We start from the raw sequence: 72,089 nt of genomic DNA on the forward strand, positions 1-72,089 counted from the left end.
TGCACTATTGTCAACTAATAATTGAAATTTTAAGTATGTTCTTTTCACCATTATCCACTACAGTTTTTTATGCCTTCCCGCACAAGACTGCAGTTGTGGGTTCTTCACACTAAGCTAATATCTGCACTCGAAATTTTGCACAAAGTTTTACTCAATGGTACCTGATTATTCATTATTTCAAGAGATGTAATTGTAGGAGATGCTACAAAGAAGTCATTGGTTTAAAGTGTTCATCAAAAAGAGTTCATTGGAGCTGCATTTCATGGAGGTAAAAGGTTCTTGTTGCCCAATTAAGGTTCTTGAATACTGGCATATTATTCCATAAATTACACAGTGTACTCTTTCCACTCCAAGCAATTATCCCCACGTCGCCCCCTTGATATCATATTAAGGGAAAATTTAAACATTAGTGTGAATCGATTATAGGTCAAGTTGGCTAGCATCATGGCTAGTGTTGATCAGTTAACCCATTCATGTGAAACACTTTTCGCTCCCCACACTCATCCTCCTCCCATACAAAAGATCCTACCTTGTACTGCTCCACCTCCTTGCAGAGTGATCAATCTAGGGAATTCGAGCATGTTGTGTTTTAATGGTGATTTGATTTGCATAACATGTGAGGGTCACCATTCTGATGTTAAATCTCGGGCCTAGTTCATCCCCACCTTCCCCCATAATTTTGTCTAAGCAAATTCTCCACATGGGATCTCTCCCTCTCGCTTCCATTCAAATTATGTAATCATTAATTTCAAAGTGATCATGGCATCTGTAATTTTGGGCACCAAGAGGCTCTGTAATGAGCCCTTGTGATTGCTAGCATTCTTAGGAATTAGTGACTTGAGGAAACGGATTACCCAGCCCTACAAATCATTCAATTGGAGAAATTCAATTTTCAAAACTCGTCTTGTGCAAAAAATTCGGCGGTGATAGCGCTCATGGTAGTCTTTGCATATTGGATTTCAACTATATTAGGCGTCTCTTTCAGGTTTATCTCAAGTGCATATGCTTGTTTAGTTATGGTCCATTGATCCTATAGAAGTGAATTTCTCTACTCTTTTTGTATTTTGTTAATTCGGGTCACTCCAGAACCTCCTATGGCCATCTTCTTTGTTCTAGGTTATCAACTCCTTTACTCCCCACTCTATTGTAAAAGGTAGTATATGTTCCACATCTATAGGTCCCTTATGCTCCCCCTCCATCAATCTCAAACCTATTTTGATTAATCACCAATCCTTTGGTTTTGCACCATCTATCACTTCTTCCTTGGATTCCCTTGTTCCCGTTGGCATCTCGCGAAACCTCTATGACATCCACTTCCTTTACAACTTGAGACTAGTCTCTCCAGCCTCCTCGATCCCCCACCCCACCCCACCCCCACCCACTATATTGTCAAGCATGTCTACAAGTATTAACATTTCAACCACCACTGGAAGTTGCAAAGCTCGTAATGCATGCAACAAGCATATGGAGGCCCGGCATATGAATAATTTGGATAGAAAATGACAAATTCATCAACATATGAATCTTCTCACTTTCATCATTGAATAAATATACTCTCAAAACAAAACTCTATTGCCACAATTATGAGTTGGGAACACTACAAAAACAATTAATACATCTAAAGCACAATGTCTGAGCCTCGAGGAAACACAAAATTGTCAACTCCGCTTGAAGCCCACACTATAGCAATTTGAAAATTGACTTAAACAAACCCCTAGAGGAAGTTGTCTTATTTATACTCTAATGGGACCTTTCTATAAATTTTCCCCTTTATTATAACAATTTTTTAGAATATATGTATGTTAATTAGATATCATAGTCTTTTCTTTCTATAGTTTTTTGACCTGTTAGTCAACTCCTCAATAAAGGATCCTTGGAAAATGATACAATGTAATGAATTCCCCATGTATTTGTTTCGATTGGGAGCAGATTTAATATAATCACTACTCATTTATGTTTAAAAAAAAACTATGGGGAATTTATTATTTTTCGACTATGAAAGTATGTGTCACCTTCTATAAATTAGGTTATGCTCCAAACATGACGAACACTTAGAAAACTCAGTGTAAATGCAAATTTCTTATTTACAACTTTAGGAAGAAAAATATTTAATATGTTATACAAAAATTGTTCACTCACAAAATCATCATTTGTGTTGATTGGATCTCAAATATAGAAATTGGTTAGTAACATTAAGCATATACCCGTGAAAATTGAAATGAATGGTCTTTTCAACACATGGATCATAATAAGAGAACATCTTGCATGATAATTTTTTCTTTGCAAAGTTTTTCATATTAAACATTGTGGAAATGAAAGTTACTTTGATATTAGTTAGTTGCTTAATATATGGGAAGAGGATATATATTTTTTTCCCTCAAATCCATTCAAAATAGGGATGAACAACATCCAATAACACCCTACAAATATGTTAGAGAGAATGATCTTAGAAAAGTGGCCTTAGTGTAACATCAACACTCCAAATATTTTCTTGAGAAGGTGATGGAGGTTACAGATGTAGTAATGAGTCATGTTCACATCCTCTTGTATTATTCTTAAAATTACAAATGAAAATAATAAGGGAAAGTGTGTTTTTTCTAGAATGAAATTATTTCTCTGATATTGATGCAAATTTGTTTTGAGGAATATAGAAACAATATCGGCATTTATCAACCATTTGATTTATATGGTTGTGCTAGTTAGTCCCTAATATGACACAAAAAGGTGTATTCCTTCCCAATCGTTATCTTCCTCTCTTGTAGACTCAACATGAGGGCCAATGTTTAGGTGGAAAATGAAATAAAACATCATTGTACAACAACACCCATAACAATAGCTATAACCAAAAAAATATCTATTAAAATACATTTTATGTAACATTTATTAGTAATGTTGTTTCATCTTCTAGGGGAAACGGGAGCAAGGGGGATATCTTTTGCTCGAGAGAAAATCTAGAACTATAATATGTTTCGCGTATGGGATCAATTTCAAATAACCAAGTAGAATCATATGCACTACTTGAAGAATTGACGTAAATAAAAGGCCACAAATCTATTCTTTAATAATCATGTAGACTCCAAGATTCTCATTTATCATCTAGTTGTTGGTTTTCTTCCTCATGATAATAGGTTGAAGAGTATCTTGAAAAATGATCAAAGTTATTTTACCCCTATTCCTTTCATCCCCCTGTGTTAATTGATTTTGGCATGAAGTCTTCAACATAGCAGGTAGTAATGGAGGCGCATCAAATTTGATAAATCATGCCATGTTCTATCTTTTCCACATAATGTATTTATTCTATGTATGGTATTTAATTGGTCTTGAAGCATGGTTTCATTCAATGGATCGATGTAAGCCACCTCCTCTCACTCATATTCCTTCAATCAAGCTCATGCTTGCCCATGCTAGAACTATATTGGGATGAAAAGGATCTTAATAGTTTTCAAATAAGGAAATATCATAATAGATGAATCTAATTGTAAATGAGAATATTATGAATTCAAGGCATAGGACCCCTAGAGAATTCTCTCCATGTAGCATGGATATTTTAATTTGTGTCGATTTAAATAATAGTATGTGTCAACCTAGATTCACTACGTCATGTTGCATGATAATATGGGTGTCCTCTAGGGTTGTTGGATTCATTCTAAATTAATCCTTCTTGTGACAAGCAATTTAGGATCATTTTGTTGTGGGGGAAGGAATGATATTTTTTGTATAGCACAACTGATACTGGAAGTGAATTCCTTCCATTTTTGTATTTTTTGTCATTTGTAGGTTCAGTTTGCTCATAATTTCATAGGTCAAGAAGTTTCCTCTTGTAGTCTTGAAGATAAAAAAAAATCCTAGTGTTAAGTTTATCCCTATCTTTCATTGCATTGTTCTTTGAGATTATCTAGTTATTACTTTGGTTTCACTTAGCATGTTTGTATTATATTTAGTCATGGCCTAGAAAAATTATTCAGGGATTTAGCATTCCCTTTGGTTGTTATCTTTCATATAGAGTTTGATTTTTCCCTCTCTAGCAAATGTAACACAAGTTGTCTAGGTACGTCTTTATAGTGCATTCTACATGTTCCTTTTATTGATCCTCATATTTCTTTCTATGTTATAAAAAAGTGGTTTCAAGAATTTGAGGTCCAAGACAATCTTGTACATCAGATAAATTGAATTACCTTGTAGGAATTTGAAATCCACAAACCTTTAATCATGCAAATGTCACAGTAGCTTTGGATCTCAGCAAGATCAATTGCAAAATATGCAAAAAGAAATATATTCTCCTCAATTAAATCACAATTAGTAGTTGCCAACATCACCTCTTCTATAGAAATCCTTATCAATCATTGCAATTTGATTAATAAATTAGAAGATGAAATCTCCACCTTGTGTCAATTATTGGAATAAATTCAACTTTCTATGGGACAACATCATTCTGAGCCTTCCTCTACAAGCAATTCAACCGACTATTCTTAGCTCAGTGTCCTAGATATTAACAAACTTGTTCCCATAATGGAAATGGGTTTTTCCCACTTTGTTAATGGTTCTCCTCAGCTACTTAAGTAGTATGGAAGTTAAAATATATAATTTTTTGGGAGTTCTTTTTTGGAAACATTTACTTTCTAGTTTCCTAATTGAGTTGTAGTTCGAGGCTAGAATTTTGGGGATATAGATAGGCTAGAAGAAATTTTTTGTTTTAGCATACGATCAAGAATTATATATCTTTTGATGTGCCTTGATGTATTAGTTGTGCTCCAAACATAAATTTTCAATTAATACAAATTCTCGTTACGATTATATATGTTGTTTCATATTCTACTATAAAAGATAAAATGTTGACACAACTACATTAGGTATGGAGCTAAATATCACAAATATAGAAGTGGCCCAACTTTTTAAAATTTGTAATCCTTCATTATTGTCTTATGATTAAATAGTAAATATGGGGAATCAGGGGTGGTAGGAAGGGGGGGGGATTATATCTAATCCCATAGGAAAATTTGTTGCCAAATACTCTTGAGGGATGGGTAGGAAAACCAACAAGCAAGCCAAAATGTATGGTTTTTTATTGGGTCTAACTCTAGCTCATGACATGGGAATTTTCAAACTAATAATCCTGGGAGACTCTATGATTACTATAGAACATCTAATTAATGGTTTTTATCCTAAGAAGAATCTCCTCAAGCTCCTCCTCAAAAGAATAAATTGTGCTTTGGACCTCCTACTCTCAAAGTCTCTCTTCCATATCCTCATAAGCCAAAATTCGGAGACAGGTTGTCAACCCAATCTTGCTTACCTATTAAAATTGGGTCAAAGGGAAATTAATGGTCTTAAATACTAGGATATTATTCCATAAAATACACAGTCTACTCTTTCCACTCCAAGAAATTATCCCCACATCGCCCCCTTGATATCACATTAAGGGACAATTTAATAATTAGTGTGAATCCATTATAAGCCAAGTTGGCTAGCATCGTCGCTAGTTTTGATCAATTGACCCATGCATGTAAAACAATTTTTAGGCTAGCATTGATGTGCCTTGATGTATTTGAGGTCCAAGACAATATTGTATATCAGAGAAATTGAGTTACCTTGTAGGAATTTGAAAGCTGCAAACCTTTAATCATGCAGATGTCCCAGTAGATTTGGATCTCAATAAGATCAATTGCAAAATATGCAAGAAGAAATATATTCTCCTGAATTAAATCACAATCAGTAGTTGCCAACATCACATCTTCTAGGGTAATTTGACATTTCATCTCCCTGTGTTTATTGATTTTGGCATGAAGTCTTGAACATAGCAGGTAGTAACGTAGGCACATCAAATTGGAGGAATCATGCCATGTTCTATCTTTTCCACATAATGTATTTATTCTATATATGGTATTTAATTGGCTTTGAAGCATGGTTTCATTCAATGGAACGATGTAAGCTACCTCCTCTCACTCATATTCCTTCAATGAAGCTCATGCTTTCCCATGCTAGAACTGTATTGGGATGAAAAGGATCTTAATAGTTTTCAGATAAGGAAATATCATAATAGATGAATCTAGTTGTAAATGAGAATATTATGAATTCAAGGCATGTGACCCCTAGATAATTCTCTCCATGTACAATGGATATTTTAATTTGTGTCAATTTAAATAATAGTATGTTTCAACCTGGACTCACTATGTCATGTTGCATGATAACATGGGTGTCCTCCAAGGTTGTTGGATTCATTCCAAATTAATCCTTCTTGTGACAAGCAATTTAGGATCATTTTACTGGTGGGGAAGGCATGATATTTTTTGAATAGGGCAACTGATACTGGAAGTGAATTCCTTCCCTTTTTGTATTTTTTGTCATTTGTAGGTTTAGTGTGCTTAGAATTTCATAGGTCAATAAGTTTCCTCTTGTAGTCTTGAAGATAAAAAAAAAAAAATTCCTAGTGTTAAGTTTATCCTATCTTTCATTGCATTATTCTTTGAGCTTATCTAATAAGTACTTTGGTTGCACTTAGCATGTTTGTACTATATTTAGTCATGGCTTAGCAAAATTATTCAGGGATTTAGCATGCCCTTTAGTTGATGTCTTTGATATAGAGTTTGATTTTTCCCTCTCTAGCAAATGTAACACAAGTTGTATAGGTACGTCTTTATAGTGCATTCTTCATGTTCCTTCTATTGATCCTCATATTTCTTTCTATGTTATAAAAAAGTGGTTTTGGGAATTTGAGGTCCAAGACAATCTTGTATATCAAAGAAATTGAGTTACCTTGTAGGAATTTGAAATCTGCAAACCTTTAATCATGCAGATGTCTTAGTAGCTTTGGATCTTAGCAAGATCAATTGCAAAATATGCAAGAAGAAATATATTCTCCTCCATTAAATCATAATCAATAGTTGCCAACATCACCTCTTCTATGAAAATCCTTATCAATCATTGCAATTTGATTAATACATCAGAAGATGAAATCTTCACCCTGTGTCAATTATTGGAATAATTTCAACTTTCTATGGTACAACATCATTCTGAGCCTTCCTTTACAAGCAATTCAACCGACTATTCTTATCTCAGTGTCCTAGATCTCAACAAACTTGTTCCCATAATGGAAATGGGTTTTTCCCATTTTGTTAATGGTTCTCCTCATCTACTTAAGTAGTATGGAAGTTAAAATATATAATGTTTTGGGAGTTCTTTTTGGAAAACATTTACTTTCTAGTTTCCTAATTCAATTGTAGTTCGAGGCTGGCATTTTGGGGATATAGATACGCAAGGAAAATTTTAAGGATGGAAAAATTTCTTGAAGTTTAAAAACATTGGCGAATCTCACTAATCCCTAATATGCAAACTATAAAATGTTTATTGATATATTTGTAAAATTATTCAAATTTATAATGATTTTATATATAGCCTCTATACAATGTTGGCGATTTTTAAGGTAAAATAATTTTATATTCTAAAATTTGGGCGAATCGTCTTTTATAAAATTGGAAATTGGCGAATCTTTTTTTTGGAAAAATCATGGAAAATTAGCCCACTGGGCGAACATTAGCCCCTAAAATTTTCCATGTAGATACGCTAGAAGAAATTTTTTGTTTCATCATAAGATCAAGAATTATATATCTCTTGATGTGCCTTGACGTATTAGTTGTGCTCCAAACACAAATTTTCAATTAATACAAAATCTCGTTATGGTTTTATATGGTGTTTCATATTCTACTATAAAAGGTAAAATGTTGAAACAACTACGTTAGGTGTGGAGCTAAATATCACAAATAAAGAAGTGGCCCAACTTTTTAAAATTTGTAATCCTTCATTGTTGTCTCATGATTAAATAGTAAATATGGGGAATTAGGGGTGGCAGGAAGGGGAGGGATTATATCTAATCCCGGAGGAAATTTTTTTGCCAAATACTCTTAAGGGATGGGTAGGAAAACCAACAACCAAGCCAAAATGTATGGTTTTTTATTGGGACTAACTCTAGCTCATGACATCGGAATTTTCAAACTAATAATCCTGGGAGACTCTATGATTACTATAGAACATCTAATTAATGGCTCTTATCCTAAGAAGAATCTCCTCAAGCTCCTGCTCAAAATAATAATTTGTGATTTGGACCTCCTATTCTCAAATTCTCTCTTCCATATCCTCATAATCCAAAATTCGGAGACAGGTCGTCAAGCCAATCTTGTTTGCCTATTAGAAGTGGGTCAAAGGGAAATTAATGGTCTTAAATACAGGGATATTATTCCATAAAATACACAGTCTACTCTTTCCACTCCAAGAAATTTTCTGCACGTCACCCCCATGATATCACATTAAGGGACAATTTAAGCATTAGTGTGAATCCATTATAGGCCAAGTTGGCTAGCATCATCACTAGTGTTGATCAATTGACCCATGCATGGAAAACACTTTTTAGTCCTCACACTTATCCTCCTCCTATACAAAATAGCATGCCTTGTACTGCTCCACCACCTTGCAGAGTGATGAATCTAGCGAATTGCAACATGTTTTGTTTTAATGTTGATTTGGTTGGAATCACATGTGAGGGCTGTCATTTCAATGTTAAATCCCAGGCCTGGTTCAGCCCGCCCTGCTCCCCCCCATAATTTTTCCTAAGAAAATTCTCCATAGGGGATCTCTTCCTCTCACTTCCATTCAAATTATGTGCTCATTAATTTCAAAGTCATCATGGCATCTACAAGTTTGGGCAACAAAAGGCTCTGTAATGATCCCTTGTGATTTCCATCATTCTCAGGCATTAGTGGGTCAAGGAAATGGCTTCCCCAACCTGAATACTTGTTCAATTGGAGAAAGTCGATTTTCGAAACCTGTCTTGTGAAAAAAATTTGGTAGTAATAGAGCCGAGGGTAGTCTTTGCATCTTGGATTTCAACTATATTAGGTGTCTCTTTTAGGTTTATCTCAATTTCCTATGTTTCTTTATTTATGGCGCCTTCTTCCTATATAATTGAATTTCTCTGCTCTTTTTGTCTTTTGTTAATTCGGGTCACTCGAGAACCTCCTATGGCCATCTTCATTGTTCTATGTTTTCATCTCCTTTACTCCACACTCTATTATAAAAGGTAGTATATGCTCCTCATCTACAGATCCCTTATGTTCCCCCTCCATCAATCTCAAATATATTTTCATTAATCACCCATCCTTTGGTGTTGCACCATATATCACTTCTTCCTTGGATTCCCTAGTTCTTGTTGGCGTCTCGCAAAACCCCTGTGACATCCACTTCTTATACAACTTGAGACTAGCCTCACCATCTTCTTGGATCCCCCCTCCCCCCCACTATATCGTCAATGATGTCTACAAGTCTTAGCATTTCACCCACCACTGGAAGTCCCAAATCTTGCAATGCATGCTAAAAGCATATGGAGGCCCTACAGACGAACAATTTGGATAGAAAATGGAAAATTCATCAACATTTGAATCTTCTCACTTTCATCATTGAATAAATATACTCTCAAAATAAAACTCTCATGCGACAATGATGAATTGGACACTCTACAAAGACAACAAAGATACCTAAAGTCCAATGTCCAAGCCTTGAGGAAACATGACATTGTTAGCTCTGTTTCAAGCCCACACTATAGCAATCTGAAATTTGACTTAAACAGACCCCTAGAGGAAGTCGTATTTTTTCTTCTCTAATGGAAACTTTTTGCAAATTTTCCCGTTTGTTATAACAATTTTGTAGAATATATGTATGTTAATCAGATATCATAGTATTTTCTTTCGATAGTTTTTTACCTATTAGTCAACTCCTCAATAAAGGATCCTTGGAAAATGATGCAATGTAATGAATTCCCCATGTATTTGTTGCAACCAGGAGCATATTTAATATAATCACTACTCATTTATGTTTAAAAAAAACTATGGGTAATTTATTATTGTTGTACTATGAAAGTAGGTGTTACCTTCTATAAATTAGGTTATGATCCAAACATGATGAACACTTAGAAAACTCGGTGTAAATGAAAACTTCTTATTTACAACTTGAGGAAGAAAAAGATTTAATATGTTATAAAAAAAAATCACTCCCGACATCATCAATTGTGTTTATTGGATCTCAAATATAGAAATTGGTTAGTAACATTAAGCATATACCCATGAAAATTGAAATGCATGGTATTTTCAACACATGGATCATAATAAGAGAACATCTTGCATGATAATCTCTTTAATGCCAAATTTTTCATATTAAACATTGTGGAAATGAGAGTTACTTTGATATTAGTTAGTTGCTTAATATAGGTAAAGAGGATATATTTTTGTTCCCTCAAATCCACTCAAAATAGGGATTAACAACATCCAATAATGCCTTACAAATATGTTAGAGAGAATGATCTTAGAAAAGTGACCTTAGTGTAGCATCAACACTCCAAATATTTTCTTGAGAAGGCGATGGGGGTTACATAGGTAGTAGTGAGTCATGTTCACATCCTCTTGTATTATTCTTAAAATTACAAATGGAAATAATACAGGAAAGTGTGATTTTTCTAGAATGAAATTATTTCTTTGATATGGATGCAAAATTGTTTTGAAGAAGATAGAAACAATATCCCAATTTTTCCAAATGTTAATATATGCCTCATTTTTTTTGCAAGAATTCTACAATTTGTTAAGATCCTTGATGGAAAATACATTGGAAAATTTTGTGAAGGACGCTACAACTTTAGCATGGGAGGTCAAACCACATGGTGATGATTAAGAATCAGCCTATGTACCAAATAATTAAGTGATGAATGCGTTAATTTTTAGATGAATACCATGAATTATAATTAGAATAAAATAAAAAGCAGGCTGGTCGATATCATCAATAATGAAAAGGTCTATAGATGTAAAATCCTATTAGTGTGATTGGCTTTCAAGGGTTTCATTTTGTAAGGTGGTTAAGGATTGAAACTGGCAATAGTTAGGAGGAGACACCAAAACATCCCACAATGTTAAGAGTTGGTGTGACCTACACCAGGTGATATCCTCGAGTGATTTTAATGGCTTAGATGCCCCTAGATCACAACTTCTTATATCGTAGGCTAGTCTGACAAATCACAAACGAATATTGGATTTGTTAATTATTACCTCACCTTTAGGTGCCTTTTGAAGGTACCAGTTGCATTCGCTACTATAGTCACATGTGATTCCTAGCAGGGTTTGACTGCGAGGTAACTAACTGTTGGCATTATGGTTCAAGTGTTGTCCTTGATGGCAACTCACTCAGTGGATGGTACAGGTGCTCAGAAGTTGGTATAGGTGATGGCAACTTAATCAGAAGACAGATCTCAGTACAGCATGCCAAGGAAACTCATACACGCTGTTTCGTTAAGCCAAAGTCGCGTGTACACGCAAGTTCGATTCAGAAAAAGCGCGTGTATGTGGAAAGGTTCCTTTGGTTCATGGTGGTTAGACCTTGGAAGTTGTGCCTATGATTTCGGACCATTATGTCTCGACGGGCGTGTCGATCCCTAGTTTTAAAGTTGATGGTATTGTGTTACTATGGTTTTGGCTCTTGGTATTGAGAAAGGCCTAAGGCTATATAAGGAGAAGAAGATCATTAGGCAAAAATCATCTTTCGACAAGGCATGAATATCTAAGAGAGAAAGAGATCTGATATGCAGGTTCTGAGTTGGTTGATCTAAGCCAAGGAGAGATCACATCGATTAATGGAAGACTAGATCTAAGGATAGATCGGGATCTAATGGTTTGAAATGCACTATCATGATATGGTTGATTATGCGTATTTCTAGATCTGCATATTGTCGCAATGTTACGTTCTGAGTCTAACTAATATCTGGTACAGCTGCAAGTTGAGAAAGTTTATTTTTAGATCTGTACGCAGGTTGGCTTCGGTAAAAGGGCGTGTATACGCGGTTTCTGCTCATTAAAGTAGTGTATATCTTTTGAAGCTTGATTTTGGTTTACAGTGGGGTCTGACTGTTATTACAGAGTTCTGTAGTCTGCTCTGTGTTCTGGTAACTGGTGATTGACAGGGTTCAGTGGTTCAGTGATTCAAAGTTGGGTTGTTTTATGCTTCAATGATCTGTTGTGAAAATTGAATGAATTGTGGTCTTCAGATTGTAATGTTGTGCTTCAGGAATATCCAAGTCTGAAAATGTATGAAAAGTGATACCTGGAAGAAGGAAGATTGTAGGTCAGCACCTACATACTAGTATCTTGGCTAGTACAAAAGCAAAGGGGGTTGGAGCTCCCTTCCAAGGAAGTTTGGAGAACGAGAGAAGGTTGAAGCCTTCTGCAGGTTGTAGCCTGCGTACTGGTATAAGGCTGCACCAGTACAAAAGATTGTAAACTGAAGTTTCATATTAAGAAAGATAGAGACAACTTGCAGCAGGTGGTTTTCACCCACATTGGGTTTCCACCTTATATCTTGGTGTTCATGTGTGTGGCTTTTTATCTGTTCTGTTATACTGCACATGTTTACTGTTAATATGATGAATAATGTCCTGATGCACTTAATTGAAGAATAAGCCAACTAAATTGTGAGTTTTCTGCTTATACGCTGTTTTACTTCGTCACAGTAGCGTGTACACGCTGGTTCACTTAACTGAAGTAGCGTATATGCTTTTGGGCATTTAAAAGTTTGATTAATCTGATAATACTGATTCACCCCCCCTCTCAGTATTATTTCCAACAATTGGTATCAGAGCCGGTCCTTCAGAGAAGCTTGATCGCTTGAAGGAAGATCATTCATCATGAGCAACTACGAGAAAGAAGCATCAATCAGGCCACCGGTTTTTGATGGAACAAATTTCAATTATTGGAAGGTAAGAGTTACTGCATATCTTCAATCTCTTGGTACAGAAGTTTGGGACATTGTAGAAAAAGGCTATGCTTTTCCTTCAGCTACTCCTACAGATCCAGATGAAAAAAAGGCATATGAAACAAATGCAAAAGCAGTCGCTACCCTATTAGGAAGTATATCTCAAACAGAATTCATGAAGGTCATGCACTTCAAATCAGCAAAAGAAATATGGGACAAAATGATCACTAGCTATGAAGGAGATGAACAGGTAAAGGAAGCTAAACTTCAAACACTCAGGATTCAATATGAGACTCTCAGGATGTATAATGATGAAAGTGTGGCTAATTATTTTCTCCGGGTAGATGAGATTGTTAATTGTATGAAAAACTTGGGTGAAGAAATAAGAGAAACTATAGTAGTTCAAAAGGTTCTAAGATCTTTATCCCCCAAGTTTGAATCTAAAGTATCTGCAATAGAAGAAAAAGAAAATCTCCGTGTTCTCACTATGTCTCAGCTACATGGAATTCTAACCGCTTATGAAATGAGAAAGGGAGGTCCATCTGACAGAAGGGAAGCTGCTTTTAAGGCATCAGGAAAAGAAGATTACTATGAAGCAAGCCATGTTCCAGAAGAAGAGGAAGAAGAATCAAATTTTGTCAGAAATCTTCAGAGGGGTTCTGGAAGGTTCAGAGGTAAGCTACCTTTCAAATGTTTTGCTTGTGGGAAAGTAGGTCATTATGCTGCAAAATGTCCTTATAAGGATAAAGGAAAAGAACCTGCTAGATGGAACAAGAAACAAAGTGCAAATAGGAAAAGCTACTACACCCATGAAGATAGTGATGGCTTATCAAACAGTGATGAAGATGAACAAGGTAATAAATATAAGCTGTTAATGGCATTTGAAGATGATGATTATGAGGATGCTATAGATGTGGATAATCTCTATAATGAAATCACTAGACTCAAGAGAAGCATAGAAGAAAGGAATGTGATTATTGATACTTTGCAATTTCAGATTGATGAAAAGGAAAAACATCTTGAAAAACTAGAAGGTGAAATTGTTGGTCTCAGAAAAGAAATTGAGAAAACAAAAACTATTAATCTTAAATTTGTCAAAGGATCTGAAACCTTGGATGAGATTATTAGTGTGCAGCGGTCTCCTCTAAAAAAAACAGGTTTGGGCTATAATGGAGAAACCTCTCAAGCATCCACCTCAAAAAGTTATCTTGATGCAGCAAGAGGAAATGAGCGGAAGAACAATGAAGATAATCAGGTAAAGCAGGGACGAGTTACAAACAGAAACTATCAGGGACAATCCTCCTTAAGGATGAACAAAAGCTACAACCAACCACAGGTAAAATCTTCTCAGTTTGGCTCAAGAATAGATGAAAATAGAAATTACAATCAGTTGGCTGGTAGATTCAATAACCGCAGAAGCTTCTTCAATGGACAATGCTTTTCTTGCCACAACTTTGGTCACAGAGCAGCTCAATGTGTTGCATATAAAACAATCATGACTAGGGAAGCTCAAAAACAAAGAAGTATGACAGGGATTACAAAAAGGACCTATAACAACTTTTCGGTGCTTGAAAATGAAGTTGAATGTTCTATTTGCAATAATTTTGGTCATAAAGACTCTGAATGCAGGAGCAGGTTTCAGGAGAAAAAGGAACAAGCCACAAGCACCAAAACATGGAGAATAAAGGAACCTCAAACAGAAAGATGTGGGATAGCATTTTATGCAGAAGGACAGGAAAATCTATGGTACATTGACAGTGGATGTTCGAAACATATGACAGGTGATAAAGAAAAACTTGAATCTTATTCTACCTTAGAAAAGGGAAAGAAAGTCTCTTTTGGAAATGATACTCCTGCTACTATAAAAGGAAAAGGTATTGCTCCTTTAAAAGAAAAGGTCAAGGCTGGAAATGTTTTGTATGTTGATGGATTGAAACATAATCTTCTAAGTGTCAGCCAGATGTGTGATCAAAAAACAGAGGTTATTTTCAGATCGAATGGATGTCTTGTTCGTGATCTTGATACAGGTAAAACAGTTCTCAAAGGCAAAAGGACTCCAAATAATCTGTACATATTTGAAGAAGAACAACAACAATGCTATCTTAGCAAGGATGAAGAGCACTGGTTATGGCATCGAAGGTTGGGACATCTAAGCTTCTCACAAATAAGAAAAGCATGCAAATATCAGGCAGTTCGCGATCTTCCAGATATCAAAATTCCAGACAACACCATATGCAAATCTTGTCAGTTTGGAAAGCAGACCAGAACTAACTTTCCAGAGAAGGAAGGATCAGCTAGCTTGCCTCTTGAGCTAGTCCATACAGATGTATGTGGTCCATTTAGGAAAAGGTCACCTCGAGGAGAAGAATATCTGATATTATTCATTGATGATTTCTCAAGGTTTGTTTGGTTAGGGCTTATGAAGCACAAAGATGAAGCATTCGAAAAATTCAAATCCTTCAAAGCATTGGCCGAAAATGAATCAGGACACAAAATCAAGTGCCTCAGATCTGACAGAGGTGGGGAGTTCACATCAAATGAATTTTTTGATTTCTGCGATGAACATGGGATAAGAAGAGAATTCTCTACAGCTAGAACTCCTCAGCAAAATGGGGTTGTGGAAAGAATGAACAGAACTATCCAACAAATGGCTCGTGCTATGCTCGATGAATCAGGTACTCCTGCAACCTTCTGGGGAGAAGCCGCACATGCTGCTGTTATCATTCTTAACAAAACAAATGTCCGAGTAAACAGCACTCAAACACCTCATGAGCTTTGGAGTGGTAAAACTCCTTCCGTGAAGCATTTCAAAATCTTTGGGAGCAAATGTTATATTAAGAACACTGATGAGCAACTTGGCAAACTTGAACCTAGAGCAGATGAGGGCATTCTTCTTGGTTATTCTCCACATAGCAAAGCATACAAGTGCTACAATAAAAGACTTGGAAGAATTGTTGACAGTATTGATATAGTGGTTGATGAGAAGGGATATATTCCTAGGCAAGTTCATCATGAAGAAGATGAAGGTTACTCTCAAAGGCGAAATGATGAAGAAGAAGAACCTCAAGAAGAAGAAGAATCTCAAGAAGAACCAGAGGAGCAGACAAGAATAGAAGAGAAGACTCCATCCAGATATGTCCAAAAGAATCATCCAGAAACTCAGATTGTGGGGCAGAAAGAAGCAGGAGTACAAACAAGAAGGACACTTGCAGAAGCTTCAAGCTACTTGGCTCTACTCTCCTCCATTGAACCACAAAATGTGAAAGAAGCATGCAAAGATGAATGTTGGGTCAAAGCAATGGATGAAGAACTTGAGCAAATCGAAAGGAACAACACTTGGGAATTGGTTCCTAGACCAAAAGATAAGAATGTAATAGGAACAAAATGGGTCTTCAAGAATAAGTTAAATGAAAATGGAGAAGTAATTAGAAACAAGGCCAGACTTGTTTGTAAAGGGTATGCACAGCAAGAAGGAATAGATTTTGAAGAGACCTTTGCTCCTGTGGCAAGACTAGAGGCCATCCGAATGTTCCTTGCTCTCTCAAGCTTTCAAAACTTCAAGGTATTTCAAATGGACGTGAAATCAGCCTTCCTGAATGGAGACTTAGAAGAAGAAGTATATATTGAGCAGCCAGATGGGTTCATTCTTGGGAATGATCCAAACCTTGTATGCAGATTGAAAAAGGCTCTCTATGGGCTCAAACAAGCCCCAAGGGCTTGGTACTATCGGTTGGACAAATATCTTCACCAACAAGGCTTTTCAAAAGGATCAGCAGATAGCAATCTCTATATAAAAGTTGAAAATAACAAATTGCTAATTCTTGTTGTTTATGTAGATGATATTATTTTTGGCAGCAATGAAGAAACTATGAGTCAAAACTTTGCCTTGGTTATGCAGAAAGAGTTCGAAATGTCACTTCTTGGAGAATTGACATATTTTCTTGGATTGCAAATCCAACAAAATGAAGGAGGTATCTTCTTGTCTCAAACCAAATACCTCAAGCAGATCTTGAAGAAGTATGGCATGGAAGAATCAAAACCAGTATGTACACCCATGGTTACAGGATGCAGCCTCAGTGCAAATGATGAATCAGCAGCAGTTCACCAACCCACTTATAGATCCATGATTGGGAGTTTGCTTTATTTGGCAGGTACTCGACCAGATATTACTCATGCAGTAGGGATGGTTGGAAGATTTCAAGCCAACCCAAAGGAAACCCATCTTCAGGCAGTCAAAAGAATCTTCAAATATCTTCAAGGGACCCAAAACTATGGCTTATGGTATCCTAGAAATACAGATCTCACTCTTCATGCTTACACAGATGCAGATTGGGCTGGAAGTGTGGATGATAGGAAAAGCACAAGTGGAGGTGCTTTCTTCATGGGTTCCAGATTAGTGTCTTGGTTCAGCAAGAAGCAAAGTTCGATTGCTTTATCTACAGCTGAAGCAGAATATGTGGCTGCAGCATCTTGTTGCACACAACTTCTTTGGATGATGCAGACCTTGCAGGACTTTCAAATCACTTGCACTCCACCTGTCTCTATCTTATGTGATAATACAAGTGCAATCAGCATTTCAAAGAATCCAGTCATGCACTCAAAGACCAAGCACATACCAATCAAGTACCATTTTCTTCGGGAACAAGTGCTTGAGCAGAAGGTCAAATTGGAGTATGTTCCTTCTAAGGAGCAAGTTGCTGATATTCTCACAAAACCACTGCCCAGGGAAACTTTTGAATATCTCAGACAAAAGCTGGGAGTAGTTGATGCTTCATCCTGTTGTTGAAATTTGTTTTGTTCTACAGAAAAGTTGGTATACGCAGGTTACGGAAGGGATATGAGCGTATACACGCGGATTTATGGTGAGTAAGTCGCGTGTATGCTGGACGCTTGTTGCAGAAAGAATATCCGCGTACATACGCTGTTTTATACAGGATAAAACGCGTATATGAAGTTCTGAACAGCAAAGGAAAACTCTGAAGTTCTGAACAGCAATAGGAATGTCAGAAGTATTCAGGCACAGTTTCAGGGAGTGCAACAGGCACAGGTTCAGGGGGAGCAGCTCAAAAGTCTCATAAAGCATTGTTGGCATTCAGATGTTTTGGTTGTTGGTTTAAGAAGAAGGAGCTCAGAAAGCAATTCTAGTTGCTGATCTAACAAGATGTTTATCCGATGCTGCTGGTGTCTTTTCTAAATCTTGGTCTAGATCTGTTGTCTCTATGTCTTTCTTGTCTCTTTTATGGTGTCAAGGTCATGTAACGGCCTTTGTTGGTTTCCCCACTATGCCTGGGATGAATGATGAAATGTTCATGTATTATCATGTGTCTTCACATGGTTAGGTGGATGAGTCAATATTGGTATATCCCCACTAGATTGGGTGATGAATGTATGTTGAGTCTTTTGATGATAGGAAGGTCTTCTTTAATGTATAAGTCTTTGTTCTTCTTGAAGAACATCTTTTGCAGATCTTGCCTACAGTCAAGGGGAGCATGAACAGCACTTGGTAAGCAGGACGGATAGATTGGTACACTTTGGCATACACAAAGGGGGAGCACACTTGGAGATTTCAGCATGTACTCAGGGGGAGTATGGACAGCAGTATGGACAGCAGAAGGAATACCAAGGAAGAGAATATTTTGGTCCACCCTTTGCCCTTGATGTCAAAGGGGGAGAGTGACTTGGTGTGGTGGTTGCCATCAAGTCCAAAGGGGGAGATTGTTGGCATTATGGTTCAAGTGTTGTCCTTGATGGCAACTCACTCAGTGGATGGTACAGGTGCTCAGAAGTTGGTACAGGTGATGGCAACTTAATCAGAAGACAGATCTCAGTACAGCATGCCAAGGAAACTCATACACGCTGTTTCGTTAAGCCAAAGTCGCGTGTACACGCAAGTTCGATTCAGAAAAAGCGCGTGTATGTGGAAAGGTTCCTTTGGTTCATGGTGGTTAGACCTTGGAAGTTGTGCCTATGATTTCGGACCATTATGTCTCGACGGGCGTGTCGATCCCTAGTTTTAAAGTTGATGGTATTGTGTTACTATGGTTTTGGCTCTTAGTATTGAGAAAGGCCTAAGGCTATATAAGGAGAAGAAGATCATTAGGCAAAAATCATCTTTCGACAAGGCATGAATATCTAAGAGAGAAAGAGATCTGATATGCAGGTTCTGAGTTGGTTGATCTAAGCCAAGGAGAGATCACATCGATTAATGGAAGACTAGATCTAAGGATAGATCGGGATCTAATGGTTTGAAATGCACTATCATGATATGGTTGATTATGCGTATTTCTAGATCTGCATATTGTCGCAATGTTACGTTCTGAGTCTAACTAATATCTGGTACAGCTGCAAGTTGAGAAAGTTTATTTTTAGATCTGTACGCAGGTTGGCTTCGGTAAAAGGGCGTGTATACGCGGTTTCTGCTCATTAAAGTAGCGTATATCTTTTGAAGCTTGATTTTGGTTTACAGTGGGGTCTGACTGTTATTACAGAGTTCTGTAGTCTGCTCTGTGTTCTGGTAACTGGTGATTGACAGGGTTCAGTGGTTCAGTGATTCAAAGTTGGGTTGTTTTATGCTTCAATGATCTGTTGTGAAAATTGAATGAATTGTGGTCTTCAGATTGTAATGTTGTGCTTCAGGAATATCCAAGTCTGAAAATGTATGAAAAGTGATACCTGGAAGAAGGAAGATTGTAGGTCAGCACCTACATACTAGTATCTTGGCTAGTACAAAAGCAAAGGGGGTTGGAGCTCCCTTCCAAGGAAGTTTGGAGAACGAGAGAAGGTTGAAGCCTTCTGCAGGTTGTAGCCTGCGTACTGGTATAAGGCTGCACCAGTACAAAAGATTGTAAACTGAAGTTTCATATTAAGAAAGATAGAGACAACTTGCAGCAGGTGGTTTTCACCCACATTGGGTTTCCACCTTATATCTTGGTGTTCATGTGTGTGGCTTTTTATCTGTTCTGTTATACTGCACATGTTTACTGTTAATATGATGAATAATGTCCTGATGCACTTAATTGAAGAATAAGCCAACTAAATTGTGAGTTTTCTGCTTATACGCTGTTTTACTTCGTCACAGTAGCGTGTACACGCTGGTTCACTTAACTGAAGTAGCGTATATGCTTTTGGGCATTTAAAAGTTTGATTAATCTGATAATACTGATTCACCCCCCCTCTCAGTATTATTTCCAACACTAACCACATTTCAGGGAGAGGAATTTTAGGAGGTGAAGGAAATCATTATTCATCATCATTTTTTGGCACGTGTTAGGTTTTTTCAAACACCCAACAAGCCCTTTACCTTGGGAAGCTTCTTCCTCAAATCTAGAATAACCAAATAGTATGATCCCAATCTAAAAATGTTGATATGTAAAGATGAATTTTTGCCACTTTACATGTCCAAAATATGCATTGTAATAACTCCAAAATTGTGGGATTTTTCTAAGATTTTATCATGTTCCCCATCTTTTGGCCTCCAAATTGACTTTTAGTGTGCACCTAAAAAAGAAAGTATGAGTGCACTTTATGACTAACTTATTACTTAAATAGAGAATAAAAATTGGACCCCAACCCCTCAATTCATGAAACAAAAGTTATGCCTTGGTGCATTTGAGTAGATCATTATTTTCGTCCTTGCACTTTACCTGACCACATTTTTCCCAATGAAATCTTCCATTGAATATTATCAAAATAGCATCTACATTGATGGCTTTTTATACAAAAATTGTGAGCTTCCAAATTCATGGTTGTAAGCTCAAGCAAAACTCAAAATCAGGTTGACTAATTACCAAAATGCTCATAAGACTTACATAAATTTGACCTACAATAATCACATGTATACTTACACAAGTGGAGTGCTAAACTTCAAGGATATACATGCCAAGTGCTAGGGTGATTTCATACATAATAACGTGTCTAAGATGTTGTAATTGCACAAGATGTGTCCACACACCTCCATGACAAAGCCACATGGATTGTATCTATTCTCGTAAATCATGTGCTCTATTGGGTCCAGTCCCCTTGCATGATCATTGTCATAACATAGGATTCCCTAAGCCGACTCCCATCCTCCATACAAGAATTGAGATTATCCCATGTTGTCTAGGGATTGATACCTCCCCCCACCTAACATGGACAATGATCCTTCTCATAATGATTTTGTTATCTATGCAAGTGAACATATCCATGTGGTCATCATGAAGGACATCACCCAAGTTGTCAAGAGAAATTTGATGCCCTAGGTAAGAATGCCAATTGAGCACCCAACTGATTTCAAGTAATCACTTCAGTTAGTTATCTCCGATATGAAAATCCATCACACCATATCCTGTTGGCATTATGATGCATGTGTTGTACTTGATGGCAAACAACTCATAGAAGATCAACTCACTTATATATATCTAGATGAATCTACGGAAGAGATATCAGATGACAATTCTCAGTATGACAAGTCCAAAGGGGGAGATTGTTGGCATTATGAGACAAGTGTTGTCCTTGATGGCAAATCACACAAATGATAAATTATAGTACAGCAAATTTATTTGATAAATTAGAGTGCAACAAAGTTTCCTTCATGTAGAGAAAAGTTCACGCACTTTTATGCAGAGAAAAGTTTATTCCATGTAGAGAAAATTTCACGCACTTTTATATAGAGAAAAGTTTATTCCATGTAGAGAAAAGTTCACGCACTTTTATGCAGAGAAAAGTTTATTCCATGTAGAGAAAATTTCACACACTTTTATGCAGAGAAAAGTTTATTCCATGTACAGAAAAGTTCACGCACTTTTATGCAGAGAAAAGTTTATTTCATGTAGAGAAAAGTTCACGCACTTTTATGTAGAGAAGAGTTTATTTCATGTAGAGAAATGTTCATGCACTTTTATGCCAAAAAAGGTTTATTTCATGTAGAGAAAATTTTACGCACTTTCATGCAGAGAAAAGTTCCCTTCATGCAAGAGAAAAGTTCACGCACTTTCATGGTTGGTTCATGGTATTAGTCCGACAGTTTTTGATCCTATGGTTTTGGCCCGTGGTATTGCATCCAAAAGTGTTGATCTCACGCACTTTCATGGTTGGTTCATGGTATTAGTCCGAAAGGTTTTGATCCTATGGTTTTGGTCCGTGGTATTGCATCCAAAAGTGTTGATCTCATGCACTTTCATGGTTGGTTCATGGTATTAGTCCAACAGTTTTTTGATCCTATGGTTTTGGACCGTGGTATTGAGAAAGGACTAAGGCTATAAAAGAGGAAGGAGATCATTTGGCAAAGCATCATCTGAATTATTGAATATCTGAGAAAGTGCTAGATCTGGAATACTGTGATTGGGTTATGGTGCAGATCTGGATCTAAGCTAAAGAGGGATCTCACCAGTTGATGGAGAACAAGATCTAAGGATAGATCGAGATCAAATGGTTTGAAATGAACTATCTCTATATATTTGATTATGCTTATTATAGATCTGTATATTGAAAAATGATCTGAACTGGGTATAACTTAAGTTTGAAATCGCTGCAAGTCAGTTTGAATATTTATAGATCTGTACGTGGGTTGGCTTTGGTGTAAGCGCGTATATATGCAGGTTTGGTTCATTGTAGTAGCGTATACAATTTGAGCTATGATATTTGAAGTCATAGGTGGGTCTGGTTGTTGATGGGTTCTGGTGACAGTTTAAAGGTGTCAGTATTCTGCATATCCTGTTTGGTTGATTGTGTTTAGCTTCAGTATTGATGGATGAGAACTAATATTGGATCAGGATCATAATGACTCATATTTGTGTGATCTGATGGACTAGATCTGGGTGCTAACACATATATTATCCTTGTATATGTATTGATCTGGTGTTTGGGTGATTCAGAAGATTGATTGATTATGTGCTTCAATGATATTAATGGGTCCAGTATGAAAATTGGATGAAACATGGCCTTTCAGATTATGTGTTGTGCTTCAGGAATATCCAGTCTGAAAATGTATGAAACATGGTACCCGAAGGAGAGAAGATTGTAGGCTGGCGCCTACGTACTAGTATCTTAGCTAGTACAAGAGCTAAGGGGGTGGTAGCTCCCTTCTAGTAGCAGTTGAAAACTTTGGAGCATTATAGCAGGTAGCAGCCTGCGTACTAGTAAATGGATCGGCTAGTACAAGAACTATGGGGGTTGTAGCTCCCTTCCAAGAGAGACTGGAGAACGAGAGAGGGTTGTAGCTCTCTGCAGGTAGAAGCCTGCGTACTGGTATCAGACTGCACCAGTACATAAATATTGTGAAAGGATTTTCTTATTAAGAAGAAGATTGAGATGACTTGCAGCAGGTGGTTTTCTCCCACATTGGGTTTCCACCTTATATCATGGTGTTCATGTGTGTGACTTATGTGTGATGATCTGTTCTATTTTACTGCACCTGTTTACTGTTAATATGGTTGATAATGTTCTAATGCACTCATTAAGGATCAACTAACTGAATCATAAGAAGTTGTGGAAGTAGCATATATGAATCTGAATATGGAAATGAAAAAGTTTTATTGATGTGATAATACTGATTCACCCCCCCCCCCTCTCAGTATTATTTCCAACATATCCCATTTACAAATCCACCTCTAACCATTGAGGGGTTGAACATGAAACATATAACCCAAATGTGATGAAGCTCCCCCAAACATGATCCAAACACTTTTAGAGTAACCTAAAATTTTCTAACATAGAGGTTGTGTCTACTATTGTGCAAGTTGTGATAGCTGCAACAACAATGTGTAGAAAATATTGGTTACTAGTTTAGAGTAGACACAAGGATTTTTTTGGACTCCTTTTTGTGTGCATCAACTCAATTACGCATTGAAAATCACTAGCAAAATTTAGTGGGTATCCACTTGGGGATAGCTACAAGAGATGTGAAAATGTTTATAAATGATTGTTTCTCCTAAAGAAGGAATTCCTCAAGCCCAAGCAATTTCTGAATAAGGAATTCCTCAAACCCACATATACTAGATGTGTTAGATATTATCTCTTGCTTGAGAGGACGTTAAAGGTGGAAGCATAGTTGTAGGCCATGGTTTTGACTTTGGATTGGAATAAGTGAGTAGAATCTAACATAGATGAGAGGAATAAGATCAGGCCTCAAGTATTGGATAGTGACTGGTTCATATATTGCAGTTATTTGATGTCATTCATAGGCCCTAAAGTGGAGGTCATTTTCTATAGTAACACAAAGGCTTCTAGTGTTGGAAAAATCTATAAGACTTTTGCTAGGATGTTGTGTTAATTAAAGGTAGTGAATTTTTAGAGAGAGACCCTCATTATATTTATGTAGGGCCAAGATTTTACCCATTACCCAATATAGGGGTGGAGGTATGAAGACACATGGAAACATGGAAACATATGCACTTAACCCAAAATGGTATATGGAAAGTTCTGGTGGGGTTACTCCCATTAATGATCACTAGATCAAGAATGGATTTTAAATTGAAATTACATAAATTTACAATATAAAGGAGGGGAGAGCACTTTGAAGTTAGTGGATTTAGTTTGTAGGCCTCACAAGCCCCTTCAACAAGCCTAATTTGAAGGAAGATCATAGAGACTTGTGTTAGGATGATCCAATTGGTCGATAGAGGATGCACGTGAGATGCTTTAGATATTCAACATCATATTATTTTCCTTTTGTTTTAGAGTATGAATTGCTTATTAGTAGTATTTTTAGAGTATGAATTGCTTAGTAATAGTAAGGAAATGGACCACATATAGTTTTATTCATTTTTTTAAGAGGAATAGACTTACCTCGAGGAGAGTGGAGAAGCTAGTTGCAATGCATGGTGCTTTACTTCTTACAAATGGGAAAACAATAGAGTATTAGTTGATACCAATGACACAATGGAATGTGGATCCAAATTAGGAGACCAATGAAGCAACAGAATGTGGATCCAAAGTAGGAGACCAATGACACATTGGAATGTGGATCCAAGGTAGGAGACCAATGACATGATGGATTTGATGAGATGCAACATGGTTCACTTGATGTGCCATCAGGTACTCATTAGAGTGGCTCTAATTTAGATAGTTACACTCCCACCGATGGTTTTCATTTAATCGTACAACACATGGATGGAGAGGACCAATGAATGGAATTGACTCCTTGATGTTCATTTGACAGTGCTTTCCTTTAGTTATTTTTCACTAGCTACTATTAATGTTTCTTTAACTCTAAATACTAATGTTGAAGTCTTTGATTCTTTACTATTTATGAATTAATATGTTTCATTTAAAATTTGAAACTATGTATCTCATTTTATTATAACCCAACGTAGATCTATCTTAACTCCGGATCTACGGAGAGAGAGAGATTAGATCTCTCTAGGCGCTTTGTAGCTCTCGAATTAAGATGGATCTAGGTTTGTTTAGTTATAAATATTATTATTATTATTATTATTATTATCATTATTATTATCATTATTATTATTATTATTATTATTGTTATTGTTATTATTATTATTATTATTATTATGTAATAGAAGGATTTACCATGGCAGAGTGGATGATCAGCAGCAAGAAGCATTTGATAAGCTCCTATGAGGATAATTTGATGAACACTGCTGAAGAAAATGAAGGATCTGATCAGCACTACCAGGAAGCTTTTCTTCCCTCCATCCATGTCCCTACAATACAGATCGTCCAACTGATGACAGAAGAATCTTTATTGCGAGCACAGAGAGAGGATTTATGTAAGGTGATGGATATCCTTGGTGTGAAGGAGCAACATGCTCGCACACTCTTAATCCATTATCATTGGTATTTTGTGAGATTACAAGATGCAATTTCCCACAGAGGAATTGTGTGGTTGTTTTCACTGGGTTAAGTGGAGGTGAGTGAGTGGCTTCTATGTGTTGTTTGTGAATGGATTTCTATTTGTTTGCTTTTATGAGATGTATTCTGGATGATATTCATGATGAGATAATGTACATGTGGTATATGTGGTACATCTACCAAACTGAATAAATCGCCCACCAAGTATTTTCTTTTTAACAGCCTTTAGACACTGCTCAAATTGATAAGCAATGTAAATAACTGAAGGATAAATTTCCTTGTTAATCTTCGCATACACATTGATATTTGTTTTCAATTGCACATCATGTTTTTGCATCTGATGTTATTTGATCCATCCCTTTAAATTTAGGGCATTCTAGTTACAGGTACAGTATAATGCAAAAAGTTGATCATTTGTTGGTGGCTCCAATTACCCATATTCAAAATTGTATGTCTAACTCAAAAGGTTTACAGTTCTCTGGCTCACAAAAATGTGTGATTCTCATGCTAGTAAAGTACAACTCTTTAGCACAAAATTCTCTCGACCTATCATCCCTGCATAACAAATTAGCTAACCTAAAGGTGCTACATCACACATATTGTTAGCTTAAACTTGATCACTAGGGTCTACTTTGACTTGGTAATTAGGTATCTTTATATCTATGCTGCTGGATCCATGCTCTGCTACTTCGTCACCAAGAGATTCTAGTTGTAACGAGTGTTAAAGTTGGCTCCATATAACTAGTTCCTCATATTTTGATGGAGGCACTCTTCTTGGGGATCAAAGTTCAATAATGGGTTGGCATAACCTGTTGAACAATATCCTTAGGACCTTAGCTAATCAGGACTTATATTCAGAGTGTTGATCACTCAAAAAATGAAAAGTGGTTGTGAATATATTGTACATAGCAATTTTCTTTTTGTTGTTTATCGTTCTATTATAGCCCAACGTGCAAGGTATGCATGGAACTCATGCTAATATTGTACACATTAAATATGTATCCATTATACCCTTATAAGTACACTCATATAATTGTAGAGTGTTCAATTTGTACCAGTGGTTGTAGGCCTCACCGCGAAATCTCCCAAGGCTCGTAGACAACATCAATCCTCTATTCTTGAAACATCAAATAATTGTGCTTCATGGTGATGGGTAAAATTCATGGTGATAGTATCTTCAACTGTAGTTCCATTGTGAAACCAAATTGGGAACATAATAATCTAGGTTGAATCTAGATTATTACATAGTAGACAAATAATTTAAGAAAACAATACTTATTGGTTATTCCTTGATGATATTAATTGTACCATGGGGAATGTTATTATTGTAGAATTTTGTTGTTTACTACCATTCTGGAGCCATTGGGCTTATTTTCTGTCAAATAAAAATTTGGATTGTACTCTTACCATCATTTATCCTTGAAACATCAAATAATTGAGCTTCATTGTGATGGGTAAATTTCATGGTGATAGCAAAACCACACATATTTAGAATTTAGATAAAATTTGGTATGATTTTGTCCAGTTGAACCCTTGTAATAAAAAAGGTTAAAATACTCTGTCAACAGAAATTTCAAATACTTTGTCCTTAATAATAAGTAACACAGACGTACAAAGGGTCTATAGGGGGAGGCTAAGCAGAAGGCATATTGGTCCTGTAAGATAAAGTAATAGGTTCATAGGAGGTGCCACTATGTTGTGGATTCCGCCATTGGCATAATCATCATGGCATGCGAGGATATTTTATAGTTGTAGAAATAACTCCAAGGCACCTATGTTGCATCTAACCTTACTACTATCTAACACATATGCATAAGGAAGTTGGGCACATACAGGGTCAAGGAGGGGGGAGGTTGAGCACAAGGCATATCAGTGTTGCACAATCAAAGGAGTTGTTTGTATCTTTTCATGTTCAAAATTGTGTGTACTCTTGCCATCCTAATTTCTATCTTAATTTATATCACTAATGTTATGATTCAAAGAAATTGTGTGTATCTTTTCATGTTCAGAATTGTGTGTACTCTTGCCATCCTAGTTTCTATCTTAATTTCTATCACTATTGTTCTAAGTGGATTCTATGATTTGTATAAAAATGTACCTATTCTCAAGGCTACAACAACACAGATTTTTGCTCCTCTGTTTGATTGGATAGAAGCTTGGGAGACGATTTCCCACCTTAAATATTTAGGCCCAATTTGTTTTCTACAAAATTTTGAAAATGCATTAGAGTGGTCATTCATTGTCATTCACGCTACTAAAAAATTGGCATCTTTACTGGCAAGATCCATGGTTGAGCCACTTGTGGAACTTGGATAATATATCTCACCACTCTGGGATCTCTGCCTTGACAAAGCTGAGGATTGTGTGAATATGATTTGGATTGTCACGTCTTCAACATTTAGTTGTGTTGTATATTTACTCCAACTACTAATCTTGCCATTCTTGATTCTATTCTCCCATTTATGGAGTCTAGGTATGTTTCTACTCTACGGAACTGGATATTAGAGTTTATTTTACCCTTTCATGATGGAATTTTTGGCCAATCCTGATAAGTTGTTGAAATGCTTATTTTGACCAAAATTTACTGGTTGAATCTAAAACTAATGCTCGTAAACTCAGTCGGTTGCCTGTAAATCAATAGAGATAATGTCACTACAGTGACTACAGCCACAACATTTGGTATTATCAGTTCTGGATAATCAAATGGATTTTGCATATATTTTCATGTTCAGAATTGTGCATACTCTTGCCGTCCTAATTTATATATTAATTTTTATGACTATTGTTCTTATTGGATTCTATGACTTGTATAAAAATGTATGTGTTCCCAAGGCTACAGCAGCACGGATTTGTGTTCCTCTATTTGATTAGATAAAAGCCTGGGAAATGATTTCCCGCCTTAAATATTTAGGCACAATTATTTTTCAACCCGATCTAACCAACCATCAGAACTTATGCTAATAGTGTACACATTAAATATGTATCCATTGTACCCTTATAAGTACACCCATATAATTGTAGAGCGTACAATCTGTATAGGTGGTTGTAGGTCACACCACCAAAGCTCCCAAGGCTCCATAGGAAATAAAGTAAAAGGTATTCTCAGTTATTCTCATTGCTATGCAATTGGCATAGGTTTATTGAATATTCTCAGCGAGTGCTACAACGCATGTCTGATTGTTTTTATCACGGGTAGGTTTGTGAAATTTTGAATTAAAATTTTAACTATGTTTGGAAGAGGGTGATCATATGGAAGTTGTTGCTATAAATATCTTCATTTTTCTGTTTACAAGTCTAGATAACCACTAAATTACAAACAATATGAACATGCTTGTTGCCCCTTTTTTTATCAAGGTTTAGTTGGTCCAATTCATCTTTTCAAGTTGTGCACTATTGTCAACTAATCATTGAAATTTTAAGTCTGTTCTTTTCACCATTATCCACTACAATTTTTCCTGCCTTCCCGCACAAGACTGAGGCTATGGGTTCTTCACACTAAGCTAATATTTGCACTTGACATTTTTCACAAAAGTGCACTCAATGGTTCCTGATTATTCATTATTGCAATAGACTGAATTGTAGGAGATACTACAAAGAAGTCATTGTTTTAAGAAATTCAAGATCTAGACACCGTAAAACCTACATTGTCCTACTTATATACTATTGAATATTTACTCATCATTCTCTTCTTGAGAGCCCCCAAACCAATTTTCTCCCATGATAACCATTGATTGTTCCAAGTAGTGCACCTTGCCCAATTTGCAACCATTACAAAAACATTTATTCTTAAACTCCTAAATCCTCTGAAGCTTCTTACTATGGCTCATGATTTTAGATAGCTAGTGGTCAAGTACAATACTAATTAATCTTATGGGAGTGATAGCTTCCTAATTTCAAAGGTGTTCTTTTCACTGTACCTTACTAATTTTGGCATTCACTGTCTTTATTTAAAATACATTTGTAAGAATATTTTTACTATGGAAAATCTCTAGAATAATACAAAACTCGCTAATGTAGGTAAATATTTTTGTCTCTTTCGGTGTTACCAAGCACATTTTTTTCAAAACCATAGACAATCAGTCTTGTAGAAATAGATGAAAAGATTAATAACATTGTGATTATGATCTCTAACGATTGGTGATTTTAGGGCAGCATGCTTCTTCCAACAAATTTCTTGATAAATCTCTCTACATAGGTATACTAGATGACCTTTCTATTAAAAATGATACTAGATATGTCAATATGGTTTATGTGCATCAGGATCTAGATGATAAATGAATTTCTTATATTCTATGTTATATCGTTTTAACCTTTCATTTTGGAATTTGTAGCCAATCCTGATAAGTTGTTGAAATGCTTATTTTGACCAAAATTTATTGGTTGAATCTAAAACTAATGCCCATAAGATCAGTCATTTGACTGTAAATGAATAGATTTAATGTCACTAGACAATCAATCTTGTTATGGAGAAGTTTTGTAGAAAGGTATGGGGAAAAGAGTTGGCTAGAAAGAAGAAATATTACATTGAGGAATTCAACCCTACGCGTGATCTACAAAAAAAATAGTTCATTGGAGCTAGCATTTCTTGCGGGAAAAGGTTTATTATTGCTCAATTAAGGTTCTTAAATACTCGCATATTATTCCATAAATTACACAGTGTACTCTTTCCACTCCAAGAAATTATCCCCATGTCACCCCCTTGATATCACATTAAGGGACAATTTGAACATTAGTGTGAATCCATTATAGGTCAAGTTTGTTAGCATTATGGCTAGTTCTGATCAATTAACCAATGCATGGGAAACAATTTTTACTCCCCACACTCATCCTCCTCTCGTACAAAAGAGTCTTCCTTGTACTACTCTGCCACCTTGCACAGTGATCAATCCGATCAATTGGAGCATGTTGTGTTTTAATGGTGCTTTGGTTAGCATAACATGTGAGGGTCACCATTCCGATGTTAAATCCCGGCCTAGTTAACCCCAACCCCCCCTCCCTCCGCCCCACAATTTTTTCTAAGAAAACTCTCCACATGGGATCTCTCACTCTCGCTTCCATTCAAATTATATAATCACCAATTTCAAACTGATCATGGAATCTACAAGTTTGGGCACCGAGAGGCTCTGTAATGAGCCTTTGTGATTGCTAGCATTGTCAGGAATTATTGGGTTGAGGAAATGGCTTCCCTAGCCCTGTAACTTGTTCAATTGGAGAAAATCAATTTTTGGAACCCGTCTTGTACAAAACAGTTGCCAGTGATAGAGCTGAGGGTAGTCTTTGTATATTGGATTTCAACTATATTGGGCATCTCTTTCAGGTTTATCTCAAGTGCCTATTCTTGTTTAGTTATGGTCCCTTCATCCCATAGAAGTAAATTTCTCTACTATTTTTGTCTTTTGTTAATTCGAGTCGCTCCAGAACCTCCTATGGCCATCTTCGTTGTTCTAGGTTATTAGCTCCTTTACTCTCCACTCTATTGTAAAAGGTAGTATAATTTCCACATCTACAGGTCCCTTATGCTCCCCCTCCATCAATCTCAAATCTATTTTGATTAGTCACCCATCCTTTGGTTTTGCAACATCTATCACTTATTCCTAGGATGCTCTTGTTCTAGTTGGCATCTAACGAAACCCCTGTGACATCGACTTCCTGTACAACTTGAGACTAGCCTCTCCAGCCTCCTGGATCCCACCATCCACCCCCCCCCCCCCCCCCCCCCCCCCCACTATATCATCAATCATGTCTACAAATCTTAACATTTCAACCACCACTGGAAGTTCCAAAGCTTGTAATGCATGCAACATGCATATGGAGGCCCTACAGATGAATAATTTGCATAGAAAATGGAAAATTCATCAACATATGAATCTTCTCACTTTCATCATTGAGTAAATATACTCTCAAAACAAAACTTTATTGCCACAGCGATGAGTTGGAAACTCTACAAAGACAACTAATATATCTAAAGAACAATGTCCAATCCTCGAGGAAACAAGACATTGTTATCTCCGCTTCAAGCCCACACTATAGCAATCTGAAAATTGACTTAAACAGGCCCCTAGAGGAAGTTGTCTTCTTTCTCCTCTAATGGGACCTCTCTGTAAATTTTCCCTTTTGTTATAACAATTTTGTAGAATAAATGTATGTTGATCAGATATCGTAGTCTTTTCTTTCAATAGTTTTTTTACATGTTAGTCAACTCCTCAGTAAAGGATCCTTGGAAAATGATACAGTGTAAGGAATTCCCCATGTATTTGTTGCGACCCGGAGCAGATTTAATATGATCACTACTCATTTATGTTTAAACAAAAACTATGGGGAATTTATTATTTTTCGACTATGAAAGTATGTGTTACCTTCTATTAATTAGGTTAAGCTCCAAAATGACGAACACTTAGAAAACGCGGTGTAAATGAAAATTTCTTATTTACAACTTTAGGAAGCAAAAGCTTTAATATGCTATACAAAAATTGTTCACTCACAACATCATCATTTGTGTTGATTGGATCTCAAATATAGAAATCGGTTAGTAACATTAAGCATATACCCATGAAAATTGAAATGAATGGAAATTTCAACACATGGATCATAATGAGAGAATATCTTGCATGATAATTTCTTCTATGCCAAATTTTTCATATTAAACATTGTGAAAATTAAAGTTACTTTGATATTAGTTAGTTTCCTAATATAGGGGAAGAGAATATATTTTTGTTCCCTGAAATCCATTCAAAATAGGGATGAACAACATCCAATAACACCCTACAAATATGTTAGAGAGAATGATCTTAGAAAAGTGGCCTTAGTGTAGCATCAACACTCCAAATATTTTCTTGAGAAGGTGACGGAAGTTAGAGATGTAGTAGTGAGTCATGTTCACAACCTATTGTATTATTATTAAAATTACAAATGAAAATAATAAGGGAAAGTGTGTTTTTTCTACAATGCAATTATTTCTTTGATATTGATGAAAAATTGCTTTGAAGAGGATAGAAACAATATCAGCATTTATCAACCATTTGATTTATATGGCTGTGCTAGTTAGTCCCTAATATGAGACCAAAAAGGGCATTCCTTCCCAATCGTTATCTTCCTCTCTTGAAGAATCAACGTGAGGGCCAATGTTTAGGTGGCAAATGAAATAAAACATCATTGTACAAAAACACCCATGACAATAGCTACAACCTCAAAAATATCAATTAAAATACATTATATGTAACATTTATTAGTAATGTTGTTTCATCTTCTAGGGGCGACGGCAGCAAGGGGTTTATTTTTGCCCCAAAGAAAGTCTAGAACTATAATATGTTTGGGGTATGGGATTAATTTCAAATAACCAAGTAGAAGCATATGCACTACTTGAATAATTGAAGTTAGTAAAAGGCCACAAAATCTATTCATTAATAATCATGGTAGACTCCAAGATTCTCATTTATCATCTAGTTGTTGGTTTTTTTCCTCGTGATAACAGGTTGAAGAATATCTTGAAAAATGATCAAAGTTATTTTACCCCTATTCCTTTCTATCAAAGCATTTCATGTCCTTATTTGGTGAAATGGTAAACAAATGGTTTAATTTAAATATTGGTGAATTAAAGGAAATTAGGCAAGCCTCTTTATGCCCAATCCTATGACCTTACTCTCATGAACTCGTGTAGGAAAAGGCCCCTTGTCATCTAGGTCCAAAGGTCTCAATAGGCCATTTGAAATGTGGCATCAATCCATCCTTGGATGCATGCAATGGCTTTAATACAAAGTCTCTTTTGTAATTTGACATTTCATCTCCCTGGGTTAATTGATTTTGGCATGAAGTCTTCAACATAGTAGGTAGTAATGGAGGCGCATCAAATTGGAGAAATCATGCCATGTTCTATATTTTCCACATAATAGATCGATCCTATGTATGGTATTTAATTGGTTTTGAAGCATGGTTTCATTCAATGGAAGGATGTAAGACACCTCCTCTCACTCATATTCCTTAATCAAGCTCATGTCAGCCCATGCTAGAACTGTATTAGGATGAAAAGGATCTTAATAGTTTTCAGATAAGGAAATATCATAATAGATTGGCCCTTAATACAAGAGATTGTCCCTTTACAATCATTATTGTGGAGTACCCAAGGACTAAAATATTACTACAAAAAAAGTTTTTACATATAAAATATTTAATGTATATAGAATATACCACGTGATAGATATGTTGTAGTCAAACACCCAACAAGCCCTTTACCTTGGGAAGCTTCTTCCCAAAATCTAGAATACCAAAATGGTAGGATCCCAATCTAAAAATGTTGGTATGTAAAGATGAATTTTTGCTACTTTACATGTCCAAAATATGCATCGTAATAACTCCAAAATTGTGGGATTTTTCTAATATTTGATCATGTTACCCAACTTTTGGCCTCCGAATTGATTTTTAGTGTACACCTAAAAATGAAAGTATGAGTCCACTTTATGACTAACTTATTACTTCAAGAGAGGGTAAAAATTCGATTGCGGCCCCTCAATTCATGAAAAAAAAGTTATGCCTTGGTTTATTTGAGTAGATCATTATTTTCGTCCTTGCCCTTTACCCTACCACTTTTTTTCCAATGAAAGATTCCATTGAATATTATCAAAATAGCATCTACATTGATGGCTTCTTATACAAAAAAAGTGAGCTTCTAAATTCATGGTTGTAAGCTCGAGCAAAACTCAAAATTAGGTTTACTAATTACCAAAATTCTCATAAGACTTGCATAAATTTGACCTACAATAATCACATGTAGACTCACACAAGTGGACTGCTACACTTCAAGGATATACATGTCAAGTGCTAGGGTGATTTCATACATAATAAGGTGTCTAAGATGTTGTAATTGCACAAGATGTGTCCACACAACTCCACGACAAGGCCACATGGATTCTATTTATTCTCCTAAACCATGTGCTCTATTGGGTCCACTCACCTTGCATGAACATTGTCATAACATAGGATTCCCTAAGCCGACTCCCATCCTCCATACAAGAATTGAGATTATCCCATGTCTTCTAGGGCTTGATATCTCCCCCCACCTAACATGGACAATGATCCTTCTCATAAAGATTTGTTTATCTATGTAAGTGAACATATCCATGTGGTCATCATGAAGGACATCACCCAAGTTGTCAAGAGAACTTTGATGCCCTAGGTAAGAATGCCAATTGAGCACCCAACTGAGTTCAAGTAATCGCTTCAGTTAGTTATCTCCAATATGAAAATCCATCACACCATCTCCCATTTACAAATCCATCTCTAACCATTGAGGGGTTGAACATGCACCATATAACCCAAATGTGATGAAGCACCCCCAAACATGATTCAAACACTTTTAGAGTAACCTAAAATTTTCTAACATAGAGGTTGTGTCTACTATTGTGCAAGTTGTGATGGCTATAACAACAATGTGTAGAAAACTAGTTTAGAGTAGACACAAGGAATTTTTTTGGACTCCTTTTTGTGTGCATCAACTCAATAATGCATTGATAATCACTAGCAAAATTTAGTGGGTATCCACTTGGTGATAGCTACAAGAGATGTGCAAATTTTTATAAACGATTGTTTCTCCTGAAGAAGGAATTCCTCAAGCCCAAGGAATTTCTGAATAAGGAATTCCTCAAACCCACATTACTAGATGTGTTAGATATTATTTCTTGCTTAAGAGGATGTTAAAGGTATAATCATAGTTGTAGGCCATGGTTGTGACTTTGGATTAGAATAAGTGGGTAAAATCCAACATAGATGAGAGGAATAAGATCAAGCCTCAAGTATTAGATAGTGATTCGTTCATAGGTTATAGTTATTTGGTGTCATTCATAGGCCCTAAAGTGGAGGTCATTTTCTACAGTAACACAATGGCTTCTAGTGTTCGAAAAATCTTTGAGACTTTTGCTAGGATGTTGGGTTAAGTAAAGGTAGTGATTTTTTAGATAGAGATCCTCATTAGATTTATGTAGGGCTAAGATTTTACCCATTACCCAATATAGGGGTGGAGGGATGAAGACACATGGAAACATATGCACTTAACCCAAAATGGTATATGGAAAGGTGTGGTGGGGTTACTCCCATTAATGATCACTAGATCAAGAAGGGATTTGAAACTGCAATTACATAAATTTGCAATATAAAGGAGGGGAGAGCACTTTGAAGATAGTGGATTTAGTTTATAGGTCTCACAAGCCCCTTCAACAAGCATAATTTGAAGGAAGATCATAGAGACTTGTGTTAGGATGATCCAGTTGGTTGATAGAGGATGCATGTCACTATGCTTTATAGATTCAACATCATGCTATTTTCCTTTTGTTTTTGAGTATGAATTTCTTAGTAACACGGAGGAATTGGACCACATATAGTTTTATCCACTTTGTTAAGAGGAATAGACTTACCTCGAGGAGAGTGGAGAAGCTAGTTGCAATGCATGGTGCTCTACTTCTTACAAATGGGAAAACAATAGAGTATTAGATGAGACCAATGACACAATGGAATGTGGATCCAAATTAGGAGAGCAATGAAGCAACGGAATGTGGATCCAAATTAGGAGACCAATGACACATTGGAATGTAGATCTAAGGTAGGAGACCAATGACATGATGGATTTGATGAGATGCAACATGGTTCACTTGATGTGCCATTAGGTACTCATTAGAGTGGCTCTAATTTAGATAGTGGCACTCCCACTGATGGTTTTCATGTATCTGTACAACACATGGATGGAGAGAACCAATGAATAGATTTGATTCCTTGATGTTCATTTGACAGTGTTTCCCTTTAGTTAATTTTCACTACCCACTCTTAGTGTTTCTTTAAATCTAGATACTAATGTTGAAGTCTTTGATTCTTTGCTATTTATGAATTAATATGTTTCATTTAAAATTTGAAACTATGTATCTCATTTTATTATAAACCAACAACTTCGGATCTATGGATCTAGGTTTGTTTAATTATAAATATAATTATTATTATTATTTTTATGTAATTTGAGTGAGTCAAAATATTTTATTAATAATTATAGTTATTATTTTTTTCATTTTATTTTATATCTTTATTATTTTTAATATTTAGTGTTAAATTTGATCTCTCTAGATGGCCCTGGAATTAAGATGGATCTAGGTTTGCTTAATTATAGATATAATTATTATTATTATTATGGAATTAAGATGGATCTAGGTTTGTTTAATTATAAATATAATTATTATTATTATTATTTTTATGTAATTTGACTGAGTCAAAATATTTTATTAATAATTATAGTTATTATTTTTTTCATTTTATTTTATATATTTATTATTTTTAATATTTAATTTTAGATTTGATCTCTCTAGATGCTTTGTAGCTCTGGAATTAAGATGGATCTAGGTTTTTTTAATTATAAATATAATTATTATTATTTTTATGTAATTTCATTGAGTCAAAATATTTTATTAATAATTATAGTTCTTATCTTTTTCATTTTATTTTATTTATTTAATATTCTTAATATTTAATGTTAGATTTGATCTCTCTAGGTGCTTTGTAGCTCTGGAGTTAAGATGGATCTCGGTTTGTTTAATTATTATTATTATTATTATTATTATTATTATTATTATGGATATAGGTTTGTTTAAATATAAATATAATAATTATTATTATTTTTATGTAATTTGACTGAGTCAAAATATTTTATTAATAATTATATAGGCGCTTTGTAGCTCTAGAATTAAGATGGATTTAGGTTTGTTTAATTATAAATATAATAATTATTATTTTTTTCATGTAATTTGACTCGGGCACAATATTTTATTAATAATTATAGTTACTATATTTTTCATTTTATTTTATATATTTATTATTTTTAATATTTAATTTTAGATTTGATCTCTCTAGGTGCTTTGTAGCTCTGGAATTAAGATGGATCTGGGTTTTTTTAATTATAACTATAATTATTATTTTTTTATGTAATTTGAGTGAGTCAAAATATTTTATTAATAATTATAGTTATTATTTTTCATTTTATGATGATGATGATGGTTAACGTCCGCTAAGACCAAACAATGGTCTATCGGACCTAAAAAAACAACTTATTTATTTTGATTTAAGATTTTATTCCTATGCTCAAAAAGCTTGGAGAAAAGTCCCAGCTCACTATAATTTTGACATTGTAAAAGGCTAGGAAGGTCAGTATTGTAACAAAGATTGTGAAACTGAGATCTAATGTGGTTATACGCGGGGCACTCTAAGAGAAAGTAGTTTTCATCCTCGATGTTCCTATTCTCACATATATGGCAGATCCTTTCCATCCATGGCGTTTTAGGAACTGTCCAACCACCTGTTTCACTATGGAGCTCATGAGAATTCGTTCTAATCTTTGCTATATTATATATTTATTATTTCATAATTTAATTTTAGATTTGATCTCTCTAGGGACTTTGTAGCTCTCCAATTAAAATGGATCTAGGTTTGTTTAATTATAAATATAATAATTATTATTATTTTTATGTAATTTGACTGAGTCAAAATATTTTATTAGTTGACTCTATTACAATTAAAATAGTTATTGCCCCAATTAGGGTTTCACGACATTGTATGATAGAGATGTGTAATGTAATATAAACATTTTCACGTCAAAATAAAAGTAAAAATAAATAATTGTTATTTTTATTATTTTTTCTTGGGTAGTTAAGTTAAACATGATTTGCTGCAAGTTTATGACAACCCTTAGTATCAACTGGGATTTCACGACATTGTAGGATAGAGATGTGTAATGTAATATAAACATTTTCACGTCAAAATAAAAATAAAAATAATTAATTGTTATTTTTATTATTTTTTCTTGGGTAATTAAGCTAAACATGATTTGCTGCAAATTTATGACAACCCTTAGTATTCACATTGAAAAAATAAACTTAAAAAAAAAAACAAAAAAAATTATTATTAAAGTAAAATTGAGATAATGATAAATTAGTCTATTTACCGTTTTATGTTAAATAAACATTTTAGCTCAGTTAAAAACCCATAATTTTTTCCCTAATTTTCTTCTCTATTAAATTCTATTTAAAATAGTAAAATTCAATTGAGTTTTCCCAGAATAATTGACATTTGAAGTTTTACGAGTTTTCCGCACATAATTGATATTTGAAGTTGTCTCGTGCGAGAGCTATATATATATATATATATATATATATATAGATTCACAGAACGACTTTGTGACAAAGATTACGACGTTGGCTTGTGAATGTTGATAAATTTTGTAGCTTTTTTCTTTTTTTCCTTTTTAGTGATTCAGTGACTTCTGAGTTAATATCCACTAGTGGAGATCGTTGTTTGAGCGTGAGTCAATTGTTTTAGTCTCTGTTAGTCTAGATCTTTAAGATTCCTCGATCTATTTAAATTCTTTCTTCGGTATTGGGAAGATTTGTTTTTCTTGAAATGAATGTTCATTGCCTCGTGAAACCTTTGAATTAATGGAGTATGGGAATCTTGTTTCTAAACAAATTTTTTGCTGGATAAATTATTTCAACAGCTAGGCTAAAGATAGTTTATGGGATAGATTGTTTCATCATCTCATTCTCGTATTCAGCCTTTTTCCTGTAAATTCTTCAAATTTCTCAACAAACCCTTTGCTGGATAAATTATCCCAACAGCAATAGGCTAAAGATAGTTTATGGGATAGATTGTTTCATCATCTGATTCTTGTATTCAGCCTTTTTCCTGTAAACTCTTTAAGTTTCTCAACAAACCCTAGCTACGAGAATAGGCTAAAGATAGTTTATGGGATAGATTGCTTCATCATCTGATTCTTGTATTCAGTGTTTTTCCTATAAAATCTTCAAGTTTCTCAACAAACCCTTTGCTGGATAAATTATCCCAACAGCTAGCTACTAGAATAGGCTAAAGATAGTTTATGGGATAGATTGTTTCATCATCTGATTCTTGTATTCTGCCTTTTTCCTGTAAACTCTTCAAGTTTCTCAACAAACCCCTTGCTGGATAAATTATCCCAACAGCTAGCTAGGAGAATAGGCTAAATATAGTTTATCAAATAGATTGTTTCATCATCTGATTCTTGTATTCAGCCTCTTTCTTGTAAACTCTTCAAGTTTCTCAACAAACCCCTTGCTGGATAAACTATCGCAACAGCTATCTACGAGAATATCTGCATAACTCTCCCTACTGCCTTTGAATGCCTAACATTCTAAAATGGAATGTTTTTCCATTTCCAGTTTTTAGTAAGAGCAAAAGATAAATACTCTTTATTCCCACACTTCTTTTGTTTCACAAGGGAGTTGATGAGAGTTAGTCCTTTTTGTTTCACAAGGGAGTTGATGAGAATTAGTCCTTCATGTTTCAGACGGGAGTTATGAAAATTAGTCCTTAACTGACCAATAAGAATTTTAGCTCTCCAATAAATATTGCCCCCTATGTATGTTTTTTGTTGATGATTATAAGTGGGATCAATATAGTATTTTTTCTTTCTCCCTAGCTCCTTATCCCAAGTACCCTTGTGAAACATACATAACAAAAATTTTATCTCTTTGTTGTTTGTGGGATATATGTTTAACCAAATATCCAATTTATTAAACCATTTGTTATTTGCGGCATCCAAGTTTAATGAAAATTTGTCATTATTCTCTTATCCAACTTGTTATAATTCACCCAAAAAAGTTTGATAAAATAACAAAAGCAAGCCAAATTGCTTCAAACTGATGAAAGCAGCTTGACTACATCCAGTAAACTTTTTCAAATACTTTTTCAATAGAAATTTAAAATATCTTGTCCTTATTAATAAGTAGCATAGACTTACAGAGGATGTATAGGGGGAGGCTAAGCAGAAGGCATATTGGTCCTGTAGGATAAAGTAATAGCCTAATAGGAGGTGCCACTTCATTATGGATTCCCCCGTCGTCATAATCATCATGGCATGCGAGGATATTTTATAGTTGTAGAAATAATTCCAAGGCACCTATGTTGCATCAAACCTTACTACTATCTAACACATATGCATAAGGAAGTTGGGCACATACAGGGTCAACGAGGGGGGAGGTTGAGCAGAAGGGATATCAATTTTTCACAATCAAAGTAGTTGTTTTTATCTTTTCATGTTCAAAATTGTGTGTACTCTTGCCATCCTAATTTCTATCTTAATTTCTATCACTAATGTTATGATTCAAAGGAATTGTGTGTATCTTTTCATGTTTAGAATTGTGTGTACTCTTTCCATCCTAATTTCTATCTTAATTTCTATCACTACTGTTATGATTGGATTCTATGACTTGTATAAAAATGTACATGTTCTCAAGGCTACAACAGCACAGATTTTTGGTCCTCTGTTTGATTGGATAGAAGCCTGGGAGATGATTTCCCGCCTTCAATATTTACGCACAATGTGTTTTCTACAAAAATTTTAAAATGCATTAGAGTGGTCATTCACTGTCATTCATTCTACTAAAAAATTCGCATCTTTACTGGCAAGACCCATGGTTGAGCCATTTGTGGAACTTGGATAATACATCTCACCACTTTGGGATCTCTATCTTGACAAAGCTAAGGATTGTGTGAATATGATTTGGATTGTCATGTCTTCAACATTTAGTTGTGTTGTATATTTACTTCAGATTTTAATCTTGCCATTCTTGATTCTATTCTCCCATTTATGGAGTCTGGGTATATTTCTACTCTACGGAACTAGATATTAGAGTTTATTTTACCCTTTCATGGTGGAATTTGTAGCCAATCCTGATAAGTTGTTGAAATGCTTACTTTGACCAAAATTTATTGGTTGAATCTAAAACTAATTCCCGTAAAGTCAGTCGGTTGACTGTAAATCAAAAGAGTTGATGTCGCTATAGTGACTACGGCCACAATGTTTGGTATTATCAGTTCTGCATAATCAAAGGAATTGTGTGCATATTTTCATGTTCAGAATTGTGTGTACTCTTGTCATCCTAATTTCTATCTTAATTTCTATGACTACTATTCTTATTGGATTATATGACTTGTATAAAAACGTACTTGTTCTCAGCTACAGCAGCACGGATTTGTGTTCCTTTATTTGATTGGATAGAAGCTTGGGAGATGATGTCCTACCTTAAATATTTAAGCACAAATCTTTTTCAACCCGAGTTGACCAACCATCAAAACTTATGCTAATCATGTACACATTAAATATGTATCCATTGTACCCTTATAAGTACACCCATATAATTGTAGAGTGTACAATTTGTATAGGTGGTTGTAGGCCTCACCAGCAAAGCTCCCAAGGCTCCACAGGAAATCAAGTAAAAGGTCTTCTCAATTATTCTCATTGCCTATGCAATTAGCATAGGTTTATTGAATATTCTCAGAGGGTGCTAGGGCACATGTCTGATTGTTTTTATCATGGGCAGGTTTGTGAAATTTTCAGTTACTGTTTTAACTATGTTTGGAAGACGGTAATAATAAGGAAGTTTTTGTTATAAATATCTTCATTTTTCTATTTATAAGTCTAGATAACCACTAAATAACAAACAATTTGAACACGATTGTTGCACCTTTTTTTTTTAACAAGGTTGAGTTGGTCCAATTCATCTTTCCAAGTTGTGCACTATTGTCAACTAATCATTGAAATTTTAAGTCTGTTCCTTTCACCATTATCCACTACAGTTTTTTCTGCCTTCCCACACAACAATGCAACTGTGGGTTCGTCACACTAAGCTAATATTTGCAATTGACATTTTGCGCAAAGTTGCACTCAATGGTACCTGATTATTCATTATTTCAAGAGATTGAATTGTAGGAGATACTACAAAGAAGTCATTGTTTTAAGAAATTCAAGATCTAGACACTATAAAACCTACATTGTCTTACTTATATACTATTGAATATTTACTCATCATTCTCTCCTTGAGAACCCCCAAACCAATTTTTTCCCATGATAACCATTGATGGTTCCAAATAGTGCACCTTGCCCAATTTGCAACCATTACAAAAAGATTTATTCTTAAACTCCTAAATCCTTTGAAGCTTCTTACTATGGCTCATGATTTTAGATAGCTAGTGGTCAAGTACATTACTAATTAATCTTACAGGCATGATAGCTTACTAATTTCAAAGGTGTTCTTTTCATTGTACCTTACTAATTCTGGCATTCACTGTTTTTATTTAAAATACATTTGTAAGAATATTTGCACTATGGAAAATCTCTAGAATAATACAAAACTAGCTAATGTAGGTAAATATTTTTGTCTCTTTCAATGTTACCTAGCACATTTTTTTTCAAAACCATAGACAATCAGTCCTGTAGAAAGAGATTAAAAGATCAATAACATTGTGATTGTGTTCTTTGATGATTGGCGATTTCAGGGCAGCATGCTTCTTCTAACAAATTTCTTAATAAATCTCTCTACATAGGTATCCTAAACGACCTTTCTGTTAAAAATGATACTAGAGATCTCAATATGGTTTATGTGCATTAGGATCTAGATGATAAAGGAATTTCTTATATTCTATGTTATATCGTTTTAACCTTTCATCGTGGAATTTGTAGCCAATCCTGATAAGTTGTTGAAATGCTTATTTTGACCAAAATTTATTGGTTGAATCTAAAACTAATGCCCATAAGGTCATTTGGTTTACTGTAAATGAATATATTTATTGTCACTAGACAACCAATCCTATTATGAAGAAGTTTCGTAAAAAGGTATGGGGAAAAGAGTTTTTTTTTTTCCCCCTAGGAAAAAGTCGTAATTTTCATTAAGATTAAGAAAATTACATTTTGCAGATGCCAAAGCATATTCATATGCAGGCAGTTTCCTGTCGAGTTCATAATAACAAGTAAGAGTATAAACAAGTTATCTCCACGCAGGGAGCATTCAAAAAGAGGCTACCTGTGATCAAAATTGTGGCTGGCTCTTCGCAGAGAGCAATATATAACTACTGAATATAAACAAAAAGTTGTACTGATTTTTCTGTCTAACAGTATCTATCTACATGCTATAATAATCAAAAACTGATAAAGTAAGGGCTCTATGGCCCGTTTTCCCTCTGCTCATCAAAAGGACGATGATAATACTGATAAAAAGTGCCCTCCACTTCCTCTTGGATCCACCAATCTTCACCTACTCTGTGCGCTACCTCTTTGGAGAGCTGATCTGCAATGGTGTTTTGCTCCCTGTAGATGTGATGGCAAACAAAGGATTCAAAAGAAGTAGTTAATCTCTTTGCTTCATCAAGTATATGTCTTAAAGAATAAGCATGACAATCTGATGCATCATTGAGCCAATTACAAACAATTTTAGAGTCTCCAAATATCTGTAAGTGTCTGCAGTTTTTTAGGATAGCAAAATGGATGATGTGTTTGGCTGTGCTAAGTTCTGCATAGTTATTTGTGCCTCTGCCAAGGTTGATTTGGAGTTTGTAGCAGTGATTGTCATTAAGGTGGAGTATAGCTCCCCCCTCACATCCATCTTCTTGAGCTGGGCCATCGAAATAAGCCCAAGGTTTGGTTTTGTCGATGGGCACAGGTCTGAGGGTTCTCGGAGGGGCGGGGTGGTCATCGTCAGGTAGCATGTTGAAATCTGCAACCGTATGGAGGATGATAGTGGGCCAGTGTGGATCTTTAAGGTTGAAGATTGACTGATTCCGGGCGATCCATATAGCCCAGCATGCCAGCAGAGGCAGATTTATAGCCTTCCCTGTGTGCTCAAGACACCAGTTAGACCATGCCTTAGGAAAGTTATTCCTGTGCCAATCATTCAATTGAGGGATGTGTGAAGACAGTGATTGCCAAAGAGTTCGAGTGGAGTGGCACGAAAGAAACAGGTGTTCGGTGCTTTCTTCAGCATCATGGCAGAGGTGGCAGCGGAAGGGTCCATAGAAGGACCGCTTCATAAGGTTGGAGCCAGTAGGTATTTTGTCAAATAGGATATTCCACATCAGAAGTCTCGTCCTCGGTGCAGCCTTAAGCTTCCATATCGCCTTCTAGGTAGGATGTATATCTGGGGGCTTATAAGGTTCCATGAGCCTGAGATAACCCAGTTTTGGAGTATAAACACCATGTTTAGCATAAGCCCAGATAATCTCATCAGGTCCCTCAGTGAGTCTGATTTGCGGTTGTGTGAGTGCAGCAGTATAATCCATCTATTCGTTAATCCATTGTTGGGGCAGGTCTAATGCTCGGGCGGATAGCCAAGCCTGCTGGAGGAAAGTGGAGTTGGCTTGATCACCAATGTGTTTGATATGAGTTATTCCTCTGTCATGGAGGTGTTGTATGAGATCTACAGGTAATCTGTGGGCCTTACCACAACCGACCCATGGATCCACCCCTACCCGAACAGCATTCCCTTCCTTAATACGCCCTGTGATTCCTTCTCGTAGTAGGGGTATGGTGTCTATGACAGCTTTCCAGATATTGGAAATTTGGTGATTATTTCCCTGTCTGGTGTAGATCCAATCTAAGACAGATTGAGGCTTGATATATTTTACATATGCCACCTGTGACCAGAGGCTGTCTGTTGTGAGTAATCGCCATCCGAGCTTAGCAGCCAATGCCTTTGAGAAAATAGCCAGTCTCTTGATGCCCCAGCCGCCCCATCTTTTAGGCTTAGTGATGGTGTCCCATTTTACCCAAGCAAAAAGTCGCCCCGGCTGGTGACCTTTCCATAGAAATCTACAGCATATGCTTTGGAGCCTGTTCAGGATGCCCCTTGGAATCCAAGCAAGGGCCATCCAGTAGACGGGTGTGGCTTCAATCACAGCTTTGATGAGTACTAATCTGCCTGCACGTGAGAGGTATCGATGGTACCAGATCTGAAGCCTCCTCTCCACTTTTGTAATAAGCCATAACCAGTCAGCTATTCTGTAGCCAGATGGTTTAAGTCTAAAACCAAGATATTTTATACCATCGGATAGATTCAAGTTGACAAATGGAAAACGCTGTGTAGCATAGGTGATTTCATGAACTGAGCAACCAACCGATGTGATGGTGGACTTATTATCATTGATTTGCATGCCAGTGGCATGCTGAAATAGGAGGAAAGAGTTATGTAATGATGAGGAGTCACCGATGCTACCATTCAGGAAGATTAAAATATCATCAACAAATAATAGGTGTGTGAGGAAAAAGTTGTCCATGATTTTGATGCCTGTAAGTTGATGTCGATCTCTGGTGGATGAAATAATCTAGCTCAGCCCTTCCATAATCAGGAGAAATAGCAGCGGTGAAAGGGGACATCCCTGTCTAAGTCCCCTCTCAGAAGTAAAGAAGGGTGTAGCCTCCCCTTTGAGTAATACGCTATAAGATACATCAGTGATACAGCTCATCGTCCATTTGATGAAATCATATGGGAATCCTAGATGAGTGAGTAGCATTCTAAGATACAGCCAGTTTGCTCTGTCGAAAGCCTTGGATAGGTCTACTTTGAGAATCATTCCCTTCTGCTTCTTGATCTGAAGGGAGTGTATGAGTTCTTGAGCAGTAGCAATGGCCTCATGGATCTGTCTATGATGCAAGAACGTAAATTGCTCTGATGATATGTGCATAGAGAGGATGGGCTTTAGGCGATTGGCAATAATCTTAGCTATAATTTTATAGAGGCAGTTGCAGAGTGATATGGGGCGAAAATCATCAAAGGAGTTCGGGACATCGGTCTTGGGGATGAGTGCGATGAAGGTAGATTTGATAGTAGATGATATCCGTCCTCTTTTCCTACTGTCCTCCACAATATTCAAGAGGTCATGGCCCAGAATATCAAAGAAGGCAATGTAGAATTCAATGGTCCATCCATCCGGGCCAAGGCTCTTGTCCTTTTTGAACCATTTCAGAGTAGCTTCCAGCTCTTCCATGGTTACCTCCTTCTGAATCTCTTCTGACGTTTCCTGATCCACATATCTAGGGAATAGTTCTGCCACTCTCATGATTTCCAAAATGTTTATGATTCCAGGTGCCTTGTATATACCCCTAAAGTGCTCATTGGCAAGCCTGGCCAAGTTCTGCTGGGATGTAACAGTTTGGCCCCGCTCATCCTTTAATTCCCAAATGGTATTGATTGCTTTACGACCATTGGCAAATTTGTTCTAAAATTTGGTGTTGCTGTCTCCCTCAGTGAGCCAAATAGCCCTGCTCCTCAGTCTCCAACTTTCTTCTCTTTCCTTCAAGATCTGTGAGCGCTTGGTGATAAGAAGGTTATACTGATCCTTGAATTCCTGTGAAGTGAAAGTCCCTGCTGACGAATTTTCAAACTCAGCAATGACCCTTTCCACCTCATTGAGTGTGAGGTTATCCTGGATTCGCTTCTGGTGTGCCCAGTTTTTAGTGATCTGCTTGAGTTCAGTGAGCTTCCTAACAAAACCAGCTGATAGTTCCTCATCTTCCCGGTTGGGATTGTTCTGCCAATATTCATGAACCATCTGAATATATGAAGGATCTTGTAGCCAGGCTGCATTGAATTTGAATGGGCTCTTGATTTTGTGAGTAAGGCCATCTGCCTCCAGGAAGATAGGCCTATGATCGGATAGTCCACCAGATCCATCCCATTGACGAGATCTAGGGATAATATTATATAAAGGCTCCTTTATGAGGAATCGATCAAGCCTCCTGGACAAACTCTGATCTCCACTTCTATTATTTGTCCAGGTATACTGAAGACGAGCAGATGGGATGTCCACCCAGTGGTGGTTCTCCAAAAGGGAGGAGATGGTATCAGAGAGTGAGTCGACTTTTGCCATGTGCCCCCAGGATTCGCAGTACCCTAGGGAAAAATTTAAGTCTCCCCCCATTATAATGTTATCCGCTTGAAAGAGCTCAGATCCAAGTAGGGTTCTCCAGAAGGTAGCACGATCGGAACAAGGGCCATAGACATTGATGATGCGAAGTTCCCTCTCTATAGTATGAGCATATATGTCAAGGCCTATGAAACCCTTGCCTCCCCAAAAATTGCGAATGTCCACTGATCTATGGCAAACCCCTATAGCCAAGCCTCTGGATCTCCCTGATGCATCCAGTGCGTGGAAAGTCCAGTTGGGGAGCCAGGAGGAAAGGGAGTGAATGAGGGAATCCGCTGAACAGAGAGTTCTTGTAGGAAAATCATATCCAGTTGAGCCGTGGTTAGCAGCCTCCTGAGTGCTAGTTTTTTGGTTGAACTAGCAAACCCCCGACAGTTAAAAGAGAGAATCTTCATGAGGGGGGGGGAGGAGGGCCATCCTTTGCTCTAAGGGCCCCAAAAATTGTTTGTTTTCGGCCAAGAGCGACCTCCTCATCTGCAGTATGTCTCGCTTTTGTGATTCGGGAGGGACGACCTCGAGAGGTCTTTTGTGAAATAGGGGAGCTGACAGAGTCGAGCCCGACTACATCTACACCACGATCTCTAGCCCGAGGGCGGAGGGAGTAGCGAGGAGATGACCGGGTGGTAATCAGTGTTGATGTGATCAATGGAGGGGGATCCAACGGAGGAGGAGGAGGCATCGAGCACGTGAGGGATGATTGTGTGTGTATGAGTGATGCATGAGAAGCAGCGAATGGAGGGGGATCAATGCATAAGGGGGAAATTGATATGTCCGATGATGTGCAGGATGCAAGTGTTGACAAAGTGATGGGAGATAATGACATACCCGTAACCGCTGAGTCCACCGGAGGGGGCACGGGTTGTTCAGGAGCTACTGAAGATGAGGGCGGAACGGAGGTGGTTGTAACAATGTCTGCAGCTGCGACCCCTGTCTCTCCCTGGGGGGCCTCTTCCCTCTGGTTGCGCACTTGAATCTCTGATGGCTGATCCGGTTGCTGAACCGAGGGTGCCGTCTGAGTAGGTTCAGTATGCTCATCCTTCATGTTCCTTTGCGATTTCCGAAGGAGTGGGAAATCCTTGTAGAGATGCCCAACTTTATGGCACCTGCGACAACGGTAGGGAATGCCCTCATAATCAATAATCTGTCTACGGGACGTGTCTCTCCACTGGATAGTAATGTGCTCATAAAGACCGCCCCTGGTGTCCATGTTTATGAGTATCCTAGCATATGCCATCATGCCAGTCTGGAGATAAGATTTGTCGTAGCCCATATATGTGCCGAGTGAATTCCCAATGCGCTTGAAAATTTCTTCCGACCAGTATTGCAGAGGAAGGCCAGGGAGCCGAATCCAAATAGGTCCGACCCCAATCTGCTCTGTCTCAGGATCAAATAAGGGTGTCCATCTCTTGAGGAGCACAGGCGCATGCTCGAAGTGCCAATGTGAGGACAAAACCTAGTTAGTATGGTCAGCACGCGCGAACCTTAGTGCGAACCATCCTCTCACGAATGTCTGCACAAATGGGATATCCACCAAGTGATTTCCCCAAACCTCGGTTGCCCAAGCCTTCAATCATGCCACCGAATAGTTACGCCCTCTGATGCGGCCGACCAAGACCCGATCTGCGAAGTCCATCGCTTCGCCCCACTGTATGTCCTCTTCCAATCTGAGGAAGTAATTGTCCTCTCTAGATTTGAAACACTTGGATTTTCTTTTAGGGCCGCCAGGAGGGGGAGGGTTCAACGATGGTCCAGGGATCGAAGCAGGGCCATGTAATGGAGTCGAGAAGTGATGGGAGGCAGGGTAAACTTCAGGAAATTCGTGGCCGGCAGCAGGGGGGGGGGCCCGAAAGCGGGGGTATGGAGGTAAAACAACCGGAGGAGGGACCAGGGCAACCCAAGGGGCCGGATGAGTAAGGAAGCAGAGTAGGGTTGTGCGGTAGACGGGGATATGAGCCAGCTGCGTGAGGGTCTAAACCGGGGTTAGGGTTTAGGCATTCCGTGACGAAACCGAGGGTTGACGGTGAGAGAGGCGGCGTTGAGAGGGCTGGCCAAGTGGGAGGTTCGTCCGGGAGAAGCACAGGTAGAGATCTAGACGATTCGCCATGCGCATACTGTGAGAAATTCTCGGAGAGGTCTTCGTAATACATACCTTCTGAGCTGGCATTTGGGGTTCGCCAGATGGGGACCCCCTCCATCGGGTCAGCGGAGTAATCGACGGCCTCCAGGTCATCCATGGCCAGCTGCGTCTCGGAACGGCGAAAACCTTGAGGAGCGAAGAATCCCGAAGAAAAGGACAGGTTGCAGTTAACGGACCGATGAAGAGTGAAAATGTAATCGCCACAGGAAAGTCCGAAAGTCGTAGCTCAGGTAGAGTTATCCCCGCAGTCGCGATGCAACCGGAAGGTGACAGTAAATGGCTGAGTGGAGGACGGAGGTTCGTTCGCGGCGAGAAGAAACGGAGTGCGGCGGGTTTCAGCAGCAGCAGGGTTCACAGATACCCTAACCTAACCCTGTTCGCGAAATAACCCTACCCGTCTCCATCGCTCCACCATCCGAAACCAACATCCGGGAAAAGAGTTGTGTAGAAAGAAGAAATATTACATTGAGGAATTCAACCCTACGTGTTATCTACAACAAAAAGAGTTCATTGGAGCTAGCATTTAGGGGAGGAAAAAGGTTCTTTTTGCTCAATTAAGTTTCTTAAATACTCGCATATTATTCCATAAATTACACACTATACTCTTTCCACTCCAAGCAATTATCCCCACGTCGCCCACTTGATACCACATTAAGGGACAATTTAAACATTCGTGTGAATCCATTATAGGTCAAGTCGGTTAGCATCATGGCTAGTGCTGATCAATTAACCCACGCATGGGAAACAATTTTTACTCCTCACACTCATCCTCCTCCTGTACAAAAGAGCTTGCCTTGTACTGCTCCACCACCTTGCGGAGTGATCAATCGAGTGAATTGGAGCATGTTGTGTTTTAATGGTGATTTGATTTGCATAGCATGTGAGGGTCACCATTCCGATGTTAAATCCCAGGCCTAGTTCAGCCTCCCCCCCACAATTTTTTCTAAGAAAATTCTCCACATGGGATCTCTCCCTCTTGCTTCCATTCAAATTATGTAATCACTAATTTCAAATTGATCATGGAATTTGCAAGTTTGGGCACCAAGAGGCTCTGTAATCAGCCCTTGTGATTGCTAGCATTCTTAGGAATTAGTGGGTCCAGGAAATGGCTTCCCCAGCCCTGCAACTTGTTCAATTGGAGAAATTCGATTTTTGGAACCCGTCTTGTGAAAAAAAGATGGCAATCATAGAGCTCAGGGTAGTCTTTGTGTATTGCATTTCAACTATATTGGGAGTCTCTTTCAGATTTATCTCAAGTGCCAATGCTTGTTTAGTTATGGTCCCTTCATCCTATAGAAGTAAATTGCTCTACTATTTTTGTCTTTTGTTAATTCGAGTCACTCCAGAACCTCCTATGGCCATCTTCTTTGTTCTAAGTTATCAGCTCCTTTACTCTCCACTCTATTGTAAAAGGTAGTATATGTTCCACATCTACAGGTCCCTTATGCTCCCCCTCCATCAATATCAAATCTATTTTGATTAATCACCCATCCTTTGGCCCATCCTTTGGTTTTGCAACAACTATCACTTCTTCCTTGGATTCCCTTGTTCCCGTTGGCATCTCGCAAAACCCCTGTGACATCCACTTCCTGTACAAATTGAGACTAGCCCCTCCAGTGTCCTGGATCTCCCCCCCCCCCCCCCCCCCACACCAACTATATCAGTATCATGTATACAAGTCTTAACATGTCAACCACCACTCGAATTTCCAAAGCTTTTAATGCATGCAACATGCATATGGAGGCCCTGCAGATGAATAATTTGGATAGAAAATGGAAAATTCATCAACATATGAATCTTCTCACTTTCATCATTGAATAAATATACTCTCAAAATAAAACTCTATTGCCACAATGATGAGTTGGAAACTCTGCAAAGAGAACTAATATATCTAAAGCACAATGTCCAAGCATCAAGGAAATGCAACATTGTTAGCTCCACTTCAAGCCCACACTATAGAAATCTGAAAATTGACTTAAACACACCCCTAGAGAAAGTTGTCTTCTTTTTCCTCTAATGGGACCTTTCTACAAATTTTCCCTTTTGTTATAACTATTTTGTAGAGTAAATGTATGTTGATCAGATATCATAGTTTTTTTAAATGTTAATCAGCTCCTCAGTAAAGGATTCTTGGAAAATGATACAATGTAATTAATTCCCCATGTATTTGTTGCGACCGGGAGCGGATTTAATATAAACACTACTCATTGATGTTAAAAAAAAAAACTATGGGGAATTTATTATTTTTGGACTATGAAAGTATGCGTTACCTTCTATAAATTAGGTTATGCTCCAAACATGGCAAACACTTAGAAAACTCAATGTAAATGCAAATTTCTTATTTACAACTTTAGGAAGCAAAAGCTTTAATATGTTATACAAAAATTGTTCACTCACGACATCATCATTTGTGTTGATTGGATCTCAAATATAGAAATCGGTTAGTAACATTAAGCATATACCCATGAAAATTGAAATGAATGGAAATTTCAACACATGGATCATAATGAGAGAATATCTTGCATGATAATTTCTTCTATGCCAAATTTTTCATATTAAAAATTTTGAAAATGAAAGTTACTTTGATATTAGTTAGTTTCTTAATATAGGGAAGGAGAATATATTTTTGTTCCCTCAAATCCATTCAAAATAGGGATGAACAACATCCAATAACAACCTACAAATATGTTAGAGAGAATGATCTTAGAAAAGTGGCCTTAGTGTAGCATCAACACTCCGAATATTTTCTTGAGAAGGTGATGGAAATTAGAGATGTAGTAGTGAGTCATGTTCAGAACCTCTGGTATTATTCTTAAAATTACAAATGAAAATAATAAGGGAAAGTGTGTTTTTTCTAGAATGCAATTATTTCTTTGATATTGATGAAAAATTGTTTTGAAGAGGATAGAAACAATATCGGCATTTACCAACCATTTGATTTATATGGTTGTGCTAGTTAGTCCCTAATATGACACCAAAAAGTGCATTCCTTCCCAATCGTTATCTTCCTCTCTTGTAGAATCAACATGAGGGCCAATGTTTAGGTGCCAAATGAAATAAAACATCATTGTACAACAACACCCATAACAATAGCTACAACCTAAAAAATATTAATTAAAATACATTATATGTAACATTGATTAGTAATGTTGTTTCATCTTCTAGGGGCGACGGGAGCAAGGGGTTTATCTTTTGCCCCAGAGAAAATCTAGAACTATAATATGTTTGGGGTATGGGATCCATTTCAAATAACCAAGTAGAAGCGTATGCACTACTTGAAGAATTGACGTTAGCAAAATGCCACAAAATCTATTCTTTAATAATCATGGTAGACTCCAAGCTTCTCATTTATCATCTAGTTGTTGGTTTTTTTCCTCGTGATAACAGGTTGAAGAATATCTTGAAAAATGATCAAATTTATTTTACCCCTATTGCTTTCTATCAAAGCATTTCATGTCCTTCGTTGGTGAAATGGTAAACAAATGGGTTAATTTAAATATTGGTGAATTAAAGGAAATTAGGTGAGCCCCTTTATGCCCAATCCCATGACCTTACTCTCATGAACTCGTGTAGCAAAACGCCCCTTGTCATCTAGGTCCAAAGGTCTCAATAAGCCATTTGAAATGTGGCATCAATCCATCCTTGGATGCATGCAATGGCTTTAATACAAAGTCTCTTGTGTAATTTGACATTTCATCTCCCTGTGTTAATTGATTTTGGCATGAAGGCTTGAACATAGCAGGTAGTAATGGAGGTGCTTTAAATTGGAGAAATCATGCCATGTTCTATCTTTTCCACATAATATATTGATTCTATATATGGTATTTAATTGGTTTTGAAGCATGATTTCATTAAATGGAAGGATGTAAGACACCTCCTCTCACTCATATTCCTTCAATCAAGCTCATGTCGGCCCATGCTAGAACTGTATTGGGATGAAAAGGATCTTAATAGTTTTCAGTTCAGAAAACATCATAATAGATGAATCTAATTGTAAATTAGAATATTATGAATTCAAGTCATGTGACCCCTAGAGCATGCTCTCCCTGTAGCATGGATATTTTAATTTGTGTCAATTTAAATAATAGTGTGTGTCAACATGGATTCACTACGTCATGTTGCATGATAAATGGGTGTCCTCCAGGCTTGTTGGATTCATTCCAAATTAATCCTTCTTGTGACAAGAAATTTAGGATCATTTTGTTGGTGGGGAAGGCATGATATTTTTGTATAGGACAACTGATATTGAAAGTGAATTCCTTCCATTTTTGGATTTGTTGTCATTTGTAGGTTTAGTGTGCTCAGAATTTCATAGGTCAAAAAGTTTCCTCTTGTAGTCTTGAAGATAAAAAAATTCCTAGTGTTAAGTGTATCCCTATCATTCATTGCATTATAGTTTGAGCTTATCTAGTTAGTACTTTTGTTGCACTTAGCATGTTTGTATTATATTTAGTCATGGCTTAGCAAAATTGTTCAGCGATTTAGCATTCGCTTTAGTTGATGTCTCTGATATAGAGTTTGATTTTTCCCTCTCTAGAAAATGTAACACAAGTTGTCTAGGTATGTCTTTATAGTGCATTCTTCATGTTCCTTCTATTGATCCCCATATTTCTTTCTATGTTATAAAAAAGTCGTTTTGGGAATTTGAGGTCCAAGACAATATTGCATATCAGAGAAATTGAGTTACCTTGCAAGAATTTGAAAGTTGCAAACCTTTAATCATGTAGATGTCCCAGTAGCTTTGGATCTTAGCAAGATTAATTGCAAAATACGCAAGAAGAAATATATTCTCTTCAATTAAATCATAATCAATAGTTTCCAACATCACCCCTTCTATGGAAATCCTTATCAGGCATTGTTGTTTGATTTAATAAATCAGAATATGAAATCTCCACCTTGTGTCAATTATTGGAATAATTTCAAATTTCTATGGGACAACATCATTCTGAGCCTTCCTACACAAGCAATTCAACTGACTATTCTTAGCTCAATGTCCTAGATCTCAACAAACTTTTCCATAATGGAAATGGGATTTTCCCATTTTGTTAATGGTTTTCCTCATCTACTTAAGTAGTATGGAAGTTAAAATATATAATATTTTGGGAGTTCTTTTTGGAAAACATTTACTTTCTAGTTCCCTAATTCAGTTGTAGTTCGAGGCTAGTATTTTGGGGATATAGATAAGCTAGAAGAAATTTTTTGCTTAAGAATACGATCAAGAATTATATATATTTTGATGTGTTTTGATGTATTAGTTGTGATCCAAACAGAAATTTTCAATTAATACAAATTCTCGTTATGGTTTTATATGTTGTTTCATATTCTACTCTAAAAGATAAAATGTTGAAACAACTACATTAGGTATGGAGCTAAATATCACAAATATAGAAGTGGCCCAACTTTTTGCAATTTGTAATCCTTCATTATTGTCTTACGATTAAATAGTAACTATGGGGAATTAGGGGTGGCAGGAAGGGGAGGGATTATATCTATTCCTGGAGGAAAGATTGTTTCCAAATACTCTTGAGGGATGGGTAGGAAAACCAACAACCAAGCCAAAATTTATGGTTTTCTATTGGGTCTAACTCTAGCTCATGACATGGGAATTTTCAAACTAATAATCCTGGGAGACTCTATGATTACTATAGAACATCTAATTAATGGCTCGTATCCTAATAAGAATCTCCTCAAGCTCCTCCTCAAAAGAATAAATTGTGCTTTGGACCTCCTACTCTCAAATTCTCTCTTCCATATCCTCATAAGACAAATTTCGGAGACAGGTCATCCAGACAATATTGCTTGCCTATTAGAAGTGTGTCAAAGGGAAATTAATGGTCTTAAATACTGGCATATTATTCCATAAAACACACATTCTACTCCTTCCACTCCAAGAAATTATCCCCACGTTGACCCCTTGATATCACATTAAGGGACAATTTAATCATTAGTGTGAACCTATTATAGGCCAAGTTGTCTAGCATCGTCGCTACTGTTGATCAATTGACCCATGCATGGCAAACACTTTTTACTCCCCACACTTATCCTCCTCACATACAAAATAGCATGCCTTGTACTGCTCCACCACCTTGCAAAGTGATGAATCTGGCGAATTGGAGCATGTTTTGTTTTAATGGTGATTTGATTAGAATCGCATGTGAGGGCTACCATTTCGATGTTAAATCCTAGGCCTAGTTCATCCCCCCCCCCCCTCCTTCCCCCCCACAATTTTGTCTAAGCAAATTCTCCACAAAGGATTTGTTCCTCTCGCTTCCATTCAAATTATGTGCTCATTAATTTCAAAGTCATCATGGCATCTGCAAGTTTGGGCATCAAAAGGCTCTATAATGAGCCCTTGTGATTTCTATCATTCTCAGGCATTAGTGGGTCATGGAAATGGCTACCCCAGCCCGACAACTTGTTCAATTTGAGAAATTCGATTTTTGGAACCCGTCTTGTGCAAAATATTTGGCAATGATAGAGCTCAAGGTAGTCTTTGCATCTTGGATTTCAACTATATTGGGTGTCTCTTTTAGGTTTAGCCCAATTTCCTATGCTTCTTTATTTATGGCCCCTTCTTCCTATAGAAGAGAATTGCTCTACTCTTTTTGTCTTTTGTTAATTCGGGTTGCTACAGAACCTCCTATGGCCATATTCGTTGTTCCAGGTTTTCATCTCCTATACTCCACACTCTATTGTAAAAGGTAGTATATGCTCCTCATCTACAGATCCCTTTTGCTCCCCCTCCATCAATCTGAAATCTATTTTGATTAATAACCCATCCTTTGGTGTTGAACCATCTATCACTTCTTCCTTGGATGTCGTAGTTCCTGTTGGTGTCTCGCGAAACCCCTATGACATCCACTTCTTATACAACTTGAGACTAGCCTCTCCAACTTCCTGGATCCCCCCCCCCCCACCCACTATATCTTCAGTCATGTATACAAGTCTTAGAATTTCACCCACCACTAGAATTTCCAAATCTTGTAATGCATGCAACAAGCATATGGAGGCCCTGTAGATGAGTAATTTGGATAGAAAATGGCAAATTCATCAACATATGCATCTTCTCACTTTCATCATTGAATAAATATACTCTCAAAATAAAACTCTCATGCGACAATGATGAGTTGGACACTCTACAAAGACAACAAAGATATCTAAATTCCAATATCCAAGCCTCGAGGAAACATGACATTGTTAGCTCTGCTTCAAGCCCACACTATAGCAATATGAAATTTGACTTAAACAGACCCCTAGCAATCTGGAATTTGACTTAAAAAAACCCCTAGAGGAATTTGTATTCTTTCTTCTCTAATGGGACCTTTCTGCAAATTTTTCGTTCTGTTATAACAATTTTGTAGAATATATGTATGTCAATCAAATATCATAGTATTTTCATTTGATAGTTTTTTGACCTGTTAATGAGCTCCTCAGAAAGGATCCTTGGAAAATGATGCAATGTAATGAATTCCCCATGTATTTGCTACAACCGGGAGCATTTTTAATATAATCACTACTCATTTATGTTTAAAAAAAACTATGGGTAATTTATTATTTTTTACTATGAAAGTATGTGTTACCTTCTGTGAATTAGGTTATGATCCAAACATGACGAACACTAGAAAACTCTGTGTAAATGCAAACTTCTTATTTACAACTTTCCGAAGAAAAAGATTTAATATGTTATACAAAAAATATTCACTCACGACATCATCATTTTTGTTGATTGGATCTCAAATATAGAAATTGGTTAGTAACATTAAGCATATATCCATGAAAATTGAAATGCAATGTCTTTTCAACACATGGATCATAATGAGAGAACATCTTGCATGATAATCTCTTCAATGCCAAATTTTTCATATTTAACATTGTGGAAATGAAAGTTACATTGATATTAGTTAGTTTCTTAATATAAGTGAAGAGGATATATTTTTGTTCCCTCAAATCCATTCAAAATAGGGATAAACAACATCCAATAACGCCCTACAAATATGTTAGAGAGAATGATCTTAGAAAACTGGCCTCATTGTAGCATCAACACTCCAAATATTTTCTTGAGAAGGTGATGGGGGTTAGATAGGTAGTAGTGAGTCATGTTCACGTCCTCTTATATTATTCTTAAAATTACAAATGGAAATAATAAGGGAAAGTGTGCATTTTCTAGAATGAAATTATTTCTTTGATATGGATGCAAAATTGTTTTGAAGAGGATAGAAACAATATCCCAATTGTTTCTGAATGTTAATATATGCCTCAATTTCTTTGCAAGAATTATACAATTTGTTAAAATCCTTGATGGAAACTACATTGGAAAATTTTGTGAAGGACATTACAACTTTAGCATGGAAGGTCAAACCACACGACGATGATTAAGAATCAACCTATGTACCAAATAATTAAGTGATGAATGAGTTAATTTTTAGATGAATACCATGAATTATAATTAAAAAAATAAAAAGTAGGCTAGTCGATATCATCAATAATAAAAAGGTCTATAGATGTAAAATACTATTAGTGTGATGAAAAAATTATTGATCTTAGTGTCCTCACTCAAACATGGTGTGCGAAATTGCTCAAGTTTATCCAAAATTATTTGTTGCATGACTTCAGGTTGACAACACACTTCATTGCTTACCTATAACTCCATGGGTCTCCACATACTCTCAAAAATATGGTGAATATCAAGAGACAAAATAGTTCATGATCTATTATTCAGTTCCATGTATCACATAATTTATTTGGCTCTACAATCTAGCTATTTTATTTTCAAGAATTTCTAGTTTATAATTGGTTTTTATGGTTTTGTATTGTTTCATGGGTGTTAACATAATATTAAAAATAGGTAATATTTTTATCTAATTGTAAATTTTGGATCTTATAGAAATTTATGTTTTTCCTGGTGGTTATTAGTTAGGGCAAGCTTTTTTATCTGATTGTAAATTTTGGATCTTATAGACATTTAATTGTTTGGCTCAACCACACTCTCCTTGCTCCTATTTGATTTGGAAGCTTTGGGATAAGAAATGTCAGGACGAGTCTGAGACATCAAATTGGATTTCTTATCACCAACCAGGAAAAAATTATTTATCTTAGCATGCAAAATTGTTCGAGTCTATCCAAAATGATTTGTTCCCTGACTTCAGGTTGACAAAACATTTCATTGCTACCTATAACTCCATGGGTCTCCACATACTCTCAAAAATATGGTGAATATCAAGAGACAAAATAGTTGGGTATGCTTGCCACCAACATATATACATATAGAGCAGAGTTGGGGCATGCTTGCCCCACAAAAGCTTGAATGATGACCCACATCTACAGAGATGAGAAGTTACTCATACCCTGGGAAGGTAATTTTTACATTGAATGAATAGTTGGTTTCTTTATTTGAGTGGGATTTTATGCACTTTTAACGGACAGTGACTTATGTGTTAGGAGAGTGAGTGGCTTTTGTGTGTTGTTTGTGAATGGCTTTCTATTTGTTTTCTTTTATGAGATGTCCTCACACCATGCGTTGACATGCATTCTGGACGATATTAGATCACCATTACTGAAATCCATGATGAGATAATGTACCCGTGGTAGATGTGGTACATCTACCAAACTGAATAAATCGCCCACCAAGTATTTTCTTTTTGACGGCCTTTACCCACTGCATAAATTGAGTTTTGTCACTGCTAAAATTGATAGACAATGTAAATAATTGAAGGCTAAATTTCCTTCTTAATCTTCACTTACACATTGATATTTGTTTTCAATTGCACATCACTTTTTTGCATTTGTTATTATTTGATCCAGCCACGGGGGCTTCACTAGGGAGCAATACCATACCACGTGCATTCATATTGGGGGATATATATTGAGGAAAAATGATATGATATATTAAGCATATAATAGGGGATAAGGGGTTTATTTATTGGTAGGTATAAAAAATGGAGATCAAATTTAATGAAAAAATATAAATGGGTGTAAAAAATGTTAATGAAAAAATGAATACTTACAATATCTAGTGAAAGTATGGGTTTTTTAAATTGGGAAGGCATATTGAGTTTGTATTGGTAGGGAGTTAAATAATGTGATTTTCAAAAGTATTTTCCAATATGTAGTCAAATTAAGGGTATTGTTTAGTATGCCATGAACGCATGTTCTATGTTAGAGGTTCATTGAGTGAAGCCCCTCTAGATCCAGCCCTTTAAATTTAGGGCATTCTAGTTCAGGACAGCTTAGGCCATCATGGGACGTCTTTACTATTCCTCAAATTCTACATGCCAATATAGAGATAAACACCATTCATCGATCATACCCACTTAATTAGAATTATTTTCGCTCGTACTTACATTCGAAAACAATCCAATTTATTATTAATGTTATTAATACACCTCCATATTAATGTTTCAATATTATTGAAATCTAAGAGAGGAAGAAAGATGATATTACATGGATTTAGTTGTACTCATACAATTTAGAGGAGAAAATTTGGTATGATTTTGTCGAGTTGAGCTCTTGCTAGGAAAAAGGTTAAAATACTCTATCAACATAAATTTAAAATGCCTTGTCCTTATTACTAAGCAACACAGGCTTATAGAGGGTGTATAGGTGCCACTCCATTTGGATGCCCCCGTTGGCATAATTATCATGGCATGTGAGGAGATTTTATAGTTGTAGAAATAATTCCAAGGCACCTATGTTGCATCTGACCTTACTACTATCTAACACATATGCATAAGGAAGCTGGGCACGAAGAGGGTCAAGGGGGGGGGTTGAGCAGAAGGCATATCATTTATGCACAATCAAAGTATTTGTCTGTAGCTTTTCATGTTCAAAATTGTGTGTACTCTTGCCATCCTCATTTCTATCTTAATTTCTATCACTATTTTTTTGATTCATATGAATTATGTGTACTCTTGCCATCTTATTTTCTACCTTAATTTCTATCACTACTGTTCTGATTGGATTTTGTGACTTGTATAAAAATATACCTTGGGAAGGTAATTTTTGTAGTGAATGAACGATAATTTTTTCATCCATCATACCCACTTAATTTGAACTATTTCCTCTTTCACTTATATTCGCAAACAATCATCATCGGCATAATCATGCCATGTGAGGAGCTTTTATAGTTGTAGAAATAATTCCAAGGCACCTATGTTGCATCTGACCTTAATATTATCTAACACATATGCATAAGGAAGTTGGGCACATAGAGGGTCAAGGAGAGGGGAGGTTGAGCAGAAGGTATATCAGTTCTGCACAATCAAAGGAGTTGTATGTATCTTTTCATGTTTAGAATTGTGTGTACTCTTGCCATCCTATTTTCTATCATTGTTGTTTTGATAGGATTCTATGACTTGTATAAAAATGTACTTGTTCTCAAGGCTACAATAGCACGGATTTTTGGTCTTCTGTTTGATTGGATAGAAGCCTCAGAGTTGATTTCCTACCTTAAATATTTAGGCACAATGTTTTTTCTACAAAATTTTGTAAATGTATTCGAGTGGCTATTCTTGGGGATCAAAGTTCAATAATGGGTTGTCATAACCTGTTGAACAATATCCTTAGGACATTAGCTAATTAGAACTTATATTTAGAGTGTTGATCACTCAAAATTGGAAAGTGGTTGCAAATATCTTGTTTATCCTTCTGTTATAGCCCAACGTGCAAGGTAGGCATGGAACTCTGCTTATCTTGTACACATCAAATATGTATCCATTGTACCTTTTATAAACATCCTCCTACTCAAGGATGTCAAAGAAAACTTAGAAAACACGACAATATCACTTAGAATTTCCCTGAGCAATATTTGTGAAAGCAGTAAAATATATTTAATGAAACATTAAAAATACAGTTACAGTATAAAGCACAAAGGTGATCATTTGTTGGTGTCTCGAATTACCCAAATTCAAAATTGTATGACTCTCGCCAAGTGAACTCAAAAGTTTTACAATTCTCTCACTCACAACAATGTGTGATTCGCATGCTAGTAAAGTACAACTCATTAGCACAAATTTCTCTTGACCTATCATCCATGCATTACAAATTAGCTAACCTAAAGGTGCTACATCACACATATTGTTAGTTTAAACTTGATCACTAGGGTTTAATTTGACTTGGTCATCAGGTCTCTTTAGATTTGTGCTCATGGATCCATGATCTGCTACTTGATCACCAAGATATTCTAGCTGTAACGAGTGTTAAGGTTGGCTCCATGTAACTGGTTCCTAAGATTTTCATGGATGCACTCTTCTTGGGGATCAAAGTTCAATAATGGATTGGCATAACCTACTGAACAATATCCTTAGGACCTAAGCTAATCAGAACTTAAATTCAGAGTGTTGATCACTCAAAAAATGAAAGGTGGTTGCAAATATCTTGTACATAACATTTTTCTTTTTGTTGTTTATCCTTCTGTTATAGCCCAGCATGCAAGGTAGGCATGGAATTCATGTTAATCTTATACACATTAAATATGTATCCATTGTACCCTTATAAGTACACCCATATAATTATAGAGTGTACAATTTGTACAGGTGGTTGTAGGCCTCACCACCAAAGCTCCCAAGGCTCGTAGACAACCTCCATCCTCTATCCTTGAAACATCAAATAATTGTGCTTCATGGTCATGGGTAAAATTCATGGTGATAGTATCTTCAATTGTAGTTCCCTTCTAAAACCAAATTGGGAACATAATAATCTAGATCTGAATCTATATTATTACAGAGTAGACAAATAATTTAAGAAAATAGTCCTTATTGGTTATTTTTTGATGATATTTATTGTACCATGGAGAATGTTATTATTGCATAATTTTGTTGTTTACTACCATTCTAGAGCCATTGGGCTTATTTTCTGTCAAATAAAAATTTGGATTGTACTCTTTCCATCCTTTTTACTTGAAACATCAAATAATTGAGCTTCATGGTGATGGGTAAAGATCATGGTAATAGTAAAAGCACACATAATTAGAAATTAGGGAAAATTTTGTATGATTTTGTCCAGTTGAGCTCTTGTCATAAAAAAAGGTTAAAATACTTTGTCAACAGAAATTTCAAATACTTTGTCCTTATTAATAAGTAACACAGACTTACAAAGGTTGTATAGGGTGAGGCTAAGCAGAAGGAATATTGGTCCGGTAGGATCAAGTAATAGGCTAACAGGAGGTGCCACTTTGTTGTGGATTTCCCTGTTGGCATAATCATCATGGCATCCGAGGAGCTTTTATAGTTGTATAAATAATTCCAAGGCACCTATGTTACATCCAACCTTACTATTATCTAACACATACACATAAGGAATTTGGGCACATAGAGGGTCAAGGAGGGGGGAGGTTGAGCAGAAGGCATATCAGTTTTGCATAATCAAAGGAGTTGTTTGTATCTTTTCATGTTCAAAATTGTGTGTACTCTTGCAATCCTAATTTATATCTTAATTTCTATCACTACTGTTATGATTCAAAGCAATTGTGTGTATCTTTTCATGTTATGAATTGTGTGTACTCTTGCCATCCTAATTTCTATCTTAATTTCTATCACTACTATTCTGATTGGATTCTATGACTTGTATAAAAATGTACTTGTTCTCATGGCTACAGCAGCACATCTTTTTGGTCCTCTGTTTGATTGGATAGAAGCCTGGGCATTGATTTCCCGCCTTAAATATTTAGGCGCAAAGTGTTTTCTAAAAAATTTTGAAAATGCATTAGAGTGGCCATTCATTATCATTCATGCTACTAAAAAATTGGCATCTTTACAGTCAAGACCCATGGTTGAGTCACTTGTGGAACTTGGATAATATATCTCACCACTCTGGGATCTCTATCTTGACAAAGCTGAGGATTGTGTGAATATGATTTGGATTGTCACGTCTTCAAAATTTAGTTGTGTTGTATATTTACTTTAGATACTAATCTTGCCATTCTTGATTCTATTCTCCCATTTATGGAGTCGGGGTATGTTTCTACTCTATGGAACTGGATATTAGAGTTTATTTTACCCTTTCATGGTGGAATTTGTAGCCAATCCTGATAAGTTGTTGAAATACATATTTTGACCAAAATTTATTGGTTGAATCTAAAACTAATGCCCGTAAAGTCAGGTGGTTGATTGTAAATCAAAAGAGTTGATGTTGCTATAGTGACTACAGCCACAATGTTTGGTATTATTATTTATGCATAATCAAAGGAATTGTGTGTACATTTTCATGTTTAGAATTGTGTGTACTCTTTCCATCCTAATTTCTATCTTAATTTCTATGACTATTGTTCTTATTGGATTCTATGACTTGTATAAAAATGTACTTGTTCTCAAGGCTACAACAGCACGGATTTGTGCTCCTCTGTTTGATTGGATAGAAGCCTAGGAGATGATGTCGTACCTTAAATATTTAGGCACAAATATTTTTCAACCCGAGTTGACCAACCATCAAAACTTATGTTAATTGTGTACACATTAAATATGTATCCATTGTGCCCTTATAAGTACACACATATAATTGTAGAGTGTACAATTTGTACAGGTGGTTTTAGGCCTCACCAGCAAAGCTCCCAAGGCTCTACAGGAAATCAGGTAAAAGGTCTTCTTAGTTATTCTAATTGCCTATGAAATTGGCATAGGTTTATTGAATATTCTCAGTGGGTGCTAGGGCGCATGTCTGATTTTTTTTATCATGGGTAGGTTTGTGAAATTTTCAATTACCATTTTAACTATGTTTGGAAGACGGTGATCATAAGGAAGTTTTTGTTATAAATATCTTCATTTTTCTGTTTACAAGTCTAGATAACCACTAAATTACAAACAATATGAACATGCCTTTTGCCCCCTTTTCTATCAAGGTTGAGTTGGTCCAATTCATCTTTCCAAGTTGTGCACTATTGTCAACTAATCATTGAAATTTTAAGTATGTTCTTTTCACCATTATCCACTACATTTTTTTATTCCTTCCTGCACAAGACTGCAGTTGTGGGTTCTTCACACTAAGCTAATATCTGCACTTGACATTTTGCACAAAGTTGTACTCAATGGTACCTTATTATTCATTATTTCAAGAGATTGAATTGTAGGAGATGCTACAAAGAAGTCATTGGTTTAAGAAATTCAAGATCTAGACACCCTAAAACCTACATTGTCTTACTTATATACTACTGAATAGTTACTCATCATTCTCTTCTTGAGAGCCCCCAAACCAATTTTCTCCCATGATAACCATTGATGGTTCAAGTAGTGCACCTTGCCCAATTTGCAACCATTACAAAAGCATTATTCTTAAACTCCTAAATCCTCTGAGGCTTCTTACTATTGCTCATGAGTTTAGATAGACAGTGGTAAAGTACAGTACTAATTAATCTTACAGGCATGATAACTTACTATTTTCAAAGGTGTTATTTTCACTGTAGCTTCCTAATTCTGGGATTCTCTGTGTTTATTTAAAATACATTTGTAAGAATATTTGCACTATGGCAAATCTCTAGAATAATACAAAACTCGCTAATGTAGTTAAATTTTTTTGTCTCTTTCAGGGATACCTAGCACATATTTTTTCAAAACCATAGACAATGAGCCTTGTAGAAAGATATTAAAATATCAATAACATTGTGTTTATGTTCTTTGACGATTAGCGATTTCAAGGCAGCATGCTTCTTCTGACAAATTTCTTGATAAATCTCTCTACATAGGTATACTAGCCGACCTTTCTGTTAAAAATGATACTCGAGATGTCAATATGGTTTATGTGCAACAGGATCTGGATGATGGATGAATTTCTTATATTCTATGTTATATCATTTTAACCTTTCATCGTGGAATTTGTAGCCAATCCTGATAAGTTGTTGAAATTATTATTTTGACCAAAATTTATTGGTTGAATCTAAAGCTAATGCCCATAAGGTGAGGCGGTTGATTGTAAATGAATAGTTTAATGTCACTAGATAGTTAATCCTCTTATGGAGAAGTTTCGGAAAAATGTATGGGGAAAAGAGTTGGGTAGAAGAAGAAAAATTACGTTGAGGAATTCAAACCTATGTGTGATCTACATCAAAAAGAGTTCATTGGAGCTAGCGTTTCATGGAGGGAAAAGGTTCTTGTTGCCCAACTAAGGTTCTTAAATATTGGCATATTATTCCATAAATTACACAGTGTACTATTTCCACTCCAAGCAATTATCCCCGCGCTGCCCCCTTGATATCACATTAAGGGAAAATTTAAACATTAGTTTGAATCGATTATAGGTCAAGCTGGTTAGCATCGTGGCTAGTGTTGATCAGCTAACCCATTCATGTGAAACACTTTTCACTCCCCGCACTCATCCTCCTCCCGTACAAAAGATCCTACCTTGTACTGCTCCACCACCTTGCAGAGTGATAAATCCGGAGAATTGGAGCATGGTGTGTTTTAATGGTGATTTGATTTGCATAACATGTGAGGGTTTCCATTCCGATGTTAAATCATGGGCCTAGTTCATCCCCCCCTCCCCCCACAATTTTGTCTAAGAAAATTCTGCACATGGGATCTCTCCCTCTCGCTTCCATTCAAATTATGTAATCATTAATTTCAAAGTGATCATGGCATTTGCAATTTTGAGCACCGAGAGGCTCTGTAATGAGCCCTTGTGATTGCTAGCATTCTCAGGAATTAGTGACTTGAAGAAACGGATTACCTAGCCCTATAAATTATTTAATTGGAGAAATTCGATTTTCGGAACTCGTCTTGTGCAAAAAGGTTGGCAGTGATAAAGGTCATGTTAGTCTTTGCATCTTGGATTTCAACTATATTAAGTGTCTCTTTCAGGTTTATCTCAAGTGCATATGCTTGTTTAGTTATGGTCCCTTCACCCTATAGAAGTTAATCTCTCTACTCTTTTTGTCTTTTGTTAATTCGGGTCACTCTAGAACCTTCTATGGCCATCTTCTTTGTTCTAGGTTATCAACTCCTTTACACCCCACTCTATTGTAAAAGGTAATATATGTTCCACATCTATAGGTCCCTTATGCTCCCCCTCCATCAATCTCAAATCTATTTTGATTAATCACCCATCCTTTGGTTTTGCACCATCTATCACTTCTTCCTTAGATGTCCTTGTTCCTATTGGCATCTCGTGAAACCTCTATGACATCCACTTCCTATACAACTTGAGACTAGTCTCTCCAGCCTCCTCGATCCGCCCCCCCCAACTATATTGTCAATCATGTCTATAAGTATTAACATTTCAACCACCACTAGAAGTTCCAAAGCTCGTAATGCATGCAACAAGCATATGGAGGCCCAGCAGATGAATAATTTGGATAGAAAATGGCAAATTCATCAACATATGAATCTTCTCACTTTCATCATTGAATAAATATACTCTCGAAACAAAAATCTATTGCCACAATGATGACTTGGAAACTCTACAAAAACAATTAATACATCTAAAGCACAATGTCCAAGCCTCGAGGAAACACAACATTGTTAGCTCCGCTTGAGGCCCACACTATAGCAATTTGAAAATTAACTTAAACAAACCCCTAGAGGAAGTTGTCTTATTTCTCCTCTAATGGGACCTTCCTATAAATTTCCCCCTTTGTTATAACAATTTTGTAGAATATATGTATGTTAATCAGATATCATAGTCTTTTCTTTCTATAGTTTTTTGACCTGTTAGTCAACTCCTCAATAAAGGATCCTGGGAAAATGATACAATGTAATGAATTCCCCATGTATTTGTTGCGACCGGGAGCGGATTTAATATAATCACTACTCATTTATGTTTAAAAAAAACTATGGGGAATTTATTATTTTTCGACTATGAAAGTATGTGTTACCTTCTCTAAATTAGGTTATGCTCCAAACATGACGAACACTTAGAAAACTCAGTGTTAATGAAAATTTCTTATTTACAACTTTAGGAAGAAAAATCTTTAATATGTTATACAAAAATTGTTCGCTCATAAAATCATAATTTGTGTTGATTGGGTCTCAAATATAGAAATTGGTTAGTAACATTAAGCATATACCCATGAAAATTGAAATGAATGGTCTTTTCAACACATGGATCATAATGAGAGAACATCTTGCATGATAATTTCTTCTTTGCCAAATTTTTAATATTAAACATTGTGGAAATGAAAGTTACTTTGATATTAGTTAGTTGCTTAATATAGGGGAAGAGGATATATTTTTTTTCCCTCAAATCCATTCAAAATAGGGATGAACAACATCCAATAACACCCTACAAATATGTTAGAGAGAATGATCTTAGAAAAGTGGCCTTAGTGTAGCATCAACACTCCAAATATTTTCTTGAGAAGGTGATGGAGGTTACAGACGTAGTAATGAGTCATGTTCACATCCTCTTGTATTATTCTTAAAATTACAAATAAAAATAATAAGGGAAAGTGTTTTTTTTCTAGAATGAAATTATTTCTCTCATATTGATGCAAATTTGTTTTGAAGAATATAGAAACAATATCGGAATTTATCAACCATTTTATTTATATGGTTGTGCCAGTTAGTCCCTAATATGACACCAAAAAGTGCATTCCTTCCCAATCATTATCTTCCTCTCTTGTAGACTCAACATGAGGGCCAATGTTTAGGTGGAAAATGAAATAAAACATCATTGTACAACAACACCCATAACAATAGCTACAGCCATAAAAATATCTATTAAAATACATTATATGTAACATTTATTAGTAATGTTGTTTCATCTTCTAGGGGCAACGGGAGCAAGGGGGTTATCTTTTGCTCAAGAGAAAATCTACAACTATAATATGTTTGGGGTGTGGGACCAATTTCAAATAACCAAGTAGAACCATATGCACTACTTGAAGAATTGACATTAGTAAAAGGCCACAAAATTTATTCTTTAATAATCATGTAGACTCCAAGATTCTCATTTATCATCTAGTTGTTGGTTTTTTTCCTGATGATAACAGGTTGAAGAATATCTTGAAAAATGATCAAAGTTATTTTACCCCTATTTCTTTCTATCAAAGCATTGAATGTCCTTCGTTGGTGAAATGGTGAAAAATTGGGTTAATTTAGATATTGGTGAATTAAAGGAAATTAGGCAAGCTTCTTTATGCCCAATCCCATGACCTTACTCTCATGAATTCATGTAGGAAAAGGCCCCTTGTCATCTAGGTCCAAAGGTCTCAACCGGCCATTTGAAATGTGGCATCAATCCATCCTTCGATGCATGCAATGGTTTTAATACAAAGTCTCTTGGGTAATTTGACATTTCATCTCCCTGTGTTAATTGGTTTTGGCATGAAGTCTTGAACATAGTAGGTAGTAATGGAGGTGCATCAAATTGGATAAATTATGTCATGTTCCATCTTTTCCACATAATGTATTTATTCTATGTATGGTATTTAATTGGTTTTGAAGCATGGTTTCATTCAATGGAATGATGTAAGCCACCTCCTCTCACTCATATTCCTTCAATCAAGCTCATGCTTGCCCATGCTAGAACTGTATTGGGATGAAAAGGATCTTGATAGTTTTCAGATAAGGAAATATCATAATAGATGAATCTAATTGTAAATGAGAATATTATGAATTCAAGGCATGTGACCCCTAGAGAATTCTCTCCCTGTAGCATGGATATTTTAATTTGTGTCAATTTAAATAATAGTATGTGTCAACCTGGATTCACTACGTCATGTTGCATGATAATATGGGTGTCCTCCAGGGTTGTTGGATTCATTCCAAATTAATCCTTCTTGTGACAAGCAATTTAGCATCATTTTGTTGGTGGGGAAGGAATAATATTTTTTGTATAGGAACACTAATACTGGAAGTGAATTCCTTCCATTTTTGTATTTTTTGTCATTTGTAGGTTCAGTTTGCTCATAATCTCATAGGTCAAGAAGTTTCCTCTTGTAGTCTTGAAGATAAAAAAAAATTCCTAGTGTTAAGTTTATCCCTATCTTTCATTGCATTATTCTTTGAGATTATCTAGTTAATACTTTGGTTTCACTTAGCATGTTTTTATTATATTTAGTCATGGCCTAGCAAAATTGTTCAGGGATTTAGCATTCCCTTTAGTTGATATCTTTGATATAGAGTTTGATTTTTCCCTCTCTAGCAAATGTAACAGAAGTTGTCTAGGTACGTCTTTATTGTGCATTCTTCATGTTCCTTCTATTGATCCTCATATTTCTTTCTATGTTATAAAAAAGTGGTTTTGGGAATTTGAGGTCCAAGACAATCTTGTATATCAGATAAATTAAGTTACCTTGTAGAAATTTGAAAGCCGCAAACCTTTAATCATGCAGATGTCGCAGTAACTTAGGATCTCAACAAGATCAATTGCAAAATATGCAAGAAGAAATATATTCTCCTCAATTAAATCACAATCAGTAGTTGCCAACATCACCTCTTCTATGGAAATCCTTATCAATCATCGCAATTTGATTAATAAATTAGAAGATGAAATCTCCACCCTGTGTCAATTATTGGAATAAATTCAACTTTCTATGGGACAACATCATTCTGAGCCTTCCTCTACAAGCAATTCAACTGACTATTCTTAGCTCAGTGTCCTAGATCTTAACAAACTTGTTCCCATAATGGAAATGGGTTTTTCCCAATTTGTTAATGGTTCTCCTCATCTACTTAAGTAGTATGGAAGTTAAAAAATATAATGTTTTGGGAGTTCTTTTTGGAAAATATTTACTTTCTAGTTTCTTAATTGAGTTGTAGTTCGAGGCTAGAATTTTGGGGATATAGATAGGCTAGAAGAAAAATTTTCTTTTAGCATACAATCAAGAATTATATATATTTTGATGTGCCTTGATGTATTAGTTGTGCTCCAAATAGAAATTTTCAATTAATACAAATTCTCATTATGGTTTTATATGTTGTTTCATATTCTACTATAAAAGATAAAATGTTGACACAACTACATTAGGTATGGGGCTAAATATCACAAATATAGAAGTGGCCCAAGTTTTTAAAATTTGTAATCCTTCATTATTGTCTTAAGATTAAATAGTAAATATGGGGAATCAGGGGTGGCAGGAAGGGAAGGGATTATATCTAATCCCAGAGGAAAATTTGTTGCCAAATACTCTTGAGGGATGGGTAGGAAAACCAACAACCAAGCCAAAATGTATGGTTTTTTATTGGGTCTAACTCTAGCTCATGACATGGGAATTTTCAAACTAATAATCTTGGGAGACTCTATGGTTACTATAGAACATCTAATTAATGGCTCTTATCCTAAGAAGAATCTCCTCAAGCTCCTCCTCAAAATAATAAATTGTTCTTTGGACCTCCTACTCTCAAAGTCTCTCTTCCATATCCTCACAAGCCAAAATTCAGAGACAGGTCGTCAACCCAATCTTGCATACCTATTAGAATTGGGTCAAAGGGAAATTAATGGTCTTAAATACTAGGATATTATTCCATAAAATACATAGTCTACTCTTTCCACTCCAAGAAATTATCCCCACGTCGCCCCCTTGATATCACATTAAGGGACAATTTAAGCATTAGTCTGAATCCATTATAGGCCAAGTTGGCTAGCATTGTCGCTAGTGTTGATCAATTGAACCATGCATGGAAAACAATTTTTAGGCTAGTATTGATGTGCCTTGATGTATTTGAGGTCCAAGACAATCTTGTATATCAGAGAAATTGAGTTACCTTGTAGGAATTTGAAAGCCGCAAACCTTTAATCATGCAGATGTCCCAGTAGCTTTGGATTTCAGCAAGATCAATTGCAAAATATGCAAGAAGAAATATATTCTCCTCAATTAAATCACAATCAGTAGTTGCCAACATCACGTCTTCTAGGGTAATTTGACATTTCATCTCCCTGTGTTTATTGATTTTGGCATGAAGCCTTGAACATAGTAGGTAGTAATGAAGGCGCATCAAGTTGGAGAAATCATGCCATGTTCTATCTTTTCCACATAATGTATTTATTCTGTGTATGGTATTTAATTGGTTTTGAAGCATGGTTTCATTCAATGGAAGGATGTAAGCCACCTCCTCTCACTCATATTCCTTCAATGAAGCTCATGCTTTCCCATGCTAGAACTGTATTGGGATGAAAAAGATCTTAATAGTTTTCAGATAAGGAAATAGCATAATAGATGAATCTAATTGTAAATGAGAATATTATGAATTCCAGGCATGTGACCCCTAGATAATTCTCTCCATGTACAATGGATATATTAATTTGTGTCAATTTAAATAATAGTATGTATCAATATGGACTCACTATGTCATGTTGCATGATAATATGGGTGTCCTCCAAGGTTATTGGATTCATTCCAAATTAATCCTTCTTGTGACAAGCAATTTAGGATCATTTTGTTGGTGGGGAAGGCATGATATTTTTTGTATAGGACAACTGATACTGGAAGTGAATTCCCTCCCTTTTTGTATTTTTTTTCATTTGTAGGTTCAGTGTGCTTAGAATTTCATAGGTCAAGAAGTTTCCTCTTATAGTCTTGAAGATAAAAAAAAAATCCTAGTGTTAAGTTTATCCTATATTTCATTGCATTATTCTTTGATATTATATAGTAAGTACTTTGGTTGCACTTAGCATGTTTGTATTATATTTAGTCATGGCTTAGCAAAATTGTTCAGGGATTTAGCATGCCCTTTAGTTGATGTCTTTGATATAGAGTTTGATTTTTCCCTGT

At 36.1% G+C, this 72,089-nt stretch overlaps 2 protein-coding genes across 2 annotated transcripts; both read right to left on the bottom strand.

The window, feature by feature from the left end:
• Positions 1-43,563: 43,563 nt before the first annotated feature.
• On the bottom strand, positions 43,564-44,472 carry LOC149190798 (uncharacterized). Its single transcript, XM_089410593.1, has one exon. The coding sequence runs from the start codon at positions 44,470-44,472 to the stop codon at positions 43,564-43,566; it is 909 nt and encodes a 302-aa protein (XP_089266719.1).
• Positions 44,473-46,611: 2,139 nt separating this feature from the next.
• Positions 46,612-48,952, bottom strand: LOC149190799 (uncharacterized). The gene is made up of 3 exons (XM_089410594.1): positions 48,899-48,952; positions 47,786-48,772; positions 46,612-47,676 (listed from the first exon to the last, which is right to left on the bottom strand). The coding sequence occupies exons 1-3, from the start codon at positions 48,950-48,952 to the stop codon at positions 46,612-46,614; spliced, it is 2,106 nt and encodes a 701-aa protein (XP_089266720.1).
• Between the last annotated feature and the right edge of the window lie 23,137 nt (positions 48,953-72,089).

Source organism: Pinus tabuliformis, chromosome 3_1, assembly GCF_031772625.1.
Source record: "Pinus tabuliformis cultivar Carrire ecotype Pingquan chromosome 3_1, CPIR1, whole genome shotgun sequence".
Taxonomy (NCBI): Eukaryota; Viridiplantae; Streptophyta; class Pinopsida; order Pinales; family Pinaceae; genus Pinus; species Pinus tabuliformis.

What these genes read in the sequence shown, in the direction of transcription:
- LOC149190799 (XM_089410594.1), bottom strand. Translation starts at nt 48,952, where the DNA reads ATGGACTTCGCAGATCGGGTCTTGGTCGGCCGCATCAGAGGGCGTAAC. An exon ending in TCAGAGGGCGTAACTATTCG is followed by an intron (nt 48,773 to 48,898) that starts GTGGCATGATTG and finishes CATACTAACTAG; the next exon opens with GTTTTGTCCTCACATTGGCA. An exon ending in GACATACTGCAGATGAGGAG is followed by an intron (nt 47,677 to 47,785) that starts GTCGCTCTTGGC and finishes GGGGTTTGCTAG; the next exon opens with TTCAACCAAAAAACTAGCAC.
- LOC149190798 (XM_089410593.1), bottom strand. Translation starts at nt 44,472, where the DNA reads ATGTGGAATATCCTATTTGACAAAATACCTACTGGCTCCAACCTTATG.